At 34.0% G+C, this 72089-nt stretch overlaps 1 non-coding gene across 1 annotated transcript; it reads left to right on the forward strand.

Moving 5' to 3' along the window:
- Positions 1-23083: 23083 nt before the first annotated feature.
- LOC142872211 (small nucleolar RNA SNORA67) lies at positions 23084-23223 on the forward strand. The gene has a single exon (XR_012920427.1). It is a non-coding gene; the product is annotated as a small nucleolar RNA SNORA67 (small nucleolar RNA).
- The last annotated feature ends 48866 nt before the right edge of the window (positions 23224-72089 follow it).

Raw genomic sequence — 72089 nt, forward strand, 5'->3', positions numbered from 1 at the left:
TATGTCATCTCTGCCAGTAATATTGTCTACTTTTTAAAAACTGTGAGCTGTTTTCTAAAATTGCTTTTGCTTTTATCATACCCGTTACAGGGAAATCTCATATGCATGAGATAAAGGAATGGGTCAAATGCTAAGATAGAATCCTAATTTTTGGTCAAACAAAAGCTAAAAGAGTAGGTCCATGCTATCCATTGAGTATCCTCAAAAAGACCACAAAAATTCAGGCTAAGGCTAGAAAAATTATCTTCTAAAAGTTTATAAAAATAAGACAATATATAGCAGATTATTTTAATATGAACATGGTCTAAGTACAATTTGGATGAAAATATAAATGTAATTATAATCTTTTGTTGACTGTTTATTTTAAATATGCATGGTCTTTGGCTTTAGTGATATTAGCATAATCTAGTCCAGACATATTTATGATCTCTTTATGAACTGTGTAGCTAAGGCTTATATTAAAATAGAAAATATGATGAAATCAGAAACTAAAACAATGATAACGAAAATAAGTTTATCCATACCTAATTCTGAGGGAAATATAATAACTTAGTTTTGCCTTTCAAATTAGTTTTAATGAATTGTGAAATTAGTTTTATAGAAGGGGATGTATAATGCCTAACATTTTTATATATTATTACCAATAATTAAGAATTCTTTGGATTATTTGTGGCATTATTTATAGGCATAAATGCCTAGCATTTATAGGCATTTTATATAGATGTACATACATACATTATTATCTATATATATAGAAAACTAATGTAAAATGTTATGCACATATACACTTACTAATATGGGATATGGCACTACTGTAGGCTTTACATTGTCTTATTGGCCAACTTAATGTCAATGTGAGCCCTTTAGCAGGATTGATGGCATGGATGAAGGAGTGGCATCTATACTCTTCTAGAACAAGTCCCAAGAGAGCAGCTACTACAACTTCTAACACTTTATTATTGGTTAATTTGGGGTTTCTTTCACTCAGATGACATAGTTAGAAGGATGTCACTGCACAAATCAATACCTCGTGACTTGCCATTGATGTGACTGCTACCTTAAACAACAGCTGTGTCTACAACCATCTTCTGAGTAGTCAGGATACTAATTATTGTAAGCATACCATACTTGGAAAGTGACTCTCCAAGAAAATTCTGACCTCTTTATATAAAACTCAGAAACCTTGCAGCACACTGAGCAGCAGCTTTTGTGGCTTCTTTTCCTGATAGCCTAGCCCTAGACTTTGTCTCTCTGTTGTTAAGAGTATGCAAAGATTTCATTCACAGAAAAATTAAAAGGTACAGGTAATATAGCTTAAACAGTAAAGAAAAGATGGCAAATTTATTAAAAGTAGATTATGCCTGCAATTTTGATGTTTCCCAATTCTAGTTATGTTAACATTCCTCAAAAAGCTTCTACTTATTTTCCAGACTTTGCTCTTGCAGACTAAGGATTTTTATAAATATTCAAGGATATTTTTGAAAAGAATGTGTTGTAATTGTCTTAAATTTTTTCTCTTAAGAGCTCTTTAAAGGATATGATCATTGCTTCTTGGCCTTTTGGCTAAGATCAAGTATAAAGAATATGATCACTCATTTTCCCAACATATATTCAAGCCATTAGATACTACAACATGATCTAAGATTGCTCATATTATGCTTTTCATAGCTACCTATATGACTTAAGCTACACTTGTGTTTCCTTACCTCCTCTTAAGTTTGATGTAAAATTAAAATAAATGTATTATCATATATATGGAATATTAAATATCAGTTGCGTGGAAAAAAAAGTGAAAAGGTAGCAAGAAATATGGCTACTTGATCCCATAAAAATTTTGTGAGAATCAATTATAAATAATTAAAAACGTTGTACCTTTAAAAGTCATAAAAAATAATCATATAGGATAGAAAATATAAACAATTATTTAATATTAATTACGATTTAACCCTTGACGATGTTTTTGATTTGTCTTTGCTTAATCACAAACCACTTTTTTCTTAACTTAAGAAAGTACATTACATGATTTCCATCTGTTTATTATTCTAATAGTTTCGATACTGTCCCTTTAACCATAGATTCTAGCTGTCAAGAATTCTCACATTAAAATCTATTTAAAAATCTTAAAATATATACCTAATAGCCTATATATAGGAAGAGTGTTTCATACTGATTTTAAAGTCCATTTATTTAATGTATTGTTGTATAATTTTTATAACATTAAATACACAGATCTGAAGTGTTGAGATAGATGAATTTGGACAATCGTATGCACCCACGTGACTGTCATAACTCACCATGTATAGAACATTTCCCTCATTCCAGAAACTTGATTTATACATATTTCCAGTCAATACTCCCAACCCTGAAGGCAACCCCTTTCCAATTCTTATTGCCATGTATTTTGCTGTTTTTTGTTAATAGCTTCATATAAATAGAATCATAAAGTGTGTGATTTCTGTATCTGCCTTCTTTCGTTCAATATGTTTTTGATGTTTCCCTATGCTTTGTGTGTTATTTTTTCTTTAGTTATTGATGAACAGTATTTCAATATTTGAATAAGCTACAATTTTTAATTCATTTTCCACTTGGATATTTGGGTATTTTCAGGTTTCTGGCTATTATGAATAATGATACTGTACACATTGTTGTAAAAATATTTTTTGTGGAAATCGTGAATAAATATCTAGAAGTAAAACTATTCTCTCCCTTTCTCTTTTTATTCATTTTCATCAGTCTCATCATTTGTATTAATCTTTTCAAAAGACCACCTTTTGGATTTGTCAAAAACAATATTTTCAATATTGTTTTCTATTTCTTTATTATTAATTTCCATTCTTATTTTTATTATTTTATTTTTCTAATTATTCTGTTCTTGTTTTTCTGATTTCTTAACGTAGAAAGTAAGTCATTGCTTTTACAAATTTCTTTTTTGCTAATAGAGGTATTTAAAACTATAAATGTTCTTTTAAGCACTGCTATAGTTGAATTTTAACATGTGTTTTTATTACTATTCAATTAGAAATATTCTCTAATTTCCTTTGTAATTTCCTCTTTGGACCTTATATATAAGCTTAAGATCTACTTATGTGTAATTTTTTTTTGTGAAGTAGGATTAGAGAATCATTTCTTCATATACAGATGTCCAATTTGGTGAAAAAAACTAGTCCTTCCCCACTGAATTACTTTGGTATATTTATGAAAAATTAGTTGACTATTTAATAAGTCTTGGCCAATTTTTGAATTCTTTATTCTGTTCCATTGATCCATATTCCACCCTTATCCTAGTGGTACTACTGTCTTTGTTACTGTAGCTTTGTAGTAAACCATGATCTCTAGTAGTGAGTCATTTATCATTATTCTTTTCCAAAATTGTTTTGTCTATTCTAGCTCTTTTGTATTTTCACAAAAGCTTTGGAGTTAGCATGTCAATTTCTATAAACATTGCTATTTTATTTATCTTTTCACTTTGAGAAAAAATATTATGGGAGGAAAAGAGCATAAGCATAATTTTTCTTAGATTTACATAGTTAAAAACATATACTTTATGAATGAATTTTGCTAAAGAAATAAACAATATTCCCTCCCTGCAATTTTTCCTATTTCTTTGAACTAAATAATTATAATTTTACTTAAATAAATGTAATTTATTTAAAATATTAAACAACTTAATGGTTTAATGTATTCATATAATTTATTATATACATTTATATACACATATATGAAAAATTAGTGTGACTTTATATCAAAGAAAAAAATTACAATATTTTCACATAGAAAGAAATGGTAATAGCTTTTTCATATTAAAACTTTATATTGTATGCTACATTTTTAATAAACAATTAACACTATTATAGAGGATTTTAATTATAATAAACTTTAAACTTTTAAAATATCTCATAGAAATATATACCAGATGGATTCACAGATGAATTCTACCAGACATACAAAATATAACTGATGCTAATCCTACTGAAACTGTTTTAAAACATCGAGAAGGAAGCAATCCTTCCTAACTCATTCTACAAAGACAGTATCACCCTGATACCAAAGCCAGGCAAAGACACAAAAACAACAGCAACAACAACAGCAAAACAACCAAAACTTCAGACCAATATCCCTATTAAACTTAGATACAAAAATCCTCAACAAAATATAATAGTAGCAGACCGAATCCAAAAGCACACCAAAAAGATAATACAACACTATTAAGCAGGTTTTATTTCAGAGATGCAAGGATGGTTCAATATACACATCTGAATAAACATGATTTATCACATAAACAAAATTAAAAATGGAAACCATATGATCATCTCAATAGATGCAGAAAAGCCATTTAGTAAGATTCAGCATCACTTTATGATAAAAACCCTCAAAAACCTAGGCATAGAAGGAATGTCAAAATAATAAAGGCCATACATGACAAACCCACAGGAAACATTATACTGAACAGGAAAAAATTGAAAGCATTCCCCCTAGAACTGGAACAAGAAAGAGAATATTCACTTTTACCATTCCTATTCAACATAGTACTGGAAGTCCTAGACAGAACAATATGGCAAGAGAAATAAATAAAAGGCATTCAAATTGGAAAAGAAGTCACATCATCCCTGTTTGCCAATGATATGATATTATCCCTAAAAAACACTAAAGACTCCACCAAAAGATTCCTAGCTATGAAAAATGAATTCTGTAAAAGTTCAGGGTACAATTCAACATACAAAAGAATCAGTAGCATATCTATACACCAATAACAAGCTGAGAACCAAATCAAGAAGTCAATCCCATTTACAATAACTACAAAATAAAATCAAGTACCTAGGAATACTTTTAACCAAAGAATTGAAAGATTTCTACAAAAAAAAATAACCTACAATACACATTAGAAAGAAATTGTAGATGACACAAACAAATGGAAAATATTCTGTGCTCAAGAATTAATTGGAAAACTCAATATCATTAAAATGACCTCACGCCTGTAATTTTAGCACTCTGAGAGGCTGAGGTGGGTGGATTGTTTGAGCTCAGGAGTTTGAGACCAGCCTCAGCAAGAGACAGACCCTGTCTCTACTGACAATAAAAAGAAATTAGCTGGACAACTAAAAATATATTTAAAAAAATTAGCCAGGCATGGCAGCACATGTCTGTCATCCCAGCTACTTGGGAGGCTGAGACAGGATTGTTTGAACCTGGGAGTTTAAGGTTGCCTAGGCTGATGCCATGGCACTCTAGCCTGGGCAACAGAGTGAGACTCTATCTCCAAAAAAAAAAAAAATCACACTGCTCAAAACAAAATACTAACATGAATTTTCACAGAATTAGATAAAAACAATCCCTAAGATTCACACGGAACCAAAAAAGAGCCTGAATAGCTAAAGCAATCCTAAGAAAAAGATACAAAGCTGGAGGTATCCCACTACCTGACATTGAATTATAATACAAGTAAACAAAACAGCATGGTATTAGTATAAAAAATAGATATATAAATCAGTGGAACACAACAGGGAATCCTGAAATAAAGCCCCATACCTACTGCCAACTGATCTTCTACAAAGTTGACAAAAACATACACTGGAAAAAAGATACCCTATTTGATAAATGGTGCTGGAAAAATTGGATTTCCATATGCAGAAGAATAAAATTGTAAAAGCAAAATCACTCCTGATTGAGAACCATTATTTAAGGTGCATCAAACTGAATTAAGTAACCAAAATTGCATGCTTTAAGTTTATCTGCTGGCACATGGACTGTATATCAAAGTTTTTTTCCTCACACTATTGTGAAGTATTTTTTAAACCAATGTAATCAATTTGTCAAATGTCTGCTTATTGGAAAAACCTGTACAGACATGTAGCATCATGGAAAAATAAGAAGGAAAGTTGTGGTGTTAAAGAAAAAGACTTTAGGGAAAAATTCCAAATTCTTAAGATACTGGCCATAAAATACCCAAAGCAGAAACTTCCTGAGTCTCCTGCTTTTTACATCATAGCTATTGGTAGGCATGCAAAGCAGTACAATCTCTTTGAAAACCCTTTCCCTTGACCCTGGTGTCAGGGACTCTCTCTCTGGTGTGTGGAGGAGCCTCTACTTCAGATCAAACTCACTGATGCCAATCACAAATGCCCAGAGCCACTTATTCTGAAGTTTCTGATGTGAGAAAATTTCATCATGGTCTCCTAGAAAAATAAAATTAAAGCAACTTTTGCCCATGCAGTATGATGTTTGCTATGGATTTGTCATATGTGGCTTTTATAATTTTGAGATATGTTCCTTATCCACCTAGTTTTTTGAGGATTTTCATCATGAAAGAGTGCTGAATTTTGTCAAAATTTTTGCATCTATTGAGATGATCGTATGGTCTTTGTTTTTGCTTCTGTTTATATGGTAAATTACATCCATGGATTTACATATGTTGAACCATCTTTGCATCCCTAGGATGAAGCCCACTTGGTCATTGTAAATTATTTTTTTGATGTGCTGTTGAATTTCATTTGCTAGTATTTTATTGAGGATTTTTGCATTCATAAGGAATATTGGCCAGCACTTTTCTTTTTTTGTTGTATCTTTTTTTGTTGTATCAAGGTGATACTGGCTTTATAGAATAAGCCAGTAGAATGAGTTAGGGAGGATTCCCTCTTTCTTAATGTTATGGAGTAATTTCTGCAGTATGGATATCAGTTCTTCTTTGTAAGTCTAGTAGAATTTGGCTGTGACTTCTTCTGGAATTTTTTACTGGAAGACTTTTTATTGCTTCAATCTTATTGCTTGTTATCAGCTTGTTCAGGAGTTCCATTTCTATCTGATTGAACCTCAGGAGTTTGTAAATTTCCAGGAATTTGTCCATTTCCTCTATGTTTTCTAGTTTATGTGCATAGACATTTTTGTAATAGTCATGGGTGATGTTTTGCATTTCTGTACTATCAGTTGTAATGTCTCCTTTTTCATTTCTAATTGAGCTTCTTTGAGTCCCTTCTCTTCTATTCCTGGTTAATCTAGAGAGAAGTCTATCAATTTTGTTTGTCTTTTCAAAGAAACAACTTTTTGTTTCATTGATCCTATGTGTTGTTAATGGTTTTCTATTTCATTTAGTTCTGCTCTGACTTTCCTTATTTGTTTTCTTCTGCTGGCTTTGGATTTGTTTTGTTCTTCCTTTTCTAGTTCTTTGAGATGTGACATTAAGTTGCTAGTTTGTGATCTTCCTGACTTTTTTTTCTTTTTTGAGACAGAGTCTTGCTTTGTTGTCTAGGCTAGGGTGAGTGCTATGGCAGCAGCCTAGCTCACAGCAACCTCAAACTCCTGGGCTCAAGCAATCCTACTGGCTCAGCCTCCCAAGTAGCTGGGACTACAGGCATGTGCCACCATGCCCGGCTAATTTTTTCTATATATATTAGTTGGTCAATTAATTTCTTTCTATTTATAGTAGAGACAGGGTCTTGCTCTTGCTCAGGCTGGTTTTGAACTCCTGACCTTGAGCAATCCACCAGCCTTAGCCTCCCGTAGAGCTAGGATTACAGGTGTGAGCCACCGTGCCGGGCCATCTTCCTGACTTTTTGATGTGGGCATTTAAGGCTATGAATTTCCCCCTTATTAATGCTTTTGCTGAGTCCCACAGATTCTGATGGCTATGTTGCCTTTGTAATTCACTTCAAGAAATCTTGATCTCCATCTTAATTTCTTTATTGACCCAATAATCATTCAGTAGCCATTTGTTTAATTTCCTGAGTTTGTGTAGAATTGAGTGTCTCTCTTGGAATCAATTTCTAGTTTTATACCACTATGGTCTGAAATGATACAGGGTAGGATTTTGATGTTTTAAAATTTGTTGAGTCATGCTTTGTGGCCTAAGATATGATCAGTCTTGGAGAATGTCCCATATGGTGCTGAAAAGAATGTGTATTCAGTAGTTATAGGTAGAATGTTTTATGAATATCTGTTAGGTCCATTTGTGTTAGGGTCTCATTAAATCCAGTGTTTCTTTATTTTCTGCGTTGATGATTTATCCAACTCTGACAGTTGGGTATTAAAGTCCCTGGAAATTTTGATACTACTATTTATTTCCTTGCTTAGCTCTAATAGAATTTGTTTTATGTATCTGGGAGCTCCTGTGTTCAGTGCATAAATATTTAGAATTGTTATATCTTCTTGTTGAATTGTTCCCTTTACCATTATATAATGAGCATCTTTGTCTTTTTTTACAACACCTGCTCTATTTTGCTTTCCATTTGTGTAGAATATTTTTTTCCATCCTTTCACATTGAACCTGGGTGTGTTCTTGTAGTTTAGATGTGTCTCCTGGAGATAGCAGATACTTGGGTCATGTTTTTTCATCCATTCAGCCAGCAGATGTCTTTTGAGTGAGCATTTAATTCGTTAATTTTGAGAGATAGAATTGATATGTGGGATGCTCTTCTGTTCATCATGTTGAGTAGCTTTATTTTACCTCTGGTGCTGTTGGTTTGTAAGAGTTGTGAGCTTTAGCTTTTTTGGGTGTGGTCAAAGCAAACAACCTCATCAAAAGTGAGCAAAAGACATGAAGCTTTTCAAAAGAAGATAGACAAATGGCCAGCCAATAAACATATGAAAATGCTCAGCATCAGCAATCATCAGGGAAATGCAAATTAAAACCACAGTGAGATATTACCTAACTCATGTTAGAATGTCTTCTATTAAAAAGTCCAAAAACAATTAGTCGTATTGCATTAGTATCCGAGGTTCCCATGAATGTCCATTAACTGAATAAACTGTGTCTATGCTGCTACTAAACTAGAGGTCTGACAAAATATAAGCCCAAACCAAAAGATGAACATGGAGTTTCAGTTCTAAAACTTTTTTGAGTTGGCTGAAAGTTGCCTATAAATTTTTTAGAAGGAAAGTTTTTAAAATTGAATATAAAGAAGAGGATTTCTCTATAAAAGGTTATTTCTGCATTTAAGAAAACCTACCTACAGAAACTTTGCAAAAAAATTGTGTTTTAAAAACAATGTATAGTGTATGTAGTTTTAGTTTGTTTTAGTTCTAATTAATTATACATACAATTGTGATTATACAGAGCCTTTGCACTGCTTAAAATACATTATTTGAAAACACATCTCCATCAAACCATCAAATAGAGAAATGTATATACTTGAAAGATCAAGTACCCCTGGAATATTTTAAAATTCACCTGTAAAAGAGTTAGGCTAAGGTTTTATTATTATTATTTTAGGCATGGACTAATAAGACCAATAAATATTTTCAAGTTGGCTTCCATGTTAGAACATAGTTCTCAGCTGGTAGAGCCTAGTGGTTCAACTGGAGTATAACTGCCTTGAATTATATCTAGGTTTTGTCCTTAATATTTATGTGAACTAGACCTCTCAGCTCTTAAGTTTTCTCATCTGTAAAATATAAAATAAGATATAGTGTTTATCTCCTAGGGATATTGTGAAAATGAAAACAGGTACTCATATAAACCATTTAGAAGACTACCTAAAATATAGTATGAGTTCTTTTAAATATTAACTGTTATTAATATTACTGGTTATAACCCAAATCACAACTCTAAATTTTGTCACAAAATTTCAAATTTGTACCCTTGCTTGCAGGGAATCTAAAAGGATAATGATTAAATCAGCAAATCCATCTTTAATGCATGAAAATAACTTAGACTGTAAGAACTAGGAACAAAGGCTAGTAATGGGAGTGAACACCATATCAAGATATCAAATATTTATAATTATATGATCTACAGGTATGTCGTGTTTTGTCTTTATTAATTATAATCTTGATTCCTCGATAACCTAATCTTGAAATCTATATTCAATAAGTGACAATAGTTATCCTATTTATTAGTATAATCACTAGCTAAGAACTATAAGAAGAAAATGAAATAAATGTGCTTCTTTGGCATAATCATGAACTACAAAAATCAGTTTCCTCTTTACAAAGGCTTAAAGTGGTTAATTGATTTGCCTATGGTCATAAAGCAACTAAGTGGTAGAATCAAAGCTAGAATTTAAGTCACATAACCCCTAGTTTAGTGTTCTTAACTGCTTCCTTCTAAATAGCAAAGTATTTCACATGCGTATTGAGAATTTACAAACTAACCTAATACATGCTTTCTCATGATTCTCACACACACAAAACAATCTGTGATATGAATAGGCCAGGGTTTATTGCTAATATATAAATATTCTGACAGTTCAGAAAGAGAGAATCCCAGAATATACCCATGTTACCATAGCTGGTAAGTGATATATCCAATTAAAACTAAATATACACACACACATACACAGAGACAAACATAATAAACAAGCTCAGTCACCTGACTCCAAATCTACTAGCTTTCCCATGTCTTTAACTGCTATATAATGCTTGGGTATCAAGAACTACGATCTATAATTAGCAAACATATATGAAGCGTGAACAGCTGAAATTAAGACTGCAATGGAATTTCAAATAATAACAGTCAGGCCTGTACACTATCACTTCATATCTGAAACAATGATCCCCACTGTTTTTCTTGTTGACACAATTCATTAAAACTTCTTAATATATACAAATAAAACTATCATAAGCCCCCAAATTCAAATCAGACAGCCTAACACAAAACATTTGTCATAATTTATCTTACAGTCAGAAAAAAGGAAAAATGAGAAAAATAAGAAAAGTTCAAAAAGGTCATTTCACTATCCCACCAGAGCTAAAGATCACTTTCAAGTATTCATTCAGATGTTTTTACAATTGCATGGATCCTACTGAGCTGCACATTCTACCAATTCTCAAGTGACTGTACCCAGAAGGTGGTGACTGTTTGACTGTCTGCCTACTTGCTTTTACTTTCATTTCCTGTGTGAGAGTGAGATTGCTCTTTGGGGACAGTTAAATCTACTTCAAGCATAAGAATCATTTGTCCCATGTGAAGTCAACTTCCATGAGTGGCTTTTCATTTCATCTCATTCACCCTGACTTTACAATTGTGATGCTTAGCATGATTGGATTTCATTTGGTTCCCTTCTGCATTATACAGTTCTCTTTCTTTCCAGGTAACTGAGGCCAAAATTTGAAGTCTCATGGTTCCAATGGCATTTTGGCAGGGACTGTCATCTGTAGACTGGGTTTATCTCTGCATTGTGCTTCTTGACTATTTGCTTGGTGAATACATATTCTATTAATGGCTCTCAGGTAGGAAGAAAAGAAGTCTCAGCGCAACACTAATACAAGGCAAAGCTTATGCTTTTTAAAATTTTCTTAGCAAGGCAAAATAAAGTTAGATAAATGGGATCAATTTCGTGACAACAGTTTCATAGTTTTCTCTCTAGTGAAGAAATGTTCCTTTATCTAATGGCTGACGATCTTGTACTATTATAATTACCTCTGAGCAATGTGTTATGGCTGAGGTCCCCAGCCCCCAGGCCATGGCCTGGTACCAGTCTGTGGCTTGTTAGGAACTGGCAGCACATCATGGCCTGAGCTCCACACTCCCCTGTCCCCTGTCCCGCCCATCCCCCTTTAATCCCTCCTCCACCCACCCCCAATCCTTCCCCAGCCCCCCAAATCCCCCATCTGTGGGCAAGTGAGGGAAGCTTCATCTGTATTTACAGCCGCTCCTCATCACTCTCATCACCACCTGAGCTCTGCCTCCCCCTGCCCCTGCCACCCAGCCCCCATCTGTGGAAATATTGTCTTCCGAAAAACCAGTCCCTCGTGCCAAAAAGGTTGGGGATCTCTGCATTATGGTACAAAATATGTATTACATCCAAAGCTATGGGTTTTCATTTAATTTTAGCAGTGCAACAAAAGCAAACATTCATTCAAAAACTCACAAACTTAGAGGAGCACAATGTACCAGTAAGATAATACTTAAGGTAGAAAAAGTAACTAGAGAGGTAGTTTTCTTTCAAACAGAAAGCTCTCATTAAGATCATAATTTAAACTGCCACAGATATAAATATGTAAGAATGCATATTTTGTAATTACAAACTAGAGGCTTTCCTCTTTAAAAAGTTGGATTTAACACATTAAGTCTGAAAAAATTTTCCCCAAAGGGGTGGCATTTAAAAAAAATTCATCAAGGGTAAGCAGGTAGCTGATAAGTAGGAGGAAGAAGCAAAGTGTTTCAAGGAGAAAGTGGCAATAGTTGAATGCCCACAGAGAGATTAGGTAAGCAAGTAAGTCTTCCTTCTTAAAACATTCTACTCTTAAATGTCATTTTTCTCTGTTTATTTTTATGATTATCCAATTCTTAAAATCTTCCACAGTTTCATCTTTTTTCTCCATCTTTGAAGGTTTTATTGCTTATCTTCTTTTTTTCTCTACGTTTGTACGCTCCTCGCTACCACGGCTTCAACTACATTTCATATTAACTGTTCCTAAATGCAAATATTTTAATTCATTTAAAAACTCTTAAGGATTACTATTCCAGAAAGTAATCATGAAAAACAACAATACAGGTTGCCCCTTCTTTTAGCAAGTTTAATGTAAGGAGAGAGTAACAGCTACATGAACAGAGTATGATGTGATTAAATGTGAAATGATCATATTGACATTTTATATGTCTCTCAGGTAGTTGCATGGGGAGTGGATTTGACAGAGAGTCCACAAGCAAGACCTTTTGGTAGAAATTTGTTTCAGTAATGCTAACAAGAAAGAATTAGGGTCCAGACTAATGATATTACAATGGAGAGGAGCCCAGGATGACTCACAAGGTTGTGCATGCATGTTTTGTTTTGTGTTGCTGTGGTCTAAGTTGTTAATGTCTGGGTTGATAGTAATGGCCTTCTTGCTGTCATTGTCATTTCTGCAGGCTTCAGAGCAGGTTTGACTGGAGGAATAGAAATGATGACATCAGTTTTGAATATGGTGAGTTTGACATATTTTTAAAATGTCCGAGTGGGGCAATAAAGAGGTAGTTAAAAATTGGGGACCTAAACTCAGACAAGTTGGGGAAAATTTTTGGCAGATTGTGTCAGATAGGTAAATAAAAGGAATGAGAAAAAAATCTAAACATTGCCCTATTTTCAAGAGTAAGTCACAATTTCATCCTCTCTCCTGAGCTGCCAACTCACAAAAGCATTATGTGTATCAGTACCCATGTATATTTCTAATTCAGTATCTTAAACTACCTACCTTTCTGTGAAGGTCAATTCTACTTATTGTATTCTATAATATATGTCTATTAAAGTTGCTATTATTTTTTCAGTTATGAATTGCCTAACCTTAAATATTTTTTTTTCTTTGTCTGCTTGGGACCCTTACAATCCAACTGATTCAACTTATGTAATATTTCTTTATGTTCATCCAAACTTCACATTCTCGCTGCCATTGACCTACTTCAAGCACTCAAAATCTCTTATCTGGTCTGCTCCATAGTTTCCTAAATTGCTCTATTTCTATTGTCTCTATACTCCAATAACTTTCCAAGATCCTCAAGGTTTACCTTTTCAAAATAGAAGTTGAATCCTATAGTATCTCTAGTTAATATTCTGAAAGAGTGTGACTTTACCAAAATAATAAGTTCTGAGGCCTCCTGGTTGAAATCCTATAATTTATGTACCAAATTACCTTCCCAGATGTATCTCTCAATTCATTCCACCAGGAATTATAAACTCCAATTCACACCAAGTGTTTGTGCTTCACATATCCTCTCAACTCTCTTTTGAGTTCTCTTGTGACTTTCTCTTTGTTTTTTTTCTCAACCAAGTGTACTCTTCCTGTGGTTTTCAACCCAGCTAAACATTACCCATGTTTTAATCTCTACATTAAATGTAATTTTAAGTAAATCTTCCTTAATACTTTAATCAGAGGTAAATATTCCTTCTGCTCTACTCTGGTAGCAATTCTCTTTGAGCACCTGTTTAATTCTGCATCATAATATGTCAATCCTTATGGCTAATACCTTTATCTTTCATGATTCCCATTAAAACCACAACAGATAGAGGAGAGCTAGTCAAGAATAACTATATGGTTTAAGGTCACCTGATTCAATCCCATATCAAGAATCTAAACAGCTACAATTAGGGAAAAAAACCTCAAAATCCTATGTATTTTCCAGGAGCAATGAACACATTTTAAATTGCTTAGTTACCTAAATATTTAGCAAAGCAAGATCATGTTTGATAGAGATCATTTAAAATCATTTTACTTAATAACTTGTGTTGTTTCAATCAAATATTTTATATATCATTGTTCAATGATCCAGAATGTTCCATGGGTTATGTAACTAAAAGTTAGAGGTAATTGGGCCAAGGAGTCCTCAGCTCTAAAGAATTAAGTTTTTCTTGTACTAAACAGCTTATGAATCACAAAAAATTGAGAGGAGCTTTTGCTTATCCCAGATCCATCTAATCTACAGATGAAAAAGTGTTTGGGGAAATTGGGTTACTCCTACAGAAACAATCTTTAACACAGACTGAATTATTTCATCTCTTGGCTTATCTAACCAAAATTTTTCCTAAATGCATACAATGGTCTATGGTAGAGTCCAAGTGTCTTAATTTGAATTAGAGCTTATTTTATCCTTCATAAACCAACAATATTCTCTAGATTCCCATGTCCTTTATTCAGGGGACATTGAACCTTTGTTTTCTTCTGCAGACAATAGCCCTGGGATTGAACACTTTGTATAGCCAGAACATGGCCGGCTTATTATACCCGAAGTGCAGAAGACAAAGGATGTGTTGGCAAGTGTTCTTCCTGAGACAAAATAGAAATACCTGGTTACAAACATCACTAAACCACTGTAGTCCTGGTTCTCCCATAAATACTAATGAATAGTTTGGGGACTTAAGAGATATTCCCAGAATAATCATGAATAATCAAAATAGAAGGGACCTACCCTCATGAGCTATCATAGGAAAAAAGAGCACATCTTGGATTCCCAACTTACTGATGTCTATAGGTGGGAAACAGTCTCAGTTGTTTTAGTTCCTTGTTCAGACTGAGGGCAGAAAGAGAAAATCCTCAGTAATTGGAAAGTTCCCTCTGATTCCTTATTCTAATCCCCTGACCTTAATGTTTATCCAACAAATCCCTTACTCTTCCTGTTACTTGTCTCCTTTAGGACTTTTGGGATTACTTTGCCCTCAGTTCATCCATATTCACCTGCTATACATCCCCTGAGCCACATAATATTTTCTTAGAATAGGGCGTTCTACATATACCTAGAAAATGTCATTTGTTGTACAATAGTTGCTTAATAATCCATTAAATCTATCTATTGTATGCTTACAACTAAAATATTTTAAGATTCTTATTAATAATAAGACACAATTTCAGACCATAAATGATATGTTGAGATGCATCTTAAAGATAAATATTAACTAAGATTTTTCTTTATTCCTTCATATTCAAATAATCAATCAATTTCAGTTTGTATTCAACAGGCTCATAGCATAGAAAACGGGGAATGAAAACCCAAGTATTAATTAACTGATATATACCAGATCTTATATATGTATTTTCATACATGCTGTTTATTTAAACCTCACAGAATACTATTAGGTTTATTGGTGAAGTAACCAAGAGTCAGATAAGTAAATTTTCCAATATCACGGAGCTAGTATTTAAATCCAAATCTGTGTCACTTCGTAGCAGTCATAGTCTAGTAAGTTAGAAACTACTCTAAATTATTTGACCTAAGGGAACTTACTATAGGAAAATGGATACACAAGGGATAGAAACAGTAAGGAGCCAAACAGGCAACTCAGAAATATCTATTTGTGAGAATACCTATTTCTGGAGGCTAACTCCACCCTAAGGCTGAAGGGAAATAGAAATAGCCTGACCAGGACCCAAAATACAGAGCCCCCAGTGGCGTCTAAGATCATAGAGGAAGGTAAACCAGGTGAACCAGAGAACATGCAGGAAATTCAGGTATTTCTATAAACTCTTCTTGAGGGACTTAAAGAAAAAAATAAGGAAGAAATACTTCCATTTTTCCACCTTCCAGGTTTTTGTCAGTGCCTCTTACTGGTCAATTTTATTCAGAAACCAGTTGCTAAAGGAATCTGGGAAATGTTCTCTATGGCTTAGTGCAAAAGAAGGCAATGGCAAAAAAATTGGTCTAAGAGCAAACAGGTAAATGCCAGCATAGATTACAGAATGCTGCACAGCACAATAAAGTGAGCAGTGTAAACAAACACATACAGATAGAAAGTATGAAGTACATTCTGGAATAATAAGCAGTATAGTATGGCTGCTGCATATGAATCATTTGGAAACATTAGACTGTAATGTAACAACATTGGGAAACATGAGGCCTGGGCTAAGTTGTTAAAATTTAACTTAATGAGAAGACAATTTGGACCAGGCACATGATACAACTGGTATATTGTTTAGAAAATATTAATTTGAAAATTGCACATAGAATGGTCTTAAGAAGACAGAGAGGACTGAAGAATGTAGCCTAGCAAGGAAGTGATTGTAATACTTTAGGGGTAAAATGATAAGAACAATGTGGTGAAGAGATACAAGTTATTGTTCATCTAATATGTGCTAGCTATTATTCTATATAATTTATATACACACGTTATCCGAGCTGATTCTCATGACAATTCTTCAGGGTAAACATCATTATCTTACTGTATACACAAACTAAGAATTAAAGAATTAAAGTGACATTCCTACAGTTACATAATGAGCAAGTGACAGAGCCAGATCTAAACTACTGATAATGAAATGCAATAAGTGCAATTATTTTTGTATGATCCAAAATTGAACATAATGCTTGCTACCAAAGTTGACATAATGTTAGCATGCCAGATATAAATGGTCTGCATTATTAACCTTAATTTCTCTGAATATTGATGCTAGAAAACAATTTATTTTGGTTTGTTGGTAGTTTTATTTTGTGGAACATAAATTCTATTCCAAATTGCCATAGACTTTCCCCTTATTTTCTTGGTAGGTTGGATTGTTCTTTAATTTGAAACTCTGTTGTGATAAGTAAAAAAATTTGTGACAAACATGTTCATTTTAAAGTAATGTCTTCATAGGCTATATTAGAAGCCTCCAAAAAGTCAAAAGAATGCTAACATGGGTATCAAACATATTGAATGCCTACATTTTGTTTTTATACTGAAATGTTTTAATATTGCCTCCATTTGAGGACTTACTATTTTGTCCAGTTTTTTATTAATTGCTGTTTGTTAATCACCCTCAGCTATAGGATATTTATGGATATTCCCTTGAATTTCAATAATTTGATCTTCACTATGTGAACAACCTGTAATAGCAAGTTATCTGTTTGACATTTTCACCGATGTGCATTTATTCAACCCAAATCATTTTTATACCATCCCTGAAATTCTGAGTAACTTTCAAAGTGATAATGACTTTTATAAAACTCTACAGAGTTTGAATTACCCAAGTAAATAAAGTGAATAATATGAGGCTTATTTTGATATTTTAATTGAAATCAATAATCATTGTAATTTGGTCTAGATTTTATTTATTTACTTTTATTATTTTTGTCAATGATTCTGTACCCTTAAAGAATCACTAAGGGCTGAGTAAGTCTCCTTAAAATTAGAGCTATCTAATATATAGAGATCTGAATTTGACAGTTTTTCATCTATAAAAACAATTAGGTGCTATTCAATGCACTCCATCCTACCCCTCTAAATAAATATCAATTGAAAAGTTGGTCTTGGAAACCCAAGAGATTTTAATAATATGAGTCAGAGACTGAGTCAGAAGTATTAATATAAAAATGACTCATTTTTAAATTATCATTGTTTAGTTGAATCTATAATGTCTCACTATTTATATTCTTGCAAAAACTTGTAATATCATTCCTGTTTCTTCTGAGAATATTAATCTGCTTTAATAGGTCATCACTGATGGATCTCAGTGCTGTATAGAAAGTAGATAGTCATATTATTCTCAATATATTTGACTCATCACTGCCCATAGGACATAAAAGCCTGTGGTATTGATATTTCTGAGAATATTCATCCTCATGAAATGTTAGGCCAAAACACTAAAACCTTTTATACTGTTTGTACTAAAACTTCTGCAGTAAGCCAGCGACCTATACTTTCCAACTGCTAAATGCTTTGATTGTTCTAACAACCTCTTTTTTGAATTTTTTTAGTAGGTGACATTTCTATAATTTCTGTCTATACAAGTTTTTTCATCCCTATGACATTTGCGGCCTCCCCAAATATTTACCAAGAATTCCAAATACCATTTAAACTGGTAAGAACTAAAGTGAAAAGGTATCTTGTAGAGCATATGAGGCCTTAGAACCTTCAGGCCACAGAGCAATAGATTAAATGACCTCTCAAGACCCCTCCAGTCCTATATTCTATGGGGACTGATAAACCACAGAGATAGCCAAACAAAGGGGATACAATGAAACTGGTTCTATTATCCCAGCATTTAATGGTTTTCAGTGTTCGAAGTTCAAAGCTGAAAGTTTCAACAAAGATTCTACCAATACAGTGTTTCCTGCACTTACCACTTTTCTGCTTACAATACTTTCTTACAATATTTTTCAAAGGCCAAGAAAATGTGCTTTCTTTGTAATTCCAAAAGTAGTTTAAGTAACAGGAGATATTATTACAGATAAAAAAAAAATATGACAGTGAAATCAGAGTAATAAAGTTAGATTTGGGGTTTGGTCTACCAGATCAACCAAAGGAACACAGAAAAAGGCAAAATATGATTTTTAATAGAAAGAAAAGTAAATTTTTAGTACAGGCATGCAGGCTAACCAAATGAAAAATAAAGGAAGAAAGTTAAAGGAAAGAGTAAATGAAATATGCTGAAAGGTAAATTAAAGTATGTTCAAGGACTATGCATATAATCTAGAAATAAATATGGTTTTAGTTAGACTACAAAGTCAATGTGTAGAAGGAGAAGAGTCCAAAAACTAATCAAAGCCAAGAAAGAAGAAAATGTACAATATAAAACATGAGATAGAGAGAAGCACAGAGATGACTGAATGAAGTGGAAAGTGTAAAAAATATGATAAGAAAATTAAGGGTAGAAAGTGAAAGGAAGATTGCACTAGAGTTTGAGATAAATCAGGATCCTTTCAAGTAGAGAAGTAAGAAGGGGTCAGGGCCGGAGATAATGGGACCTTCGTGAAATGGAAAGTGTAATTTATTCACTGAAGTGGGGGATATTGCTATCAATTTTAATGACTTCTTTGCATCAGCTTTCAGACTAGAGAATGGAGAAAAGATATTAGCAAAGAGACATATATTTGCATACCTCAGGGAAGGAGGATGAAATAAATATCAAGGTAGAGCAATGATTAAGTTACTAAACTATTTAATTTCTGGCAAGCTACAGAAAAAGAATTGAAAGTCAACCAGGATTTCAGAAAGTAGCGTCAATAAATAAGATTTTTATCAGATGCCTTTTAAAACTTCATAGACTTCCAGGAACTAACAAAAGAGCCAAGACTTCTAGATTCACTTAGTTTTATACCTACAGTTTGAAATAATTCTTGAAAACACAACAATCTGGCATTTAGTCAATCACAGGAAGCTTGATTGGCTTTCTCTGCTAGAATTTTGGTGTGACTACACACACATCCATACATGCATTCATTTTATTTATTTATTCATTTATTTATTTTGCAATGCTATCTTTCAGAGATGACAGACATTAATTTTAAATCTATTTTACTCTGCTATGGAAAGGGGAAAAGAAAATTCTCTTTCAGGAAGCTTTTTCACCTCAACAGAGTACAAGCACTCATGGAAATCCTTGAGGCAGTCATTCATCCACCCACTGCTGTGTGAGTGATGAAAACACACACGGAGACAGGCAATGGAGAACAGAGCATGCCGTAGCCACCACTACCTCATGCTGCCTAGCAGCTTGAAGAAGCCAAAGCCTCACATCAAATTATCCCAGCCAGAGCTCCATACTTATCCACATCCTGATGGAGAATACTCATAAAAACATACTTTCCCCATTTTAAGCAGCAGACAGCTAAGTGATTTATTAATGGGCATGAAATCAAAACATCATCTGCTTCAACTAAAATAACTGCTCTTACAAGATATTTATTTAAATTTGGCATGATTTGATCTCAGATATTCCTGGTAAAAAAAAAAAATCTCTCCTTCTGAGGATCTCCTAAAGTGCTGAAGATGGAACTGATCTCAGCATTGGTAGGTGTGACTTCACAGGAGAAAGCAAAGCTTCCAGGGAATGAACTTCATTGAATGCTCCCTTCCGCGGTTTCTGATGGACATCCCAGCTGGAACTCTGCTGCTGTGACAATCTTGTTTCTCATTCAGTGTGAATTTGACTTCTCTCAAAGGCATAAAGCAACTAAGCCTGTGTTTATCTAGATAGTAAATGTTCAAGTAATTAAAATAGTAAATTACCACACCTCTGAGGGTATAAATACAGTGTAAATGATATGAGCAGTCACCTCGAACTCATAAGACCTAATTTTTTGCATTCTTCCACTAAGTAGGCAAACAATCTCAGGAATAGCTCTTGAATATTTCCACAGGCCCCAAAAGAGGTATAGAAAATAAAATAATTTATGAAAAAAAGAGAGTTTGCATCCAGCTTTCCTAATCACGAAATTGTTGGTAATGTACGTGGGTTTTAAGGATAGACCAAACTTAGATGTACATGTAGAAAGTCAGACAATGTTCTTGATAGTCAAAGAGCATGAATTAAATTATAGATTTTGGGAAGACTCTAGATGTTCAGGACAAACTCCTGAACTGGAAGAACTAAAGGCAAAAAGGTGAGGAGGCTGGAAAAGTAATTGGAGAAGAATTTATAGCAGGAATTGCATGCCAGGTTAAAGTTCTTTAGAACTTATTCAAAAAGAATATCTTAGATATTGTGTTTTGAACAAAAAGACACCATGTTCTAGGAAATTTAACTCAGGATGATGTGCAGGATTTGATGAAGCTATTCTAGGGCTTAAATTCAAGTGGTGTCATCAGGAATGGAGAGAGATTGACTGGCTAGGGAGTCATGATGAAGAAAGAAGCCACAGGACACGGGAGTAAGTGGGTAAAAAACAAGGAGAAATTAGATGAAGAGTTGAAGATTACCTGGAAATACAATGATGTCATTCATCCGAATAAATCTATTAGAGGAAAGGACAGGTGAATAAATAATAAACCTGATTTTAAAATGTTGAATTTAGAGTGATGACCAAATTTAATAAGGAGAATTATACATTTTGTTATGCTATTATATTATTGACAATAATTGTCCAACAGCTATTTCTACTCAGTACTGTCCAAACTAATGATCCTCTCAATTATAAAAATAAACAAAATTTTAAAATGTTAACTGTTAAATAACACTTTATCTGTATAAACTGGTTAAGGAATTAAGACAAAATTCTTTGAGAGGAAAAAAGGCAAATTTCAAAACGTTCACAAAATATACTCTAAAATTGAAGTGAAAATATGATGCAGATATTAGTTTAAATCTAATATTCACAAAAATAACACAAATTTAAAACTATCAGTAAGTAATCCAAAATGCACTACTCTTGACACATACACTCAAGTTTGAATGTAATTATCTTGGAAAAAAAATTACTTCCTTTTCAACTCTGACCCAACCTCTCACATCTCTGTTTGTTTTCTGAGCCAAACATCCAAAAACCTTTGAAAGACTCAGGCACGTAGTATAAATGTTTCCTTGGCATGATTCTGGTTGTAGAAGTGCTTCCATTTGTCAATTTGGGAAGCTAAGAGGACTGAAAATTGAATCAGCTGTTTTCTATAGGAACAAAATCTTAAAAATTGCTTTAGCAGGATTTGACATTCAGCATGTCTATAGAGTAAATCTAATCCTCATCTTATTTTCGTGTTGGCTCCACTGGTGTCAATTTACTGAAATGATCATCACCTCTAAATATGACTGTTCAGTGATATGGAATTCACCATTTATTTGCTTTGGCATGATTTAATTGACATCAAGTCTAAAAATGTCTATTGTTTTAGGTTTATTTATTTTTACTTATTATGCAGTCTAAATTTAAAATTATCTCTACAAAATGTCTATTATGAAATATGCATGTGGTTCATCTTTTGTGCATTCTGCCATCTTTTGGGGGGGTGTACCCGAAAAGTGAAAGAAACAGAAACAATTTAAAACAAAATTTGATTGCTTTTGGCAATTCATAAACCCGATTAGCTTTGTAAGACAGACTTCAATTAGAGAAGAGAGGCTTCTCTTTTATAGGTGAGACAATCCCCACACATTGTGTGAAGCTGCCCGAAATCAAGCTGCTCTGATCTAGTGTGAAGGTCAATGTAATTCCTGTAACACTTAACTGTGACCTTGAGTAAGATACAAGCTCTTTGAGAATCTGGTTTTCTTATCTGTTAAATGGGCATGATAAGACTTCCATGACAGAATAATTTGTGGCTAAAATAGCAAAATACAGAACAGTACTTGCTACAATGTTTGTGTTTAATATAGTAAGTAAATACAGTAAATAAGTGTAGCTTCTGTTAATCAACTTGTTGCTTTTTTGACGCAACACTAAAAAGCTTCATATATTTTGTAGCAAATGTACTGATTTTATTAGAACTGATGAGTTCTTTAAGGTCATTTATAAAAATCTTAAGTGCATCTATAAGCTGTGAGGGCAATGAGACATTAAAAAAGAGAGGGAAGAAGGCAATTTGCCCTCTCCACCTTACTAACATTGATAAAATTGATCGTTCACTAATCAATAGCATTTCTGACAGCCTTTAGGGCACTTCAACACCTGATCTACCTCCTAACTAACTTGTCAGCTGCTACTACATGACCTCCATTTATCTGCTACAAATCGAGACCATTATAAGATGATTCACTAACTTTCATCCTGGCCCTCAGCTAGATATTGTTATCTTTATTATATTGTTGACAATATAATAATACTATTAACACGTTAATAATATTAATTCAAACTTTTCCTTCATAATTATTACTTGCACATTAAAATTACATTTTTTGTTTTGAAAACCACATTTTACTTCAAGAAACGGTATGGTCTACCACGTGATAATAGATAGCATCGATCATCTCAGAGTTAACAAAATGTGTAATTAAAGAAAAGTTTACCACAGATCTTGAAATGATTTTAAATTTAATATTACCTTATAAATTATAATAAATCCAAGGTGATTCCCTCTTTGAGGCCAACTAGTGCCCCTCTCAGGAAAGTAGCAAATTAGAATTAAATATAGCATGACTAAGGTCTTTGAGGGACAGGGGTTGCTTACTTATTTTGCCTTTCTTTGTTTGCCTGCATGTATACTTAAGTTTCTTCTCGATAGATTGTGTCCTCTTATTTAAATACTGAAGTTGTAATAAAAAAAAGATATAAATTATAATATCTACTACATACATTTGAAAATTGTCCAATAAAAGGCCATGATGCTATACAACACACACTCAAACACAAACATTTGTATATATAAAGGCTATTTGTTGAGACCATGGTTTAAAAAGATCTTTTGCAACTAAGAGAGCTGTTTCCCTCTGGGTCCTCTCTTGACACTTTGGGTATCTGCATTAAATCTACAAGAATCTCAGAGAATCTAAAATAATGGTTCTCATTCATTATTCTCTGGAAGCAGTTTGGAAATCTGTGACAATATTTTGGATTGCCATCATAATCGGGTGGTACTATGCCACGTAGGTGGTGAGAGTTTGAGAGGTCAGATGCCCCGCAAATTAGTAGACAGTTTCATACTACATTTAAATTTTCTACCAGGAATTCCTATATATGAAGAACCTGCTTAAATTTATTTTAGTCTAGAAACCAAACTCATTTAACTTATAAATTCAAAGTATTTGGGGCAGGTTTTTAATATACACTGAATTTTCTAGAAATTTATCACCATGTAAATAAACAAAAGATTGTTCTTTGTTTTATTTTAAATTTTAACCAAGAATTCACCAACACTTTTACCAATGGTGGTGATTCATCATTTGAATATCAGGTGACTAAAGGCAAGGTTGTACGTGATATTTGAGTTCTCAATATACATATATATATCAGCCATCATCTGTAACTGCCACATTCATGATATTTAGACATATAAATTCTAGTCTCATGAGCACTTTTGCAATTTGAAAATATATTAGTTTATTAAAGATTATTTTCTTTTATATTTCTCCTTTATCATTAGCATATTATATTAATTATTTTGTGTTTAATCATATGTATTGGTAAGTGAAAATACATATTTTCATGAATTATATTTCAGAATAATAAAGGTTATTAAAGAATATTTGTTATAAAAAGGTATTAGTCTGAAACTACTGTTCTAGAATCAATGACACGGTTTTCAATTATATTAAGGACCTTTTGTAATTGACAAAGCCTCTCATCTTTCTCTGATTCAGATAATTTAGATTTGCTTCATCAAAATATGGATGCTGGCTGGGCAAGGTGGCTCACGCCTGTAATCCTAGCACTCTGGAAGGCTGAGGCGGGCAGATTGCTCGAGGTCAGGAGTTCAAAACCAGCCTGAGCAAGAGCAAGACCTGTCTCTAATATAAATAGAAAGAAATTAATTGGCCAACTAATATATATATAAAAATTAGCTGGGCATGGTGGCACATGCCTGTAGTCCCAGCTACTTGGGAGGTGGAGGCAGTAGGATTGCTTGAGTCCAGGAGTTTGAGGTTGCTGTGAGCTAGGCTGACGCCTTGGCACTCACTCTAGCCTGGGCAGCAAAGTGAAACTCTGTCTCAAAAAAAAAAAAAAAAAAAAAATGGATGCTTAGAGTCTATCCTATACCAGACACCCATTTCCCTATTGCCCAAACAGGACTGGGTTGATGTCTAAAGAGATAGGAATGAGAAGTTGTTTTACAATGCAAACTCTTGCAACGGCACCCTTCAATTATAGGGAATAACAGGGTAAGTCAATCTAAAGTAGTGGAGCATGCACAGTTGTTGCTCTACCTGAGGACAAAGAAAAATGAGTCAAATGGGTAGCTGATTATGTGACACTACATTATTAATACACTGTATTAATAATGTAATAGCACAGCTATAACATAGTAATACAACTCTGGGAAGTCTCGACTCTAGGAAGTTCTCAGGAAAAAGTGGCACAGCCTGGAACTGTCACTAGAGGAATCGTCCTCTCGTTTTGGTGTTGACAAAAACCTTGAATTGGGAGCCTCAGAAATATCTGGAAAATCTGGGGGAAGCTACAGTTCATTTATTGTGAGTCCTAAAAAGGAGAGCAAGAAGAAGCCACTGCAAGGTTTTCCCACAACGGGGATTTCCTTGTAGAGGTAAGTAATCTGTGATGTTTCCCAGAAGCTGCCAGGAGCTGGTGGTAACCCCATGTGTAGCCACTGTCAGCCCACGTTTCCACATGCTGGGGCTCTGTAGGGGGAGCCAGCCCCACTGGCAGACCCTGCCTCTTTCCTCCTGCCTTGCTGGATCCATTACTAGGATCTCATTCCTGAATGAGTTCTAACAGAGGTAAAATAGAAGACTGGCTACCCTACTCCTAAGTTCCTCATTGCAGGTTTCCTCATTCTGCCACTTTTCCATCTCAATCATGTCAGAAAAGTAGAAATAAAATACTGGTCCTCCACTCAGTTATCAACAGTAGTCCTGAGTAAAACACACCCTGATTTATTTGGCTTGGGCATCGTTGAGGTCTTCTAGTTTTTCTCTACTTATTTTCCCTTTACTGTGTATGTAGTGCTGTACTTGCCTCTGGGCTCTAATGTTGGGCAAAATGAGTCACTGTCTAAGCTCTTGTGGATCATAGACTTAGTGTAGAAGACAGACAAATTAACTCACAAATAAAAGGAAACTGCAACTGTAATAAATGCTGCAAAGTGAAGGTGCGTGGTACCCTAGAGCATACAAAAGAGGATTTGACCTAGTTACTGAGACGAGGGAAGAATTCCATCTAAAAATGATAATCGAGCTGAACTTGGAGGATGTGCTGGTGTCAAATAGTGTAGTGGATGCTCTAGGATTGTGTCCAGACCTCCACTTCAGGACTGAGACATCAATTCCCATGGCTGCTGGGAAAGTAGTTGGCTGATGAATCACAGCCACATTGTTTCCAGCTAAAAAATAATGTGACAGGAGGGCAGGGATAGGATAAAGACCTGTCTGGCATCTTAGGCTATTTCTCGTCTTCTGCATCTTAATCCATAAAATAGGTTTAATGACACAACTCCACTCACCTCAAAACATTAGAAGATATTAAGTTAAATAACATATATGAAATACCTAGCAGAAGGCCATTTATAGTTCAAAGAAGATAGTCCAGCATAATTATAATGAGGATGGACTTAGTGGACAGACTGTCATGGCTTCACATTCTGACCACACAGTAGCTTATTGTGGTCACTTATTACTTGGGCAAAGTGATAAATGGCTACAAAGTTTTTGATCACTTAAGTTTGCTGAAGGTACTATAACTCCATATATGATAGCAATTAAGCACTTAGTTCTGATATTAATACAAATTTATACAAAATAACTTAAGTTGTCAAAGATTTTTGCTGGTTATTATTCAACTTTATATTTTAGTGCCTAGAATAGTATTGAATTTCATAAATATTTTAAATGAATAAATGAAAATTTCACACTAACAATTAATTCAGCAATACTTATTAAACATATTTTAGGAAACGCTTTCTATGCGTTAGGGCCTGGCACAACTGGAGAACTGGTGGATACTGAAGACTGCCATGTAGGATATTAATAGTAATGTGAAATTCAGATTTCTGTTGAAAGTCATGAGATTCGTAGAGTTCAACTAAGACTACATATACCCATCCAAATCCTGTAGGATGATTCTGTAGGCTTTTTTCATCCTTTTCCTGCCTTTAGTTTTTCTCGATTTAGATAGAAGCATATTTTTTATAAAACATCCTTGAATTATCAGTTATTAACTTCTCGCAAGTTACAAGGTGGTGATATATACCTGCTATAGATTGTAGAAGATATGTACAAAGCCATATCTATTAAAAAGTTTTGTGCTATAAATTCTATGTGAAATATGGCAACACACCAGAAAGGCTCTTCTAGCCTATCTCCCCTAATCTACTATCATGTCTTTATGAAACTGTCAGCCGGGAAGAACACTATCAAAAGAATACAGCTAAGCACCAGCCCTCACTCTCTACTATACAGACACACTTAAAGTTTGGATAGCAATTTCTGTTTCAGGGAAAGCAAAGAAACAACTATTTGAGTAGAAGGGTGCCTGAGGCCCTAATAATCAACCTAAAGAGAGTGTGTTAGGAGATAATACAATATAAACTTAAAAATATTAAAAGGAAATAAATTATCAAGATTAATCTGCAATTCATTTTGCCATGCGGCTACAGAGCTCAGAATCAGCCGTTCTTAATTTGAAGGGGTTTACTTTCATTTAATTTCATAGATTCAACATTAAAAACAGTAATAGCTCTTCTTCATTATTCAGTCTTTGCTGCAATTTGTGACACTAATGTTTTAATGCTGGGACCAGCTGCCCCCTCCCAGAGAGCTAGATTTTACATTTGGTGTACTAGCAATATTTATCCTCTGGCAGCAGGTTAGTGCTGGGGAAATATTATTAATATTATCACAAAAGTAAAATTCAAGCCATAATAAGTCTTTGAAAGATAAGGATGACCGGCAATGTGTCACTCATTTCTCTGTCTAAACTTGGGAGATAATTATTTCTTAATTTCTTTCAATAACCATGGAAATCTCAATAACATTTTATAGTATCGTAGAGCATAAAGAACTATCAGAAAAACTCAGTAGTTTCCCAAAAGCCAAAGAGAAACCATGAAGCCAGTGAGGGTAAGATCAAAATTTTAGAATAATCTAAGCTGTTGACTTTTTCAAATCTCCATAAAAGGATAGTTTGAGGCTTATAGTTTAGCAAAGTATTAGTAGAAATTGAGAGTGTGTCTAGGGTACATTCATTTAGAAATTTCTTTGGATCTCATGGTTGTATTGACATCCTTTGTCTTGTTTTATGGAATTTTAAAAAATGTGCCAGGATGGGTTCTCCATTCTTTTGAGGGTCTGAAACAGTTGAATATGACTTACAATTATCACACATTAACAACCAAAAAAACAAAAATTCTGACAATAATAAGAAGAAGTTATATTTACTATGAGCTAGTGCATTAAGTACCTTAAACACAATTCCTGCACGTTTTACAACCATTCCTTCATTGCTACCATTGTAGTAATAATGAGGTAGGTGTTATACACACCAGTTTATAGCCAAAAAGACTATGCCTTGGAAAGGTTAATAATTTGTCCAGAATCATTCTTTAGGTGGTAAGCTTGGATTTCAACCCAGGTTGCCCAACTCCAGAACTCTTACTTTTAAGTATCCTAGAGAAGTTCTTAAGGACTTAGCATGTAAATGATATATATACATATAATGTAATTATAATTAAGTTCAAATACACATGCACACCAATTGTTGAAAAGCTTTATAGAGCCAGATTTTTATCTTCAATTCAGAGAAACTACTTAGGGCAAAAAATATTCCTTATATATCCTTTTATATCTCTGCAAATTTGTTTCTCAAGATCTAATTTCCAAAAAGTAGAAGCACTTCAAAAAATTTATCATGACAAGAGAAATTCCTAAGAAAAAGTATCTGTAAAATGCTTATTCCTAAACATATTTCTAACCACTATCTTATAGAGATACATTCTCAGCAATTTTCCTCAAAGATATCTACTATAGCAATTGTGTAGAAAATAAATTATAAGCATTGGAACACTATTTTCCATTTACTTGAAACACTAAGTAATTAATTCATTCTGTTATACCGAATCTGCTCAGTAAGGTAAAATAGACTCAACTTGATGAAGTGTGTAATTTGAAATTCTTAAGTTTGTAATTTGAATGATTACTTTTTTGCTATAAGCTGCTTAGGGATTTTTTTCATTTGTAAAAGCTAAAACATTTGGCTACCTAAACACAGCATCAACAGAACTTATCATAAAATCCTTTGTTTATTAATCATCTTCTACTGATAATCTAAATGATGATTAGTCTTGCCTCAGTGAATTCTTTACTCATCTAATACACATTTAGTTTAATCCCTGTTACATATTCTGATTTGTCGTAATTTGAGAAGTAGAATTGAGGAACAATCCTTTCAAAAACTAAAGTGATTAAGGCAAAAGAAAATATTTTAAATGTAAGAGAAAATTGAAAAAATATATATTTTTAGCGAAGGCCAGATGTCACATATAATAGAGAAGTGCTCATGTAGTTTTTAGTCATTAATCCACAAAAATCATAATTTGAAAACATAATTCAACCAGAAGATTTTCTTTTCATTTTCATATGCAACCTGTTCATTTCCTTACTAAATATGAAATTGTATGACTTATAATAAATAGTAATAAAAAACTACCTAATTACTACAGCAAATTCTTTTTCATGTAAATGAAATTTCAGAAAATATTGGGGTCAACAAAATGTCTGAGAATTAATTTTTTAAAATACTTTTCAGAAATTCATTGTGATTTGTTAAAGATGCATAATTGAATAAACAGAGTTGGAACCCTCAGACAACATAAATTCAGTTTGCCAAACCATGATTTTTATTTTAGAGTAAGCCAGCCTAGTATGTATAGCTAAATCAGCTTTTGACTCCTTAACTCTCAACACTCCTTTTATCTATTCTAGACCCATTCATTATATAATACATTTCATTTCTCTAACCCAACTTTGTGTTGCTTTCTATTTTTCTAGTCATGCTTATAACAATCAATCTTCCACTTTTCTACATTCAGTCTATTTTTATATTCACTTAAAAAAGTTCTCTTCACAAAATCAAATTTTCTATGATTCTTGTCAGAGCCAAGATTTAACCTATTCTTTATTCTTCTGAAATTACTGAAATATGAAAAACAAAGGGGTAGAATGAAAAAAAAAGGCCAATAATTTTTTAATGTTTAGAAATTTTCTATTTTAGAACTCACCACCCATTTGACTAACACAATTCTCCTTCCCTGTTTAATTTGGTCTGTAGATCTCTGGGGCAAGGACCAAGTCCTTGCTTATAAAGGATTGGGCTTACTGGACACTAAACAAACAGGAACAACAAAGACCTTGGCCTTTTGAAAAGAGGTCTAACACCTCTTTTCATCCTTGCAAGAATTCATTCCATTGCTATTATTTGTTTGAATAATTTCACAGAGTTTGGAAAGAGTGCAAAGAAAACATTGTATTTTTCATACCTCAATTTCCATCTCATAACATGCATTAGTACACTCTAGACAATAAATGAGTATGAACAATAAAAATTATTTTGAGTTACCATTTTTCACTCAATGAAATAATTTAGGCAAAGTTTGGTGACTCTTAATAATATGGAGGGCAATTGGCTTCAGTTGATTGGACCATAGAGGTAATAAGGGCAAAATCCTGTCTTGAACTCTTGCTTTTCTTAAGCCACTGGTTCTGCCTGTAACATATATGCAGATATCTAACACACACCTTAGTCATAAAGATAAGTGAGCAAGAATGTGATAGATGTGCAGAATCTACCATCACCATTAGAAAATTGTTTGGTATGCATGTACTAGTAATAGTGAGTGAATAGCACCTGTCTGGTTAATAAAAAAAGAGCTGGTTTGTTTGCTGTCAGTTTTAGCTTAGTTTAACCAGAGCAGGGCCAACATGCTTGCTATGTAATATACACATTATTTAAAATTCTAAGAACCCCTGTATAATAGCAAACATAGGGGACATAAATAAATGGCATGTTTTCAATATGAAATGTTTACTTGACTTTAAATTAGGAAACACTGATGTTTAATTTTGTTTAATTAAACACTGATGTTTAATACCAATAGCAATATTCATCTGAGATTAATAATGAATGACAAAATGGTGCAATAATATTCATAATATAACAAGTATAGTCATATTATTTGCTTATGTAGCATCTTTCATCCAAGAACTCTACCCTTATGATTCTGTTATATTGATCACATTAATAAATAGATTTTACACTGGTTATTCTACATTTTGATACAAATAAGACGTAGTACCTACCCTCCTTGAGGATATTTTGGTCTAGTTTTGTAATCAGTAAAATGCCCCAAGGATGGTTTCATTTGCCATTGAAACCTCAGTGCTTAATTCAATGCGTTAGACAGAGTCAACTCTGGAACATCTTTGTGGAATTGCACTGAAACCACTTAAGTGTACTTGTCTACTTTGAAGGCCACCAGTACACCTATGAGCTGCATAGTCAGTACTTTTTTGAAGTCCTGGTTTCCCAATGATGTGGGACATGAGTCAAAATTTTCAAGTTTGTATCAGTTCACATGAAAAGCAGTTAGGTATAGTAAAAGAATGGCAAAAGTCAAATTCTTGTAGGGCACAAGCAAATAATAAATAACTAATGCATGAATTAATTAAAGGCATAAAATATTAAAGACTAAAGGAAACCGCCCAATTGGAAACCATGATTCTCTAGTGTGGTGACTGTTAGCAATACCTATCATTAATTAGCCCAGTGCTGCTGTGTAGTCATGAGCACCCAGAAATGTCAAATCATCTGATTTCTAAGAGAATCTCAGAAATCCAGATTTTTATATGTAATCTCAGAATGTTGAAGTCCAGAAACAACTAAAAATATTTTTAAATAGCTATTAGGACCAAGCAAAGCATATCTGCTGGTTGTAGCTAGCCCCTGAGCCATAACACTATGATCTCTTTTGAACTGCAAAGAACATAGAGTGAGAATTGTGAATATTTGGGTCTTAAATATAACCTAAACTCTTTATGTTTCAATTTTCTTACATAACATAAATATTGGATTACATTATTTGTAAGGTTTCTTTTTGCTGTAACAACTTATCTGTTTATTATATGCAAGAAAGATGTAAAACATATAGATTTAAGCCATAAAATGAGAATGTTTACCTATATAGCCCTTGGAATACTCCAGAAATATACTGTGTATTATATCACAAAAAAGAGGCAGGAGAAAGTTCTGTGGGAAAAGGAAAAGAAGACTAAATTGGATGCCATTATACAAGGGATTCTGTGGTAAGTATACACAAAACACGACTGAAGTCAGTTTGCCTGTGGCAGAAGTAAATTTATACAGTCAGTGACAGCAAAGATAAGATTACTTGGAGGACTGGTGAGGAGTCTGTTTTGGTCATTAGACTTTAGAAAAAGAAGGTCAGAGGATTTATTTTGAAGAAGAGGTTTAGGGAATTGGCAATGAAGCTCAATAGTAAGAGATATATTGTCAACAAAAGAAGTAGGAGAGAAAAGTTAAGAACAGAATTGTTGGAAATACTAGAGCCAAAAAGAAGTGTTTTAGTTATGGGATAAGAAAAGTCTTATTTAGGAGCAATGTCTACAAATAAATCAGAGGCAGAGCAATGACAACAGGAGCTAGCTAAGTGATTTTAAAAAAACCTCACTCATAGTTGGCAGGCTTATAACAATAGCCTAATTTTTTTAATTTTAAAAAACTTTTGATAAGTCAGCAACATTATTTATTCTAAAACATGATAATTTCTCACACAAACCTGAAACACTTTGCATTTGTTCTTATAAACTATGTATGATATTAATAATTAGGAATTAATCAAAAATAACTGAGAGAAAACAACATATTCCCTTCCTACTGACCAGCTTTTATTACATCTCAATCTTCTCTAGTTAATTTTGAATTAAGAATGTAAAAAAGTTAATTGCAAAGATAAATACACATGTTATTTGAGGATTAACAAACACAGACATGCTGAGTTTGTAAGTAGAACAGTTCTGTACTGCAGAGGACAAAATAAGTCACAAGACGGTAAGATGAGCCCTGTTTGTGAACTGCCTATGTATATTTTGGGTGCTTTGGTGTTTATAATATCATTACATTTTAAGAAAGAAAAAGGTGAGTATCAGCATAGTTAAATAACTTGCCTAAGTTCCTGTGAGTGACTGACTAGAATTCAAATACAAATTCATTGGACATCAAACTCTAAACTCATAATTGGTCCACTGTGTTATCTGCCTCCAAGGGAGGAAGATAAACGATTATTCCAATTCTCTAGATGTTTCATGTTCAAATGCTTTCAGACTTTTGTGCTTCTCTTCTGGAAATGCCAGTCCTCAAAATCCTCACTTAGCTCATTTCTTTTCATCATCCAGGTGACAATTCATGTGTTCCCTTCTCTGAGGGAACTTCTCTATCTGAGCCATTCAAAGTGGCTCTCCCACCTCAGTCACTTTCTATCCCATAGCACTGTATTTCCCCCACAGCACTTTTGCTATCTTACAGTAGCTTATTTTTTTAATTGTTTTTACTTCTTTGTAATCTATCTGCTTTCTCTAGCATGTAAGCTGTATAAAAGCAGTCATTTCATCCATATCGCTGATCCTTGTAAACTGAGCACATAACATCATGCCTTACATGCAGTAGGCATTTATTAATATGTGCTGAATAGCTCATGAATGAGGTATAATTATCCACCCTTGATCTTTTTTTATTATTTTTGGACAATGGACAGCTAAACTGAAGATTTTGTGACATTTGGGGCAAAAAAAGACTACATCCTGTCATGTTAGATTCTCAGTTCCTATGGAACTAAGTGAATGACGAAACAGGGCATACAAAATCTTTTATGAGCTACATTTCTATTCTTAGCTGTGGTCCCTTCCTCCAAACAACACCACAGTCATGGCCTGTGGGCTCCAATCTCCCTGAGTCTACTCACATACCTGACTATCCCCATAACCTTTTATTCTTAGTGTTACTCAAAGTTTAGTACTTGTTCCCAAGGCCGAATCAGTGAGAATGAAGAACTAGGATAAGTGGTTTGAGGAAAAGGAAAGAGAAGTTTATTAATTTGCCAGCAAATGGGGAGGGCAGCAGACTAGTGGTCTTGAAAGACCACCTTCCTGCCTTTAAGCAGAAATACAGGGCTTTTAGAAGGGGGGGGAGGGTTTCAGAGGTTGGGCTCAGGTCTACGTGACCAGCGTCATGTGGCCTGGCTTTGAGCTATTGCTATTTAACTGTAGTTGGTGGTTTTGGTTGACCTTCTCTACAGTGAAGATGATCTTGTGCCCTCCGGACAATTCTGTTGAGCCATCTCCTGTGGTGTAAAATACTAGAAAATAAAGAGCAAAGAACATTTTTCTGTCCCTTTCTTTACGGGTCTCCAGCAGTGGTGCAGGTTTTAATTACCAAAAAGGGTGAGAGTTTTAAAGAGATAAATAGTAAAACATTTTGCGCTTTCTCAGAACTTTACCTCTGTTACATTAATGCCTTGCCCGTCCCTCTTCCTGAAGCATGCTAGCTTCATTTGGCTGGAAAGCTGCCACTAATTGTCACTGACACACTCAAATTTCCCTCTGCTCTACCCCAGAATGTTACCTTCATTTCAAATATACTACTTACTTCCTAACACTCTAAAAGTTATTTTCATATCTGTTGCTCCTACCCAATTTTGAGATCTTCAGTGACTGGGACCATAAAATAATAGGCTTGAAAATGACAAATTTTACTATGTCATGCCACTGTTGATGACTGGTTCATATCATCTACAGTTTCAACTGAAGTGATCACTAAAGAATGGCAAACCAACATTGATATTCATCATAAAATTCCCATCTTTTGTCTAATTTAAATAATTTTTCTGACTGCTATTTACTTATGATAAAAAAAACATGAAGATTGCTATAATTAGGTTAAAAAAAGAAAGAGCTAATAGCAACGTGCAAATAACATTCACAATGTGAGTTAGTCATATAATTTTTTGAAGCGCTTGATATATGGCAAACCACAACTCAGGAATTAAAACCACAGTAGTCCAAAAATGTCAACAAAGCCACAGTAGTCCTAAAATGACAATCACAGTCTTCAATTTAAATTCTATTTCACTATATATATATATATACAGTGATGTGTCCATGTGTGTGTGTGTGTAGTATGTGTGTCATAATTTTTGCTGTACTAATTGATCTTCTATTTTAAAAGAGACTTTCTCCCCTCCCCTAAAGTATCTTTAAGAACAATCTTATCTGTGGCTAATAATCCTCCTATGAGTTTATCTTAAAAGAATTATAGTGACCCCTACTGTCCAAGTCGATAAGTGGATATGGCCTTCACTTTCCCTAGGGAACTTTCAAATGCAAATTTTAACTTATCAGCTTACAATGTATAATCAAAGTCAAATTCCTTTGCTTCGCTTTAAATTCATTATTAAAACAGGATAAAAAAAGACATTTGATGAAAGTTTTTCTCCAATAAGAATGTATGCACCTAATTTAGCCCTACTGCATAGTTTGCTATTTCCAGCATGGCAAGGATTTTTTTATAAAATTCTAATAAGCAAAGAAAAGAGGAGCTGAGGTGAAATGTCAACTCGGCAGTAAAATAGGCATTTGAAAAATTGCAATTGATTTTGAATGTAAAAGAAATGCAGAAAGATCTGAAAACAGGATTGTCTAAAATCAAGATTTCAGTAATTCTCTATTTTAAAGGCTAAATTAGAAGTACTAGCTTCCTTTCACAATTTTTCAGTTTTAATGGACATTAAAAGTTAATGTCTGGCTTGACTGTAGATAATAAAGATTTCTGTCATTTGTTGAAGTAGTACAAATCAATATAAAAGCTAGAGACTGCAGTCACAACAAAGACCTCAGTATGGGGCTACCAAGAAAGATGACATCTCAAATTTTCATGGAAAAAAACTATAAAAGAAGCTGTTCTTTGAACTGCTAGAAATCCATTCTACCTTTTTAAATAATGTGCCATAATTGGATTTTAAAAAGTAAAATCCACCTTTGGAGACCTTAAGAGTTTTTTGCAACTTACTTAGGTTTTAGTGTTGAATATATCTTTGTATAAGAAGGAATGTGCCATACTGACTTGTACTAAAAATTAAAATACTTTGAAAAAATTTTTAACCCTTTCAGCCAAAATGAGTTTCAAATGAAAACAGATGGACTACATATTAAAAATATTGTTCTAGGAATTGTTTATGCCTGCATATCTGGGATCAACAGAGGGTTGATTTATCTATAAATAAAATTAATTTGCAAGAATGATTTTTTCAATTGTGCGAGTGACTATAGTTTGCATATGAGTTTTTTTCACAGGTATTTTCATTATAAAACAGATGTACTCCAAACTTTGGAAACAGCTTTACAAACCTTGAAATTGAGATAAAATGAATTGGTACAGGTGAGTCCTTAACACATAATGTAACATCTATGGCAAATTCTGTGAGTGTTAGTGTTGGCTTTTGCAAGGGTCTTCCCTAAATAAATAAGCAGTTAATTTGGTACATTCAGTTCATTCATTTTCAGCCTTGATACTTAAGGATCAACATTGCTCCTTCAAGGGAAAGTTCTGAAAAATCCATTCCACAATGAACAGGGCTAACTTATGGCTTGGTATGTTGGGGAGTACATAGCTTTAAGAGGGAAAGAGGCAATGAAATGCAGGATAGAAACATTAATGTACTCTACATTACTGTAAATGCATTTGTTCAACATGGTTTATTTGGTTTCTTCTTAAATTATATTGATTGTTATAAATATGATATCATACAATTCTTTTTCCTCTTATTATCACTAAATAATTTAAGACCTGTCATAAAGAAAAATGCCAACTCCTCAAATTTAAGACAGCTTTGATTTTTACACCAACAGATAAAATTAAAATAATTTTCCTGTTTAGCAATATTTATTTTAGGTAGGGGAATATTATTAGCAAATATTACATTATTTCATAAATGTTATAAAATGCTTATGCTAAAATTATATCTATAAAAGGAGGTTCAAGAACAGAAAATTCACACACACTTGCTCTCCGCATAAACTTTAGCAAAAAAAAAAAAAAAATCCATAGACAATATACCATCTGTCTCCTAAACCATGTGAAAAGAAAAGCTTTGAAAATCCAGCCGCTGCTAATGTGACATGTTGAAACATTAATCACCCCCTTAGGCCAATATAATTGTAGCTCCATGTTAATTACCTAACAATTAACAGCAGTAATTTCCAAGGGGCAATCAATGAATTAGCTTGTGATTTTCCCACAGATTTCAGTCCCACACTGCCAATCTGAATGCATTTCAAACTCCTCACCATGGTTCATCAATGACACTTCTGGTGTATGAAATAAAAATTCATTTGCACCCTTACTAATTAGGCTAGAATATATCCCTATGTGTATTGCAAACTCTATTCACTTGCACAAAATCTCTGCCACAGGCATTTTTCCCCATTTAAAAATTCATTTTCTATTAAATTAGAAGGTCACCTAGCAGGAAAATGTACTAATCAAGATTTTATCACTAACGAATTAAAGGTTTTTAATAAGCAAGTTTAATTAAGTTATCCTAACAAGTGATAACAGCTATTTACAACTTATGGGAATGTGTGCACGTGCTCTAGAGCATGGAGAGTTTGAAATCATATTCCTTGAATTTAGTAGTTGCTATATTTTCCATGCACAGATGGAAGTTGCCTATGTGCATATATATATACAATCCAAATAGTTTCATACATAACAATTGTTCTCTGAGGGGGAGGAAATTTCTTGAAACAAAAGCTAATTATATTTTCTATGTTAAAAGACATAGAATATTTGACACAATAAAATATTATCTTCTGCTGACTGTGTACTTATCTGTATCAAATATATCAATGTGTTGATACATTTTATCCTAAATGCATACACATGGTAGTTGATTATTAGCTCTTGAAATAAAGATAAAAATTTGCTTTCAGGCAGCTATACAATTGACCCTTGAACAGCAAGGGAATTAGGGGTGCCCATCTCCCATGCTGTTGAAAATCTGCAAATAACTTTTGAGGCTCCAAAACTTAACTACTCATAGCCTACTGTTGACTCGAAGCCTTACCAATAGCATAAACAGTTGATTAACGCATAGTTTGCATGTTATATGTATTAATACTGTATTCCTACAATAAAGTGAAAGAAAAGAAAATTATAAGGCAGAGAAATGTGTTAATATTTACTGTTCATTAAGTGGAGGTTGAGCATCATAAAGGTCTTCATTTCTTTGTCTTCCACATTTTGTCTGCTAAGGAGAAGGAGGAAACAGAGGGGTTGGTCTTGCTGTCTAGGGGGTGGCAGAGGTGGAAGAAAATCTGTGTATCAGTGAACCTGCATTGTTTAAGAGCCAACTGTATATCATCTTGAAAGACAAAAGTATTGTTTTAATGGAAATATGATATGGTATGCACAAATTTCTTCTGAAAAAATTTGTTACTCTCCATAAAATATAAATAGCGAGAGTGCAATCATCTATTGGTTTAAAATTCTTTTTGAATTTGTTAATGCTTTGTTTTTGCACTTATTGTTGCTATATACACATATAAAGATTTTGCTCCTTGAAGAATATCCCGTTTTAAAATTAATGATGAAGAGAGAACAGGAAAAAGATTAGTAATACAGCAATGGCAAAGTTCCCACTTGACACCCATAGGCAATTCTGCAATTCCACAATTGGATTACTCTTCCTTTACAAGATTCGTCCATAAGATTTATCAATCCATGACACATTTCATTAATTCATGAAGCACACACCACTATAAATATCATGTCTAATATTTATTACAATAAATATTTTTATTGTAATTTAATGGTGCCTTGAAATCTGTGCAAGGCATATATGGAAGTGCAATCTTGCATGTTTTAAAGATGGAGAGGAGACAGAAAGAAAGTCATAGAATTACCAGGAGCAGGAACAAACCGCAATTTCACTACTCTGTCCACAATGATTACTAATGAACAAACATATTAGGGTAGAGATAATTTTAAAAGACTCAAAGAATACCACCCTGAATATTTTGGCATGCAATTCCTTTAACTCTCAGGTCCTTTTTCATTGACCAACATTTAACATAGATTATAACAAAATCTTGTTATAAGGCACCCATCATAAAATTATAGAATTTTTCATCTTAAAGAGATCTTAAAAGGTTAATTTAAAAATGAAAAAACTGAAGCTAAGTGACGTAAAGTGACCTATTTATGGTCACACAACCAGCTAATGGCAGACAGAGATTTACTGACCTGTTAGGCCTATGCCCTTTACAACACATTATGCTGCCAGACTGTTAGTAGTGTCATTATTTTAGTCATTAATGTCATATTTAGCAATAATTAATACATTTTATAAAGAATTTTGGAAGTTAGCCTCCTGCTTCTCTGACCCATTCATTCTCTACTACCATTAACTGCTAAGTAGTAATAGAAAGAACACAATAATATCTTTTTAGTCCTACATAATAATAAATGTCCAAGAAATTTTCATTTACTGGCTTTGAAGGCACCCCCTAAACTGGCTCTAATTCCTTATTGTCCATCTTTATTTCCCACCACTCCCTAATAGCCTCATATATAAGCATGGACATTTTGAATGGAAAAAAAAGTCACTATGTCCCTTTGTTGAACTTTCTGCAAAATACATGCACACACAAAAACATTCTTAGGAAGGCCGAATCTACGGTGACAATTCTTTTATGTAGCAGTTTTTGTTTGTTTGTTTTACAAAATAATCTTGATGTAATATCCACAGGCATGCCATAATCATTCCCACAACTGTGCTTTAACTTTGTTATCCCAAGCACTTTCCTCTGTTTCTGTTCAAATCCAACAAATTTTCAATACTCACACACCCCATGAAGTCTACCTTCACTACCCTAGGCTTCTTCTATGTTTTATTTTCCCTAAAACATTTAGCAGCACTGTTAGTGAATGTATATCCCAGATCAGGTTTAATTACTGTCTTTCAATGTTTTCTCTTACTTTTAAATTAATGTACAGTAATGGATTTATATATCTCAAATATCACCTCCTCAAGAGAGCTGATCTAACTTGGCCAGGTTAAAATAATTTCCTGGCCGGGAGTCCTATCAATTCCACTGTATCTTTTTAAAATTTGAGTTGTGTTTAAAACTCTGAAGTCATCTTGTTTATTTATTTACTTGTTTATTTTGTACCTTTCCCCAGTAAACACCATGAAAAAAATTATCTTGTTTTCCTTTTTTACTATTGTGCCTTCTGGATGTAGAATAATATGTGTTCAAAAAGTAGACATTCGGCCGGGTGCAGTGGCTCACACCTGTAATCCTAGCACTCTGGGAGGCTGAGGTGGGTGGATTGCTTGAGGTCAGGAGTTTGAACCAGCCTGAGCAAGAGCAAGACCCCGTCTCTACTATAAATAGAAAGAAATTAATTGGCCAACTAATATATATAGAAAAAATTAGCCGGGCATGGTGGTGCACACCTGTAGTATCAGCTACTCAGTAGGCTGAGGCAGCAAGATTGCTTGAGCCCAGGAGATTGAGGTTGCTGTGAGCTAGGCTGATGCCATGGCACTCACTCTAGCCTGGGCAACAAAGCGAGACTCTGTCTCAAAAAAAAAAAAAAAGTAGACATTCAATACATATCTACTGTATATTGAGTAAAATTAAATGATTAATATATAAATCTCTAGACTGTAAAATTTGGCATTACATAGTGGAAAGAACCAAACTTGCTGGGCTTCAAATCCTGACTCTACCATTCATTCTTTCTTTTATTTATTTACTCACTCAACAAATATGTGCTACATTATCTATCACATAATAACAGGTACTGTGATAGGAGCTGGGATAGGAAGGAGAGTAAGAAGTGACATGGTCCCTGTCAACCTGGAGCTTAAATTTCCCAAGGGAGTCATATTAATCAAAGAACCACCAAAACTAATGTAAAGGTACAGTTCTCACTAGTTCCATGAAAAATGAATACAGATGCTCCTTGACTTATGATTGGGTTATATACAGATAAATCCATTGTAAGTTGAAAATATCATTAAGTCAAACATTCATTTAATACACCTAACCTACCAAACATCATTGCTTAGCCTAGCCTGCCTTAAACATGCTCACACCACTAATGTTGGCCTACAGTTGAGCAAAATCATCTAACACAAAGCCTATTTTAAAATAAAATGTTTAATAATTCATGTAATTTATTGAATACTGTACTTAAATTAAAAAGCAAAATGGTTGTATAGATGCTGGAAGTAAGGTTTCTAATGAATATGTATCACTTTTGCACCATCATAAAGTCAAAAAAGCATTTAAGTCAAAGCACTGTAAGTTGGAGACCTTCTGTACACAAATGAAAGTGTGTAAATAACGAAAATCTATTCAAGATGATCAAGGAAATCTTCTGTGAGGTGTGGCAACTGAGTTAAAATCTTATAGATGAGTAGGCATTAACTCCTGTACAAGGATTGTTTTCTTGTCTTGTGAAGGAAAGTGCCCCATATGCATTTATGAACAGTTGAGCAGAGAGTCAAGAGAAAGAATATGGGAGGGATTTGGAGACCCAAGTGTAGGGCCAGGCCATTCTGGAATGTGTGAACGTGTTGAGTATTTTATTCTTTATGCTAACAGCAATGGGAAATAATGGAAGCCTGTTAAGCAGAGGCGGTAACTAATACCATCAGATTTGCCATTTCAACATAACACTCTGAATGCCTGGTGGAGCATGGTTAGCAGGGGATGAAAGTAGATGCAGATAGATTATTAACCCTTTACACTCGCTTGCTTTTTTCTTGATTCCTTTATTCTACTCGGGATTTAATTTTTTAAATACCCCAGATTTTACAAAGCACAGCAGTAGAATAAAAAACTGGAGTTTCTTTTCATACAAACTTATTTATTTGGATTTCTTTATATTTCAAATTATTGATATATTCAAAGAGTAATTTTAATCTCTATAATTTTTGCTAACCGTGTCGAGTCACCCTCGACATCTGAGTGCAAAGGGTTAAGGAGGTGATTTCAATATTCCAAGTGAGAGTTGATGGTATGTTGTGCTATGGAAATGGGTGGAGAGATGAAGAGATTGGCAGATTTGAGAGAATCCTAAGAGAAACAGCCAACAGGACTTAGTGATGGAGGGAAAAAAAAAATGTCAGATGGTCAGATTTCATAACAGGAGAGATACTGCCAATCTCTGGGATATGAAAAGAGATCAGTTTTCCGTATCAGGGGAGGTTGTTTTCAGGAGAAGATCATGTGTTCAGTTTTGAACTAAGTTTGATGGGTCCTTGAGAAAGCTAAGAAGAGATAATAACTCAGTATATGTATCTGGGATACTGAGAAAGTGTCTGAGTTGAAGACATCTGTGAAACCCTGGGTGTGAATAAGATCATTTACAGAAAAGAATATATAATGAGAAGAGGACCTGGGTAAAAATTGTTCATTACCCCTAACACTGGCTGTTGTTTGTTTACTTGTCTGTTTCCCCCTCAACTGTGAGCACTGTTACAGTCTACAGCATGTCTGTTTTGAGTTTTAGTTACAGTGTCGTCTACTAACTCAGGCATGGTAAACATTTGATATTCAAAGAGTGAATGAATAAACAGCCTTGGGAAAATCATTTCATTGCTTAGAATATTGGGTTTTTTTTTTTTTCATTTGTAAGAAATCAAACATCAACACATAAATTACAGGGTTGTTCTGAAGGTTACATAAAATGACATAAACAAGTGATCTTGCAAAGTGTCTGTAACATTGTAGCAATCAGCAAATATGTGTCCTTTCCTTCTTCACAGTCATTTCAGGCCAAGTATCATATTAATATTTTCAAGTATTATATAGCAAGAAATATTGGATTAGCATTGATAGAAGTAAATTAATATAAAATATCTTATTGACCTTTCAATATTACTTTTTTTAAAAAGCTATATATAATTGTACATTTTTTTTCTTTTTTTTTAAAAAAGAAAAAAAAACAATATATACTAACTGTGCAATAAAAAGTTGACTGGCAGGTCTGGGGTGTTCCAGCCCTGCACATTCCAAAGAAAGGTTTGGTCCTTGACTTGTTCATGGGAGATAACATCTAAGTCCATGAAACATCCCACCTGATAATAGCGTCTTTGTTTACCTAGGGCCATAGGACACACCGTACAGTTTATGTTAACAATGTAATTTATGGTGGGGGCTGTGGGCCACATGAAATCAATTTTCCCTCTGGAGCAGCCAGAGACAGAGTGACTAAGGTCACCCATGTGGTTGCTCCATGCCTTCTGGACACCAAGGCTCATGTGTACTTCCCTGATTGCCAGTATTCCATATATGTTTTCACACATTGCTTCATGGAGCGCTCATACTACGTGACTATACTGGGAAAAGACAACTGGAGGCTTGTTTTTGGTCTCTCCTGACCCCTGCCTTATGCACCTTTTTCTTTTGCTAATTTGACCTTTATCATTTCTCTGTAATAAACCCTAACCATGAGTACAACAGCTTTTGTGAGCTATTTAAATCCATCTAGCGAATCATTGAAGCTGAAGTTGCTCTTAGAAACACCCAATACAGGCCCTTTTGTTACAACAGGGGGTGGTGGAGGAGACCATTCATCACCTGCAGTGGATGTATCTCGTTCTTGCTCTATGAACCTATCTTGTCCTTCCTCAATAAACTCCATTTCACACTTGCAAAACATAAAAACTTCCAATGTGCCATGTCATTCCATTTATGGAGTAATACTCAGTGTGGTTAACCAGAATGGGCTAGGTTATATCAGAGTGACTAAAAATACAACTTGGGCTCTGAAATCATACGATTTAGGGTCACAATCTGGCTTCCTGATTGGTGGTATTTTATTTATTTGCCTATTTTTTCTGAGATTTGATTCGTTATGAGGCATAAAAAGGCAACATATATCTATATACATTTGGGGTAAAGCCTATTTGATTGGATCATGCTTTCTAATGTCAACCATGGTTGCCAATATCTTCATTTCAATATAAGGAAGAGATGTTATCACATCATATAAATAAAGTTGGAGAGTTAGGCAGTGGAATTCATATTGATTCACTCTAACATTTAGATATATAAGGAAAATTGAACTACTTTTTAATTTTGTTTATAAAGTTGTCCTGATTTTCATCATGAGTATCCATGAACTTGGTGATGATAATGATAACAGTAGATAACTTACTCTGTGCTAAGTACTGTCATAAAATATTTATATGTATTATCTTACTTTAAATCTTACAAAAATCTTATGAGATATGTATTATTGTTTTCATCTTGCAGATGAAAGTTTTGAGTTCCTAATATTAAGTGTATGGTTCAAAGTCCAATTATTAAATGGTAGAGCCAGATTGGACCCCAGATAGTATGAATTCAGAGTCCAAGCTATATTTTTAATCACTCTGATATAGCCCACTCTAATTCATCACTCCGAGTATAAACACAGAAAAATCAAACAATTGATTTAATTCTCAAATAAGTATTAATAATTGCTCTAACTTCAGCTAACCTCTTTCCTTATCCTATTCAAAATTATATTTGAGCTTATGCAAGAAGCAGCTTAGCAAACTTCATAGCAGTGCAATGAAGGGGTATTCAGATTCACCTGGTTTCTTCAGAATCCTCACTCATCTCAGATGTGTATGTTAGTCTAGTGCCCACTGCATTTCATCTTTTGCATTCTGCTGGCATCCATTGCTGAAATCTTTAGTTATTTTCTTTTCTGTTCTATTCTTCGCTAGCTTAGGGAAGGCCTAGTAGCAACCTACTTGCTAATAACAGCTCCACTGAATTTTTGGTTGCTGTTAAGGTCTCTTGAGTCTCTCACATATTTTAATCAGCCTCCTAGTCAAAGTAGCCCATCCATCCTCTGCATTGGCACATTTCTCTCTACCTCAGTGAGCTCCTGAAGTCAATGCTACTGGCTTTTAAGTCAATGTCCATGCCACAAAAGAGTATGGGGTAGAAGTTAGTGGATGCCAAATAGACCCTCTTTCTACCTGATCATGCCACCTGATATCAATACCACCTGGTGCCTCTCAGGTGGATCAGGGCCACCCTGCATAGCAGTTTCATCTCAGAATTCCAAATAGAGCTGGGAAAAATTAGAAATGAGAAAAGACACTATGTTCTAGAAATAAGTGAATATTATGAAGATAACTTACTCCAACAAGTTACAAATTACAGCAATTTTAATAAAAATTCTACTGGGATTTTTTGAGGGAGTAAATTAATAAAACAAAGATCTCTGGAATAAAGATCTCAGGTCAAAATAGCTATAACATTTGAGAAAGGGAGATAAATGAGAGGAGACATGTTCTCCCACATATCCAACTGTACTAGGAAATTCTGTATAAACACTGTTACTGACTCTGACGTTTTGTTGTGTGTCAACTTGGCTGGGCTAAATTACATTCCTCAAATTCCCTCTCAAGTTTGCTTCTGGATGATATAGTAACAGTAAATAAAAAAAGAAGAAGAAAGATAAAGTGGTCAATAAGTATGAGAAAATGTTCTAACTTCTAAATAATAATAAAAAGTACACATTAAAGAAATAGAATAGAATTTTATACAATTGACAAAAAATTAATAAAAGAGTAATAGTTGTATTGATGAAGATAATGTTAAAAAGAGTGTATCTTAATCTCTTGGTGAAATTATAAATTGCTAAAACCTTCTAGAAAGTATGTTGGCAGTACACACCATGATATTAATAATGTTTATACCACTGACACAGAAATTTTAGCTTTAATAGAGAAATAATCATAGAGTCACTGATTTACATATAAGAATTTTAATTTCAAACTTATTTTTAAAAATAAAGTTGAAACTTATTTTTCATGTCAAACTTATTTTTAAAAAGTTGAAATCATTTGTTCGCTAGTAGTACAATAGTTAAATAAATGATCATATGTTCATATGATATGGGCTTTAAAAGCAAGGTTTAACACATATAATGCCATGGACAAATGCACACGGACATAATAGTACCAAAATAGTTTTCTTAGCATAATCTAATAATTATAAAAATAAAAATACATAAATAGAAGGAAGTAAACTAAAATCAATTACCTTGAGAAGAAAATTTGAAATATATTATTTGTAAGCATGCATTTTAAAATATCATTTACATGAAAAAATGATAATTTTAGGATGAAATCAGTATTTCTGCTAAGTAAAAGATTTTCACACTCTCATCTTAATAGTATTTCTTTTGATTAAAATATTTTTATTTGATGTTATTTACTAATGACATAGATTTATTACTAATGCTTTAAATTATGCCTCTTATCTGTTTGAAATTACAAAGTGCTAAAATAATATTTAAAGTAGATAAGAAAATTTTAGAAATGATTTTGGACATTTTCCATATTTAAGAGAATAATGATAAATTACATTTAGAAGATGGGGCGAGCAAGGGGATATATACTCTTAATGAATGACAAAGTAGATGGAAGTAGCTTCTAAAAAAACACTAGGAAAAAGTTGCACTTTTCTTTTCCAAAGTATATTAAAAATAGCAGCATGCTGCCAATGTCTATAATGGATATGGTAGATTTCTACCTAAGGGGAAATGAATTTGTCAAATGTCCATGACTTTCTAGTCCCCTAAAGTAGAAAATTGGACATATATGTAATATGGGATATAATACCCACTACTTCTTTTTTAATGTGCATTTATTTTAATAATAATTTTGAAGGTCAGATCATGTCCTTATACACCTTTGTATCTACTCAATCTCTTACATGATATTCAATAAATATTGGGATTCTAAGATGTAATTTTAAGTATTTTTGTATATTTATATATGTAAAAAAATATTTTTAGTATATTATTTAGAATAAAGTGGTGAAGGGTGGTGTTTTGAACCCTAACTTCTGTCTTCACAAATAAATAGAGGGGAATTACTTTGAAGTAGTGTATTGGCTCTGACTGCTTATTGCAATATGACTACTTGCAATTGTCCTAAATCCTAGAGATGGTTCCCCAGCACCTTTCATCTAACAATGTAACACAATTCAAATGTAAATGTAGCCTCAGGGGAAAAAAAAGATAATTTGATGAATGACATCTAAATAAATAAATAACCCTAATTTTTAGTATTCTTGTTTTTCTTTGAAAATATAATGTGGATTTATGTTTAAAACCCATATACATAAAATCTAGGATCTTTGGACTTGTAAATGTCAATAGAGGCATAGAGGTGATATCATATATTTCTTTTGTACACAAATGGTCTCCCAATTTCCTAAATAAATGAGTATATTGGTGCCATATTTAATATTTTAAGCCACCCAAGATTGTGAACATAATGATGCTTAGCAATTTTTAAAATATAGTTAATGGAATATGGATATTATATATCTTTTAGATTAGGTTTCTATATTCTTTTGTATTTCTATATACTCTATATAGCAGCAGCTTTTATTATTGAGATTTACTCCCTGGGTGCCAAAGAATTTATAAATCCAATTATTTTCATCATCAATTTCTAAAATTGTCACTCTTTTGAAATCTACCCCCAAGATGATCCCATCATTTTGAGGCCAGCATGCTAAATAAGTCCATATTCAGAAGTGTCAAAAATGAGTGAAATGAAAAAACACATATTTTATGTATTCAAATATATGTACACATTTTATATCACCTGCAGGGATTTTTCCATTACAATCTGATCAAAGATCACTCAATAGAGCAACACCAATCCCTTGAGAACTTCCAGTGTTGTCTTTGAAATAGAATGTTTTAAGCAGTGACAAAAAGTAGAACTAGGTAAAAAGAAAAAAAAAAACCAGAAACCAAACAAACTCCTTTTAAATGTAAAATGCAAAGAAATGTATATATTTGATGGAAAATAAATCCCCCATATAAACATATTATCCTCAATTTGATTTGAATTTAATGATTCATAGAATTTCATTCCACCCAGGAAAGTGTAGCATATACCTCTCCCGCTTACTTGTAAAAATATTTCCAGTTCTGAAAAGTCTGTTCAATTACTTGCCCTTTTAATTTTTCAATCACATATATGCCTGATGCATTACAATTTAAGGAGCAGAGATCAATGTATAGTTGTGAAACTTGTTTTTGTAATTTATCTTTTTATTCAGCTTGTGTAGTATGTACTGCCATCAGGTTAAAAGTTGTAGTTCCAATCTTTATCCAAAGATTATATGCAAGAGGAAAACAATAGTATAACAATTTTTATGGGGTGTAGCAATGTAACCTTTATGTCAAAGACTGAGAGTTCCATGCACAAATATATTTTATGATTTTTTTTTCCTCCAACAGACTCAGCAACACCAACTATTTTATTTAAGAACTACCCAGGGAGGTGAATAGTTTAGAAGAGTCAAGAAATATTAACAAATACAATATAGCAAATGCATAAAACAAATAGAAAATTCACTAAATTACAGTTACGTCTATATATTATATGTTATATGCCTAGTGAGTACAGACAGGGATAATCTGAATGGAGAGCAATACAAGAAAATGAAAGAAGTGGAAAGGAAGAGGAAATCTGAACATAATGATTTCAAATACTGAGTTTCTAAAAAACTAAAAGAAATCTTAGAAACAGTAATTATTAAAGTTGATAAAATTTGATACATTTTTTATAATTGTCACATTTTGCATTATAATTTTTGAGGCATATTTGTAATAATTCTAACATTTTTACTCTATAAATTTGACTCTTAAAGTATTTCAGTACCTTCTTTTTTTCAAAAAACAAAATTATAAAATTCTGCAAGACTCTACTTTTTAAATGGAAACTCTTCTAATAAAAAAGACATTTTTCTTTTTGCATTTGGTTTCTTTCATTTACTATAATGCCCTCCAATTTCATCCATGTTATCCCAAATGACAGGATTTCTTTTTTTTTTTAAGGCTGATTAGTATTTGCTTGTGTATATATAGCACATTTCCTTTATCCACTCATCCATTGATGGACACTTAAGTTGATTTCATACCTTGGCTATTGTGACCAGTGCTGCAAAGAACATGGAAAAACAGATATCTCTTCAACATACTTATTTCAATTCTGTCAGATACATACCTAGCAATGGGATTGTTGGATGGTAGTTCTATTTGTAGTTTTCTGAAGAACTTCCATACTGTTTTCCATAATGGCTTCACTAATTTACATTCCCACCAACAGTGTGAAAATAGCATCTGCCTAGAAATCTCCAATATTGTTTCTTTTATTTCCTACTGAAATTCATAGGAACAGACTGAAAAGAAGAAATCTCACAGAACCTTATACCACAATATTAGAAATTTCCATCTACCTTAGAGTGAAATGGAGATTCCTTCATTTGATGGAGAAAAATCTCTTAAAGTTCAGCCTCATGAAACAGCCACACAATGGATTAGTTCAAACACTTAAATACCTCTCACCTTCCCCTCTGTCTTAAGACCCAGGTACCCAGCAGTCTATGCCTGTAGCAGACCCTGGACCACTATACCTTAATGCTGCAGGTACAAATTTCTGAAGTAACCAGAGTTATGTTTCCAAATGCTCTGGTTACCCTTTTTCAACATCTAATAAACCCATTTCCCTAAGAAGAAATGAGCATGTAGAACAGGTGGCTATTGTAAGGGCATAGTGAATTCAGGGATGTACTTCTTCCCCATACACAGAAAATTCACTGGAAGCAGGCTATGCAGAGAAGTGGAAGTTAACTTGTGGACTTCAGAAGTTACAATGATCACAAGTAAGATGTGCAATGTTTGGGGGGTGGACATGCTTGAAGCTCTTACTTGAGGGGGGTGGGGGGCATGGGCAATATAAGTAACCTTAACACTTGCACCCCCATAATACGCTAAAATAAAAAAAAAAATAAGTTACAATGGTCAAATCATCAGACCACTGGCAGAGAAGAAAAAGTTATCACAAGAGGGCAAGGAAGTGCTAAATAAAATCTACTCAAATTAGAAAATTGCACAGAACACGTGAGTATAATATTTAGCTGCCTTTAAACAGTAGACCAGAGAATATCTCATGAAAATTCAATTAAAAAGAGTCTGAGAAAATTTTATGACCTAGCAAGTTATTTTTCACATCTTTTATTTTTTCATTCTGATATTCAAGACTCCTAATAATCAAAATACAACTTGGATACTCTTACTTAAATAAAAGTATAAATATTCTTGTAAGATAGTTCAAGAAGGTGTCTGTTTTCAAATAAATATGTAAAAATCACTAGCTTTTCTTCGTGCCAACAATAACTAATTTGAATATATAATGGAACATAAAATACATTCAGGATAGCAACAAAAAAACAACATATTAAATATTTAGGAAAAAACTTAATAAGATATACACATAATTTACATAAAAATAATTACAGTACATTACTGACAGACATGAAAAAGAATTGAATAGAGACAAGTTATATCATTGAATAGGTATATTTAATACTATATAGATGTAATTTATCATTTCAATCCATATTTTAATGCAAGCATTTTAAAATGCTATATATTTCTTTACTTACCAGTTTACCTTGAAGCTTTTATTCTAAGATGCTACTTATTAACATGTATAAAGATGCAGATGCTAATATGCTTATTTTGGTGATTTTATAGTGGTAAAATTATCAAAAATAAATACCTAACAATAGGAAACTGGCTAATATATGACAAATCTACATAATATTATGAAGATATTTGAACGAATATAACAACAAAAAAAGAAATAAGTAATAGTTTCCTTTTAGAAAGTCATGTCTGACTTAATATGTACTCTACAATTCTGTATTGCTAAAGGGGAGGGGACTGGGTGATGACAACATTCTTTTCCAAAATGCTAAAGTAGTATAATTTACACATTGCTAGTAAAGATGTCATTTTTCCTATAGCCTTTCTTCAAGGAAAATCACTATAATAGGCCCTCAAGTTATAAAAATGGTAAGCAAATAACCAATGATTATCATTAGGGAAAATGATAAAATCATAAATTCAGAATTCAGGAGATATAAGACTGTCTGTTCGTTGATGCATTCCCATGTTTCTTTCTCAAGCATGGGCCTAAGTGGAGCATTTCATGAAAGGTGGTGACGCTAACCTTGACACCTCACTGGAGAGAGACTCTGAATGCATTATTGTCTCCAGACCAGGCAACCAGTGCCCTCCCCTTGGCCCCATGTTTACAGGGCCCTTCTCTCCGCTTTCTTCACCTGTCTCACTAAACGTGTGGCAGCATAAGGTGCCCTGGCTGTTTGTGGCGGCTCATGCCTATACAGCAAGAGAAAAGAGGGTGACTAAGTTGACTGGTGTAATTTAACATGATCATTTACTTACTAACATTATTAATAACAGAAAATATGCATGGGCATGGGCTCAACAGGCCAGCAAAGGTGGGTTCTGGCAGCATCTGCTTATATGGCCACCAACCAATTACCTTACATTACTTAGCTTCAGTTCCTTTAATTTGTTAAATTCTCTCTCAGTTTAAAAACAATATATCTTTTAACATAAAATTGCATAGCTGCTACAGTCTTTCCTTCCACAGCAGATGTGAAGGGTGGAGGTGATAATTCTAGCTTCCTTCCATTCTACATTTCCCTTAACTTCTGCCAACATCTTAATTCATCTATGTTTTTTATCTTGGTGGAGTGACCAAAATTTCATTTCTAGAGGATCTAGATCCTCAGTTGTTCATTCATTATTGAGTTGGCATATTTTCTGCTATTTATAATGTTAACAAGTAAATGATCATGTTAAATTACACCAGACAACTTAGTCACCTTCTTTTCTCTTGATGCATAGGCATGAGCAGCCACAAACAGCCAGGGAACAGCCTAAAATTCCAATTCAGTGGCACTGTGGCTGTGTTCCTTTATGGAAACTTCATCCTTTTAAAACAAGGGCCTCTGTAGCAACCAATTCCAAGGCCAGGCAATTATAAAGAATTATTCTGTGAGTGGTTTCATGGGTACAATAGTAAAACGGAACTCCCACTCCATTCCTTGGTTTCCATCCCTGAGTATTATGGTGATAGTGGAAATAGCACCATATGTTGATTTCTAGTACGAAGCATATAGAATACCCTGTAGGAAATGTCCCACCTCACATGTACTGTTCAAAACTGTGCCACTGGAAACATTTATTTTCACAATAGTCTTTCAGGTTTACCCTGGGTGAAGCTGTTGGGCAACATGGAAAGTAGACATTCAGTTCCGACTAGTCCCAACACACCATGCAGATCTATCTGTAAACCAGGTATTCAAATATTCCTCTTTTGTTACCTGGTGGTAGAAACTGTTCAAAAGTCAAAGGAGAGGTCAGAGAAAGAGGCAACAAAACAGTAAGAGAAGGTATCGTGTGTGTCTGAGCCAACTACCTGTGTCATTTTTTTGTATCTTCTGGATATATTTGGACCCATTGTCTCATATGCCATTTCAGCTCAGTGGTGGTGCACGCCCAACTTAATGATTTATTAGAATAGAAAACATCAACTCGTATTTCATGTTCACTTATCCCATGGCCAGATGTTTAGTCTTTGCCATAGTACATGAGTCAGGAAGTGCTTCTCAAATGGAAAATTGTTGTTAACAGGGGATGACAACACCTTGCTTCAAAATATGGACCTTCCCTATGTTTCTCCTATTGGAGTTCTCAGAGTCTCCACGAAGTAACCCTAAATGCAAAAGACACTTGAAGTATCCTTGATCATGAGGTCTATACAGCAGCCTGGACTCAAAGAGCTCTCTCCCCAAATGTAATATGTATTGCCTCCAAAGTCAAAAGGCTCACCAAGAATCCTGTCTCATTCTTTGTGGCAGGCAGTAAAACTGCAGCAATTTGCCTTTACCTTTGGGAAGTCTATTCCAACCTAGCCTGGAAAACTGAACCCCATTTCACTGATACAGCAGGACCCTGCATTTTCACCTGGCCCACCCTCCCACGCTCTAGTATTCTTGCACTTTTCTAAGGTACTGTATTTATTAGCTCTTGCTTCTCAAGTCCAATTAGCATATTTTCATAAAAGGAATAGACCAGCATGGAGCTCAAGGTTACTACCAATTATATTATGACCAAAAGCAGAGTTATTATAAATATAATTTAAAATACGATGATGTACTACTCTCTCACCCAGATGAAAGTGATCTACTACTTAATGGTTATCTACAACATTACAAATACCCTTCTGGTTTTTGCACTGATAAACAGAAGAGTAAAATAGACATGTGGTAGGTATCACCACCTATAGCATCTTTGGGTTTTGATGGTGGTAGTTGTCTCAATAATTGCCTCATAAAATTACTTTTGGTTTTGTATTATGTAGTGTAGGAGGAGAGGAAAGCTAACTGGGGGGTTGGATAGAGTGTGGAATTTCAAGGGGCTTCCACATTAGTCTTTTCCACTGTAACCACCCTTATTCCATGAGTCAGGGGACCATTATGGAGATTGTACCATTTGCCAGCTATGTCTACTCCAATTGTACATTCAGGAACTACAGAATTAATCAAAAGATGGTTTTGCAGAGCTACTGAACTACAGAGAGAAGAAATTTTGCCAAGGCTTTACAAGCCCTCATGCTATCCAGTGGCTCACAGTAGCTGTATTAAGTCCCCAGATAGCTTTGCTAACCTCAGCCCTGTGATTTAATATTGCAACCCTCACAACCAGAAAGAATGATTGATTTGTTCTCATACTATATCAAATAATTAATATTTTTTGGTTAACCCTTATTTCTTAAATGCTTTCTTTTATAAATTCAAATCTAGTGGCATTAAATGTTTTCTGATAAATGTTTTTAAATTAAATTTATATAAATATATAATTAACTGTTGTTTTCAATAAATTAATTAGTCTATTCTCCAAATAGGCTTTTCTCTTTCTGTCTGTAGGTTTTAATCCTTCCTTTAGTCTTTGCGACAGCCAATTAAAAGTAACTTGAAAATTTACATGGAAAGTTTTTAAATATTCAAAGCATTTAAAAAATCAACAACAAATTCATTAAAACAATATTTTAGACCTTCATAGGACTAGTATTTCCCATAATTTTAGGATGACATATTTTAAATAGTATAATAGACTAGTAATCAGTTTCTTGGGTACTGTGATGAGAACAATTCTGAAGACGTATTTGGGTTCAGCTGGAAACTCTGCTGTGATTACTTAGTCGTAAACTCTGTCCTGATTATTTAGTGATATCTGACATGAACATTGAAACATTTAGGCCTTAATGAGTCTGTCCAGAACTTTCCATTTTGTGACAAAACCTTACATAATTGTTGTATATGCTATTCCATTTAGAAGTAGAAGAGACTTTTGTTATTTAATTAGTAATATTTTATGCTAAAATACACCAGAATATATCAAATGGTCTGAAGACATAAAAATGTGAGATCAATTTTCTTTTTTTCTCTTTTCTTTTCTGATTTTATATAATTTGAGTTGTAAGTAGCATCTATATGGTGCTGAAAGTTTGGGAAAACATGACTGACACAAGTTTCTTGTACAGACTAGCAATTATCTGCCGTAGACCAAGGCACAAGCCTTGAATTGAGCACTTTTTCTCTTTTGGGTCAATGATCACAATTTACATTCTGCAGTGCCTTGAAAATGTTGTGTTTAGTAATATAGATGAAAACGCTGCTTAGTCGGGCTGTCAAAACATCTTCTATCAGCCAATGATTTAGTTTTTTATATTGTCTCATGAAAAATGGACACTTCTTTTGCACTTTTCAATGCCAAAATAAAATCAGTCCTGTCTAAATGCTTCAAACATATTTCTTCAAATTAAATAACTTGCTGAACATATTGATAGCAGGTGCCAGCTGAGCAGTATTTATGTCTTCAAATTAAGAGATATGTTTTTATGAGTGTTTCAGAAACATTTTATTGAGATTGTATTTTAACTTCTTTCTTTTTTCTATGTTTGTAGATGATATTTGATGTTCTTTCTTCAGAATCTACCGTGTATCTTTTTTAATTGATTAATATTTAACTTGAGTAGATCAGAAGTGATATTATTCAGTATAAGAATCTACACGAATTAGCAACCTTCCTTTTCTCACATTCTTATCACGGGCACTTACAATGCTTTTACCCATCAGATATCTGAGAGTTATTTTCAGGTTGAATTTATCAACTGATAATCATATATAAGACCCACTTAAGAGGTCCACACTATTATTTCACAAAAACCCATAATTAAAAACAATTTTGTTAGGTAACATTTTGGCACCAAAACTTTATTTTTTTTGTTTTGATGAGCTAGTACCTTGCTAGCATACCATTGATAACAAGGAAATTCTGGAACAGTTATTTGACAATAAGACAACCTCTTGGATAATAATCACAAAATTTTGGAATCCAATGTTTCCAAATAATTTCTTGAGTTGTAATAAAAGAATGTTTGGAAAATATTTTTACTATTTTAAGACCACTTTTTATATTTTGGGGAGTGGACATTTGTCTGTCTTTTTGTATACTTATTCTTTGTATACTTCTTTTGTATACTTATTCTCATGCTTCGAAACAGTTCAAATAAGCACATAATATTAATGTACCATATTACTTTCATTCATCTTTTGGAAGATACATGGAACTTTATCTGTATTTCCTCAGATGTGTAAGATAATTTTTTCACATCTTTTAGTTAATGAATATAAAGTCCAGATTGTACTACTGCAACTATAGAGAACTTCCCAAACTATTGCTTATTACTTATGAGTGTGTTCAGCTGAATAAATTTGATGAACGCTTTGACATACACAATGTTTGAATACTCCAAATCAATCTCCCCTCTTTCCAGAGTTGGAACAGCTCTGATTTGGTTCAGGAATCCTCTTAAACCTGTGTTAATTAATCATGAATGGGATTCTAAGCTAATTGTGATTGTCCCATTCACCTTACCAGACAGTAGTGAAGTCATAAGAATTTGATGAAATTTTGGTCAATGAGTCAAGAGGGAAAATACTCTAAAGGAATTCAGTGAAAGTTTTCTTTATTCCCAGTAAGAGATGAAAAGGCAGAAAAAATCCTCTTTTTCTTAAAAATATCTTTGTGTTTGTATGTGAATATTGCCACTATCTCACAACCATTAAGATAAAACAGACACACTGAAGAGGGCAAGTTAAAAGATTAAGAATCATTTAATTGTATACTTACCATAGATGAATTTGATGCTATGTAAAATCATACCCCAATAAAGCTGTTTTTAAAAATATTTTAAAAAGATTAAAATAAAAAAATAAAAACATGTATGATTAAATCATTGAATCAGGTAACGCTGGAATTATCCCAATTTGTTATGTGTTTCTTATGGTTTATAAGATTTTTGTTATTGTTGTAGTTTTTTGCAATTGGAGACAAAAGCTATCTTCAATTTTTTCAAATGTTTTCTCTAATGTTTTCTATATAATAAGAATTAAGATATTTGGGGTGGAATTGGTGTGAAAAGAAAATAAAAATTTCAGGAATTTATTTTAACTATAAACTGTCAGTCCTGTTATCAAATTTTTCATAACCAGTTTCCTCTTTGACACTATGATTAATGTAAATTTTAATATATTCACTTTAGGAAATTTAAAATTTTATTTTTAAAAGTTTGATGTGTTCCATAAAACTATAAAATAGATTTATTGTACTTTTGTACACTAGGAATATAATTTGATCACTTTTTCATTAGTCTTTGTGATACATTTTTATGTAGTTATTACTCATAATGTTCTGACATGTAATATTATTGGAGTTTCTGTCTCTGTTTTTATTACAAAAATTTTCTGGGTCTGTGAAAAGTTTAATTTATTAAAATGTAATAAATGTATATCTAACTTTAACCCCATTTTATGAAAATTTATGAAAATTAGATATGCTGTTTGACATTCATAGTATCAGACTTTGCAAGTTTCACTTTTAAAGTGTGAGAAGACACATACTTACCAAAATTACATTTGGCATCTTCTATATAATGTATATGTTTTACTTTAAAGAGACAGGTGTATGTAATTTTAATGTCACCCTCAGAATCACCAAAAAGTACCCTGGCAATCAGTGGAAAGGTTTAATAGGTTTTCTGTCTTGTTCTTAATTTGCTGAAATTACAAAATCAATACCTTCAGTTGTAGCTGCAGTTACCCGTTTTACTGCTTTAAGATAAAGTCTACAAGAAAGTAACCTTCACTTTCAATTTGTAGTTCAGAACATCAGGTTGCTCTTGGCCACTGCTTAAGTAGCTTGTTCTCTGCCATCCCATATAAGATATTCCAAATGTGTTGTGGTTCCATTTCCAAGGAGATACATACTAAAAGGAACTGTGATTAATACAGACCACGCAGGAATTCAGAGTTTCATGCTTCCCCCTTCCCCCTTTCTCTTTAAATGTAAGAATGTCCCTTTATTTCTTTAGTTTAAAATCATCTAAATTCTTACTATAATTGACAACTCTGAATCTTAGATTGGCATCAAATGTCCACAAACACTCTCCACCCAAATAAGAAATAGTTTCACACTGTCTGAACTTTGTCTTACCTCTAAGATACTTGTTACAAGGGCACATTCCTGCCACTTTTGAGATAAGGAAATTCTCCCCAGCAAAAGTCAAGTTAATACAAAGTAGGCAAGTAAATACATTTCTAAGATTTTAGTTTGGAAAAAAATGTGATGGATCACTTTAAAATGTCAAAGATATTGAAAATGACAAAGGGATTTTGAGGATTAAAGCTATAAATGTTGTTTCATTGTAATAAATCTCAGTAAGCATAGGCAAAAGTGCCACCAAAACTTCAGTTTTATAATGTTTATCACATAGTCTTCCATGTAAGCAACGCTTTTTCCATATTAAAATTCACATTCTGTGCACAAGAAAAAAGATGAGAATTTGGGCTGACTAACTCAACTGACCTTTATTTCAATCCCCAAATACAGAAGTCTTCTGCTCTATGCTTGTTTAATAGAAATGGAGCAGATTCCAGATAGAGTTTAAGCATCCCAAATCCAAATCTAAAATCCAAAATGTCCCCAAATCCAAAACTTTTTGAAATGATGCTCAAAAGAAATGCTCACTGGAGAATTTCAGATTTAGGATTTTCACATTAGGAATGTTCAACCAGTAAGGATATATTGCGGATATTCCAAACCCCCCAAAAATTGGAAATCTGAAACACTGTGGTTCTAAGCATTTCAGATAAGCTATACTCAACCTGCAGTGGATATCTTTTCACCTTTGCTTGTATAGCACCTCATGTGTTTTATTCTCAACATCTTCTTGGGTGCAAACACATGAGGTTTTATGGTTTGATTACCTCATGACCACTATGTTTAAGTAATAATTGCAATCACATTCCATTTTAACTTATCTGTTTTCATGCTTGTCTATTCTGTTAGACTATAACTCTTTGAGAGAAATAATTTCTTATAAATCTAGCACAAAACCTATTCAATACAAGGTACTTAATACACTCTCTCTCTCTCTCTCTCTCTCTCTCTCTCTTTTAATTTTGCTACTTCTAAAAGATTCCCAGGATTCTATTTAGGGGCAGGAGGCGGGGAGCCCTGTCATAGAACATATCTCATAGGCAAATCACTTTTGTCTTATTGTTCTAGTTTGGACAATGTTTCTCAAACTATCGGTTATGAACCATTGGTGAGTCGTAAATTGATTTAGCTGTCAGTGACCAGCATTATTTGTCTTAATAGAATGGAATGAAATGGAATAAAACAGAATAGAATAAATTAGAGTGAATACAGTTAAGGTAATTATAGTTTTGCAAAAAAGTTTAATTAGCCATATGTTTGCATATATAGTGTATTGCAATTTAAAATGAATTTTAAATAGGGCAGTGGTAAAAAAAAGTTTGAAAAATGTTAAGAGTTAGAATATGAGTCCTGTTACTCCATCAGACACCAAGAATAATTTTGACTTGCACAAAGAGAAAGTCAATTTATCTCTTATCTAAGGGTCCTGATGTGAAAAATCCAGAACTGGACTGGCATCTCCAAGGTCATTTCCTGTGTTCCTCCCACCTTGTTGCCTTGCTGTCCCTGGAGTATTTCTCTCATCCATGTGATCCAAGAAAGCTCACCTCATGTCCCCACATCCACATTTCAATAATTAGAAGAGGAAAAAACACACAAATAAAAGCACATGACTCAGAAGTTGCCCACAGCTCTTCTTCACCCACATCAGATGCTATCTTAGTTCCAGGAAAAAATGAAAAGTAAGGTCTTTATTTTGGGCATCCATATACCCAGCTGAAAACCCAGAGTTCAACTAGTATGTAAGAAGAAGAGAATGGAAAGCTGTGAACAAACCGCAGTCTTGACACATTCGGTAAACTTAAAAAAAAAAAAAGACATATTGCAAATCAGATTTCACTATATGCAACTACTGATCTGCCTTGAAATTCAAGTTAGCCTTGGCTAACCTTTCTCTTCTCTCTTTTGATCTCCTGGTTAATTTTTCTGAAGAATATCACATATTGGTAAGCAGCCACCAAGGTGACCCTCAGTGATGCTTCTGATACTCACACCCTGTGTAAATACCCTGCCAATGAGTGAGGGCTAGACACGGACATAGTGACTCACTTTGAACCCATAAAAATATAGCAGAAGTGATGGTATGTAATGTCTAGGGTTAGGGAATAAAAGAAACATAGAGGCTTCTGTTTGGGTTGATCTTTTGTTCTCTCTCTCTCTCTCTCTCTCTCTCTCCTCATCATTCATTCTTGGAAAGCCATGCCATAAACAGCACTATGCAGAGGCCACGTGCTGAGTTACTGATGCCTCCTGTCAACAGACATATGAGTAAACTTGGAAGCAGTTTCTCTAGCCCCAGCCAAGTCTCCAAAGACTGCAGCCTTATGAAAGACCCTGAGCCAGAACCACTAGCTAAGCTGTGCCCAGATTCCTGATAATAAAAGTTTTAAATTTTCTAAGGAATCCAAAAAATGAGTCCTAGTTTTACAAATGCAAACCAGAGACCACAAAAAAAATTTGAGGATCTACAACTCTAAAGAATTGAAAATACTCTTCTTTTGAAAACACAAAAGTTGATCATGTAAAATAGAAAGTATTGTTTATTTTCCAAATATAGATTCTGACTATATGTGCATGTACACCACCATTTATCTTATATGTGCATGAGTGTATTTTCATAAAACATTTAAACCTCAAAATTTGCACGATGTACACACCTGTTATCCTCTTCACATTAGAAGAGGGAGTATAAAAAGGACCTGGACCAGGCTGGATTAACCTGAACTCAGATAACACTATTATTGACACTATTATAAGATACTATGTCTTATAAATGGTATTATTTTTAACTACAAAACCAGACATACAGAATATACTGATTTGGGATTATTATATGCTGTTGAATCAATAGGGTATAACCACACATTTATTTTTAAAAGACAGGATTTCCTTTGAAATAACTACATATTATCTATGCAGGATATTGTCTATTGTTACTTGGACTCTATTCCTTCCCTTTTTTATGTATTTTCCAATACCACAAGGACTAGAAAGCCAAGAACTACATCAATATTTCCTTAAACTAGGATTCCACCAATTAGGTACACAAATACATATTTCTAAGGCACAAGTAAGGTGAAAGCCACTGTATTTGTTTTTAATTGTTGCATCACAAATCGATCAGTTTAAAAGAACACAAAATCATCATCTGACAGTTGCTGTGGGCCAGGGGTCTGAATTCAGTGTAGCTGGGTCCTCCCTGCTCAGTAGCTGACCATGCTGAAATCCAAGTTTTAAAAGGGAATACAATCACGTTGGAAGTTTAGGATCTTCTTTAAAATTCACTGCAGTAAGCAGAGCTCAGTTGCTTGCAGTTTGAAGTCTGACATCTTTACTTTCGTGCTGTCTGTCAACGGAGGACTGTTCTCAGGCCTCCCGCCCTCCCCTGCCACATTTCACTCTCTGCAGCGGTTCACAGCATGGCTGTTTGCACCTGCTAGGGCAGCGGGACAGCCCTTCTCACTTGACTCCCTCGATCTCTTTTGAGAATTCATCTGATTAGATCAGACTCACCCCGGACAATCTCCCTTGATTAACTCAAAGCCAATTTATTGGAGATTTAATTACAAGCGTGAAATCCCTCCACCATATGATGTAACATAAGCATGGGGGTGCTAACACATATTCAAAAGTCTTACTCAAAATCAAGAAGAGGGAATTAAACAACATGCACACCCTGGGGCTGAATCTTGGGGGCCACCTTGGAATTAGCCATCTTCCTTCCTGTTGCTTTCTCTTCTGAAAAGAAAAGTATTAGCAAGACATAAGGACAACTCTCCAATAGAGACAACTTTCTTTGGAAGAAGCTGTGGTCCTCCGCTCAGTGTTCCTGTGTCTAATCACCAGTTTTGTGAATGTTAACAGCAAGCATTACAGCAGCAGTAGTGGTAGCAGCAGGAGTTTTCTTTTTTAATTTTTATTTAATTTCAATTTTATTTCTTTCTTCCATCTCTGGTCCTTGATTCAGGAAGCAATAGTTTTCTGACTTCTGGAATGTAACAGATACGGTACAATTCTTAACTTCGTTAGTGCAGTGGCTGCACTCTAATTTCCACTATTTCAATCCACCCAGAGATGTTGTAAGACTCGAATTTCCACAGGAAATCTCCACTTAAACTGCTGTAATGTTCCTGAATCCTGCACTAAAACCAGACTTATCCTTTCCCATTGGCAAATATCCTAGAAAGAGGCAGGTCATGAGGAAGAAAGTAAAGAGGGAAAAATGGAACTTCTACACTACAGAAGAAGAATAGGCCTTCTGTTTTCGGGCACGTAGATGCTAGAGAGCATCCTAGAGTTGAAAGGAACCTCACGTCATTTGGACACAGGGTGGTAGGACTTAAAAGTGGTGAGGACACAGACCATGAACCTGAATCTGTGGACTGTGAGAACAGCCAGGTAATTGTATGTTGTTGAAATTGCAGTTCCCATATCTTATCTTCATATTTTCAATAAAGCTTTGTTACAAGTTATACCCTTGTCTCAGCTAAACTACAGAGAATTAAAGCAAGAATCTGTAAACATTCTTGGAAGAAAGTAGCAGAGGGGAAAGCAGTATCTCCCATAGGGCCAGTGTGGTGGCCGGCCCTAAGCCTTAGGTCTGGGATTGCAAGAGGTTCATTAGGGTAACACAAAAAGAGGCCATGGTCCTGGTGGAGTTTAGAAGCCCAACAAGAAGTCCATGCTGTGGCCTGGACTGTTGGAGACCATATGAGATATTCCCTCAAGATAAAGTGAATAGAAAAACCGGAGAAGGAGACTGAGACAATTCTGCCACACTTGTTGAGGCTTTGCTTCATTTTGGTTATAGTGCTATGGAAACTTTGGATAAAGTTTACTTTTTTGAATTGAAATCAAAAAAATAGTATTGCTAATCATTTTGTTTCTGTCTGGAATAATTCAGACAATAAATTCTTCAAATAGGTTGTGATCCGGTTGGTCTTTCACAATATTGCATTACCTCCATTGACTCTATAAAGCTATTACTATAACTACTAAGAACAGGGTCAAATACGGTGACGGAGCCCTAGTACGCATGACATCCTGCCAATATATTTATCTTTTTTTTTTTTTTTTTTTGAGTCAGAGTCTCACTCTGTTGCACAGACTAGAGTGCCATGGTGTCAGCCTAGTTCACAGCAACCTCAAGCACCTGGGCTCAAGTGATCCTGCTGCCTCAGCCTCCCAAGTAGCTGGGACTACAGGCATGCGCCACCATGTCTGGCTAATTTTTAATTTTTTTGTATATATATTTTTAGTTGGTCAATTAATTTCTTTCTATTTTTAGTAGAGACAGGGTCTTGCTGTTGCTCAGGCTGGTTTTGAACTCCTGACCTTGAGCAATCCACCCACCTGAGCCTCCCAGAGTGCTAGGATTACAGGCGTGAGCCACTGCGCCCGGCCTCTATATATTTATCTTGAAGGTGGACATGAGCTGAAGCTCTGAGTGGATTTCACTCTCATGATAATGTTACATTATATGGAAAACAGGATTTTGGCAAATCTAATTAAGGGTTAAGTTTCCTAATCATTTGAGTTAATCAAAAGGGAGATTGTCCTGGGTAGGCCTCACCTAATCAGGTGAACTTTTATTTTGTTTTGATTTTTAAGACAGAATCTTGCTTTGTCACCCAAGCTAGAGGGCAGTTGTGTCATCACAGCTCTCTGCAACCTTAAACTCCTGGGCTCAAGAGATCCTCCTGCCTCAGCCTTCTGAGTATCTGGGATAGCAGGTATGCACAGCCACACCCAGGTCTAGCTTTTGCTCAGGCTGGTCTCCAACTCCATAAGAATGAGACATGGATATCTCTAAACAATTGAGGAAAATGTGCATCATGAAAGAAAAGTCAAATAAATACACATAATACTTGATCCTAGAAAAAACAGATTATTCAGAAAAAAGAGATGAATTCTAATCCCAGTGCTCAGAGACAGATATTCAAGAAAATATTTCTTCATAAAATGATAATGATGAACTCTATGTAAAAGGACTACATAGAGAACAAGACAGCCTTTGAAAATAAGATTGTCAAAATCATATAGTTATGATGACGAAGAATATTTTAGAAAGAATGTAAAGAAACATACACTATCAATCCAGGAGGTCTACCATCCTCTAAGGAAAGTTCAGAAGTTTAGAACCTCAAAAATAGAGGGAAAGAATAAACCGTGGGAGAAGAAAAAATTTCCTGAGACAAAAAAAGGCACATCTTCAAAATGTGTAAAGCAAGAAAGATTACAAACACAAACTGTAGATGTTATTATTTACTAAATCATAGTTGAAGGTTCTAGCTCAACTCTTGCAGAAATTATTATAACTGGAGGACAAATTAAATACTTGAATTAATAAATTTTAGGGGAAAATGGGAAAATACTTACATAGTCTGAGAAGTACATAAGGCCTTAAGTAGTACGTAACATACAGAAACTGCAAAAAAGAATATTAATAAATTTTGTTTTACAATATTTTAATTTTCCATACACCAAAATATAGTATTAAAAGTTTATGACAAATAATTGTATTATATTATATGTTAGAAAAATTATTACTTTCCAGAATTTGTGATGAATTTCTACACTTAAAGACAAATTATAAAAAATAGAAATTGTATTGAAAAGAATATAACAATCAATAAATATTTAAAATTCTATAAACTTAATTAGCAAGATGGCTATTTAAGTAGTAAAGTTTTTGTTTTGTTTTTGTTTTGCTCTTTAGCAAAAACTAAAGCAAATACATACATTTATAACATCCAATGTTAACATGAGTGTGAGGAAAGCGATATTTTTATAGTTGGTAGACAGTTAACCAGTAGAACCTTTTTAAAAGCAATTGGGATACTTATATCAAAATTTCAGAAAAAGAAATCAACTTGTAGATAGTCCTTCACTTAACAGATCTTTATTGGACACCAACTAGTTATTAGATACTCTTCCAGGTACTGAGGATACAACAGTTAATAAAACATACAAGGTATCTATCTTCATGGATCTTATATTCCTATATACATCTTAAAAAATACTTGTATATGTTAATAAAATGGATTTATGAAGATGTCCATTGCTGTGTTATTTACTATAATGAAAAACTGAAGTGCACTGAAATGTCCATCAATACGGAAATAGTTAATCAAATTATGTTTTGCCTATAATACAGAATAATAAGAATAATAAGCTTCTGTTAGAATGAGGCAGAGCTATGAATATTAATTGGCAGGGAAACCCCTCCAAATTGTTATCAAATGAAAAAGGCAAGTTTCAAAACTAAAATTTCAATGACTACACTTGCTTTTAAAAAATATTCTTATGTTTTTTTCTTAAATCTCTATTTCTCTATATATTTATTATATTATATTTATATTTATATATTCTACCTCCATAGAAAAATGTTCATGTATATATACTCATTGATTAATAACTTCATAGTAGTTATTCCTGGGACAATGAGTAGGATTAGAGAGAAAGACAGAAAAATAACTTTTTATTTTATAAATTTTGTTCTGCTTAAATTTTAAAAGAAGAAATTCTACAAATTGTCCTGCCAATAAAAGCAAATAATGAAAGAACACATACTCCTTGCCTACTGGCACAATATTCAATGGAGAATACTACAATTTATTTTTGTGCTGCATATAGAGTTCCATTAAGGCTGTACATTAGACTCAAGGTAAGATACCCTGGTGGTTGAGCTGTGTGACTTTTTAGTTGTAGGGTGAGGGATATCCCAGACTTTACCTGGTCACTCAGGGACTGGGGGAAAAAACAGAAATATGATCTGGCAGAACTTTCATTCCAGCCGTAGCCTGGCAGCTAGTTGATTGTAGTTCAAGGTACCACCAACCCCTCCTTAGTATGAGGAAGGGGCTGGGGTCCAGGCCTTTCTGCTGCAGCAAAATAATGTAAGAAGCTAGTTGTAGAATTTGCTGTATCAGCATTCTTGTTTAGGGAAGCAACTGCTCCTTCCCTGGCATAATCAAGAAGTTGTGATCCAGCCCTCAAGGATGGTCAAATTATATTGCTTTAAGCACTGAGATGTAACCAGCTTTCTTGAAGTTTCATAAAAGATCATATTCTTTCCTTGGAAGCCAACTTGCAGGATATCAATCTTGGACAACAGTGTTGCATTTCACATATATTATTTGAGTCATCAATGTATTATAAAGTAAGATTTAGAGGTAAAACAGTAGGATCTGGTAAAAGACTGAAGTTATAGGAAACTTCAATAGCATGAAACTACTGGAGAACTTTGAAGGAGGGGTAAGAAGCAGACAATTAACTGCAAGGTGTATAAGTAGGTGAGAACAAATCCAAAGGGACCATTTAGACTGAGTGTGGAGAGAAGGTGAGAAAGGCCGGAGTGAACTGGAGTGAAGAGTAAACTGAGAAGGGATCAGATACATAGAAGACAGGCCATGATGGACGGATGGTGAAAGTCCTGGGCGTACTACAATATAGTTGGGGGGACTGTCCTTGGGTGGAAAAACAAATTCCTTTCCCATTAGAGCAGAAAGTAAGGAAGAAAGAATGGTGCAGAGGCCAGCGTTTTTGTAGATTTCGTGATGAAAAGTTGAGGAAGGTTTTATTGGATTGCATCCATTTTATCTTAAATGTTGAAGGGAATTCAAATTTTTTCTGAGAATTAAAGGAAGAATGTTTAGTTTGAAGAAAAACAAAAATATTTGAAACAATTGCCATGGAGAAAAAAAAAGGAATGAATGAGAGTAAGAGTTGGATTTTTCCAGCGGTGTTCCACATGAACGAGTGACAACAACTTGCGCTCCTGTTTACTTCCCCAGCAGTGCTGAACAGGCTGGGTGCAGATGTGGGAAGACAAATATTTGGATTGCTGCAGAATTGGAAATTTTCCAGTTTGGTATGAGAGGGAAGCAACAAGTTAATTCTATCCACAGGGCCTAGTACATGCAAAACATTCAATAAATTTTAGCCACTGTAGCAATCGATGGATTAGATGTCTCCAAAAGGAGTTAAAAACTAGTATAGCAAGGAGTATAAGCTAGAAGGTCAGAGAGCGGGATGTGTGGAATCTTATTTCAGAGGCACAGTAGTTTCGGAGAAGGGAAAAGCAAAGTTTTGTCAACTGATGTGTAGCAAAACTATGATAAGTCTTGATACTCAAGACTCTTAGAATTTAACTGTGGCATGTATAGGAGGTCTAGTGGCTTGGTTATGACTAGTTAATCCATTTTGTTCTAAGTTTAAAAAATTGGTGACAGAAGATATCAACTGATAGAGAAATTAAGAGATCCTCATAGTTTTGGCATACTGGGCTTACTTATTGTTTGGGGGTGCAGGGTGTGGAAAGGCAGGGTTCCTCTTTGCATGTCTATGTTTTTTATAAGCTCTACCCTAAATGTGGTTTCTTCTGAGAACATTTGATCAAGATATGGCATGCCATTTTGAAGTGTCTCACACCAGAATTTCACTGTCATTTCAATAATTAATAGCAGTTATTGCACTCTTAGTATGGGCAAGAAGTAGTTCTTTGTATCTGAAGAGAAACAAATATTTGACTGGCCTCTGCCCTCAAAGAATTATTAGTCTAGTTAGAGAGCTTATATAATATCTTTGCAAATTAAACAATTAGTGTCAACAGGTAATGTTAATAATCCATTTCTTCCAAATTCTCAAAGCACTTTATTTTCACTTTCCTTGCTAAATTCATGCCTTGTATCATAGTTTGTTAGGGTATACTTCTTAACCTCTTATTGTAAAATAAGTTAATCATATATAGGACCATGTCTTTTATTTAAATTTTATGAAGTGCTAGATAAAAGTATAGTTCTGTGAGGTATCAGTCTATGATTGACAAAGAAAGGCTACAAGAAAGAAAGTGCTTTAAATTTAAGAGTGCTGAGAAACAATGGGCTGGATTATTCTGCCAAAAATTTATGACTGTGTAGATGTGACAAAATTCAATGTGTCTCTAAAGACACAGTCTAAGCAAACCATAAAGTATTGATGGAGATCTTTAAAGACTGGAAATAGTTGTATAGACTGACATTTGTTTGGGGCTTGGAGATGACAACACTAAAAATAGAGTGAGAATATAGCTTGGTTCATTGTATTACAAAATCCAGAGGAAAAGCAAGTAGCAATGGTGAAAAATTCTTTTTTATTGTACCTTTAATGGAACTCAAGAATTGACTTGCTTAAAATGTAAATTCTGACTAAATCATGGAGTCTTGATAACACTAAAGTCACTTGTTTAGGTTCAGGTTGTGAAAAAGTCAAATTGTTTGTTTACAAAATAAACAAGTCCCAACCAACTCAATGGCCATCATCCTAGTTTATCATGATTGGCCCGTTCGTGTTTTCAGCACATTCAACTCAGCAGGCTCGGAACCCCAAATCTATATTTAATTCAAACATTGTACCATCATCACACAGAGGTTTTTGTAACAAATACACTACCACTTAAAGTAACAAACAAAAGCAACTATTTACCAGAAACACTTTAATGTCTCAAAAAAAATCATAATTATAATTCCAAGTATGCTTTTTTAAATCCGTGAATAACAATTTTTACAAAACACATCCTTTCCTTGCATTCTTCATCTTAGCAGAGAGAATGAAGTTTATATTTTAATTTGATCTGAATTCAGGAAAATACCAAAAAAAAAAAAATGAGTAGAAAAAAATGAAAATAGATTTAGTTAAACAATTGGATTTAGATTTTTCAACCTGAATCAAAAGGACTATTCATTTTTAAAGTCGTCATTTTATCTATTCATTTCTGCATCCTGGTAGAAAGAGAATCCAAATCGGACATTCAAAGAGACTTTAAAGAAAGACCTATTAACAGAGATACGGTGAGGTGTAAGAGAACAAAAAACGACTGAAGTTAACCAAGGCCTGAAAAAGCAAGGGGAGAAGAGTTACTGCTGCCCAGTGGGAATTGGAGGCAGGGAAGAGGAGCTACTCACTCTAGAGACACTGTGGCCCTGTTGTTATGGAGGGGCCAGGAACTGCCATACCTGCAGCCTGGAGCAGGAGAGCACAGAGGAGAAGTACTCAAGCCTCTTCCTTTCCCCTCCCTCATTCTCTCATCTCCTGCTGGTGCCTCCCATTCATTAGCTGAAAACAACCAACACCCAGTAAGTAAGGGAGACTGGTGATGCAAGAAAAAGATGTCACATTCCCAGGGAACAAAGTAGAGTAGGGAAGAGTGAGAAGACAGAATCTAGGCATTCAGGGGCAGAGGGGCAGACAGGGAATTACCAGCACAGCATTGCTTCTTGATGCATGTGAGTTTTCATGTGCCATAAATCAGATGGTAGCAAATGCTGACTCTGCCACCTAGTAATTTCATGGATTTGTAGATTTGGATAATCCACTTCCCTTCTCTGACCCCCAGTTTTCCTTCATAAACATGTATGCGAAATGATAGCTTTATTGAACAGAAAAAAAAAAATTGAAATTTTCCTAATGCCAAGTTTGAGGGGTGAGTATAAAAAATGAGAGTAAATATTGACCATTTGGTGTTGAAAACTTATTAGAAAATCAGAAAGATTAAAAATGGTCTAAAGATGGAATTAGTAGAAACAAACACAACTTTGTCACCACTTGTCAGATAACAGGGGATCAATGCCTCCATCATTAATGCTCATGAACACACTGATTTAGCATGTTAGGAAAAGGCCAAAATTATGACTGAGTGTGTATGATGCACCAAATGCATGTCAAGGGTTTTAAATACTATAGTCTATATTGTTTATACCCTGCATATTATTCATATTTTTCTCCTTCAATTTTCATTTTTAGTATCATTCACTCATCCATTCATTAGCCATGTCATCAACATCTAGTTTGAACTAGATTTGTGCTAGTTCCCTAAGACACAGATATGAAAAAAGGCATTTTTTTTCAGTTGAGGACTTCTTACAAGTAGACACTAACTTACAGTTGCAAGAAAAAAGATGTCTGCATGTGTCAGTAAATTCTCTCCCAACATCATTAAGAAAATTTTAAAAGAAAATTCTGGTTCTATTATCCACATTTAACATGTATTCTTTGTTTATGTTTCTATTTACCTGGAAAATTTCTTTGTAAACCATCAAACTCACAGACTGTGTTGGTATTTCATTGACAAGTGGCTTTTGATTCTGTTACAGTAGTTGCTCTTACTGGCAGTATTGTCCAACTCAGTGCAGCTTCTAGAATAACTTTTTCATAAAATTTGGAAAAAACGAAAGATCATGTGGAAGATATCAAAAATTTTTTTTAAAGAAAAGAAAAAAAATTGCAAACAATCTAGATTTTTTTAGCCTAACATAAACATGAGCTCTGAAATGTAAATATATTATCTTTCATCATAAATAGCATTTCCCAGAAAGCATCATAACTTTTTCCTTGCTGTAAAGATTTTAAAGAGTTGCCATCTGACATATTTAAATCAAATCTATGTATATAATCAATTGTGATTATTAAGTTGTCAATATGACAAAGTTCTAAATAAATCATTGACCACTGCTCTTTTGACAAGGCACCATGACTTTGTGTTTGCTGGTTTTATTTGATATTGTTGTTTTGCTTTGCTTATTTGAGAAAATACAGATATGTGTTCTTTGGCACGTTTGTAATGATAAATATTTTCATGAATTTTAATTTTCAAAAATTTCAATTTATGATGAACAATAAAACCATTTCCCTGGAACCTAAACATGCAAGCAACATTTGTGTGAGCAATTTGATCTTGCTCAAATGAGATGGTAAACTGATATTTGAAAACTCTGTTGGGTCAATAGCTCCACGTATAGATAAACCAGGTCCAGCTAAGGATGTGATATTGCATCAACTTCAGGGGGCACAATATTGAACAAAATGATGACCTTGGCATATGCAACACTTTGGTCCAGAGGCAGCATTGATTAGCACAAGTCAGAAATTGTATAGTATTTTCATTTTCATTTATACCACACATTATTTCTCCGATAATTTCAGGCAGCAAGATTTATTATTCCTGTGAAGGCCATGAGTCAAGGGTGCATAGTTTCTACCCCTTACTGTTGGCCTGGTCTTGAAATATTGGCATTCTGCCTTGACTATAATGTCCCACAAATTAACATAATCTAGAGCCAAAACAATCACCAACATCATGGTCAGCACCACGCTATTTGCCTCATTTCTGCTATTATTACCGTCACCAGCACTAGCACCAATTTCAGCTTTGACCTCCTGCTTTTGTGCCTTGCCCAGGGTTTGCCTCCTGTGAGTGTCATGCCCTCTAATCCTGTCATAATTTATCATAAAAATTTGGCCATGTGCGTTTAGCTTTTGCTTGACGAAGACTCAGTGATCAGGACCATTTCTCTAGCAGCATTTTCTAAATGGTTTTGGCTTTCTCTGCATCATAGTTCCCAACTGATCTTGTTTAAATTATGAAAACATTAAGCACTATATCAGACTTAATAGTATTGATAAATGCAAAAAAGTGAAAAATCAGACACTGTAGTTTATATAGGAATAGTCTTCAAACGAAATGGGAATATGTTTGTAAAACTAGACATTCACAAACTTTCATTTGGGTTTTCTGCTAAACTCTCTTTTTAGTGCTTGTAATCGTAAACCACCTCCCTCCCATCACTTGGCCATTCACATCCACTGCCAGTGTGTGCAACCCATGCTCTGTATACCCTGTTCCTTTTGACCCCAATGAGTTAGGCAGCCTTTGTTCAGATACATTCTCTGCTCTGGGCAATGCCTGGGCTAGAGTGCCGTGGCTTCAGCCTAGCTCACAATAACCTTAAACTCATGCGCTCAAGGGATCCTCCTGCCTCAGCCTCCCGAATAGTTGGGACTATAGGCATGTTCCACTGCACCCGGCTGATTTTTTCTATTTTTAGTAGAGATGAGGTCTTGCTCTTGCTCAGGCTGGTCTTGAACTCCTGACCTCAAGCAATTCTCCCACTTTGGTCTCCCAGAGTGCTAGGATTACAGGCATAAGCCACCATGCCCGGCCTCCTCTTAGTATTTCTAAGTTTAGCATGTTCTTCCTGATTTTTTTTTCAGAAACAAAAATTGGCAGTTGTTTAATATTTTATACTATATAAAATTTGAAAAAGCGTTTTTGGAATGCACCATTAAGCTCTTGGAATTATGGTAAGCACTATGATGCAACGAAAAGATGAAAAAACGTTAGGTCATAATTCATCTTCAAGAAGTTCATAATGTAAGTAGGGAAAGAAAACATAAAAAGTAAGTAACAATAAATTTATCATTTGTATTTAAGGCAGGCATCCTCAAACTATGGCCCACGGGCCACATGCTGGTGTTTTTGCTCATTTGTTTTTTTTTACTTCAAAATAAGATATGTGCAGTGTGCATAGGAATTTGTTCATTGCTTTTTTTAAAAACTATAGTACAGCCCTCCAACGGTCTGAGGGACAGTGAACTGGCCCCCTGCTTAAAAATTTTGAGGACCCTTGATTTAAGGCAATAAAAGGAAGATTATCAAAAGGCTGTACAAAATAATCTCTTCAATGAATTAGAGAATAACTGTTTTGGCAGCATAGCTGGTTGGTAGTCAGAGAAGAGAATATTCTAGTACATGCAATATTACAAGTGCAGGTAATGAGATAAATGAGTAGAGGGACCATAGTGTAAGTACTAGGTTTACTCAGGAGAATCATTTGGTTAAGAAAGAGGTTAGGGTGAGGCTGGAAGGAATGCAGGGCTCAAGTTGTTCAGGACCTTAAATAACAATCCAGGTCATCTTACCTATATCTGGTAGGCAAGTAGGAGGTATGGAACATTATAGAAATAGATAGTAATATGTTCATTAATCTGACAGTATAAAGATGGCTTAGAGAGCATAAAACTAGCAGTA

This window comes from Microcebus murinus, chromosome 7, assembly GCF_040939455.1.
Source record: "Microcebus murinus isolate Inina chromosome 7, M.murinus_Inina_mat1.0, whole genome shotgun sequence".
In the NCBI taxonomy this organism is placed as follows: Eukaryota; Metazoa; Chordata; class Mammalia; order Primates; family Cheirogaleidae; genus Microcebus; species Microcebus murinus.